The following is a 71,800-nucleotide window of genomic DNA, read 5'->3' on the forward strand; positions in this document are numbered from 1 at the left end:
GAAATGAAATCCATGGGCAGCGGACTCTCTGCACATTCATACAAATACTCTAAAATCAATCACGTAGAAAATTGCACTTACACAAATAGACACTTCCATATACATTCCAGAGTATGCAATATGCAGAAATAACAGCTGCTCCGATAAAAGGGAGGAATCTCAAGACATACCCTAAGCCAAAACGAAGAAATCTTCAGCAATAATAAACATCTATTATTTAAAAAGCTTTTCCTGTATAAACAAATCTGAAGGCTGCAATTACTGAATCATTAAGAGCATAAATATTTTTTACTTTGTTCTGTGAGCTGCACAGAAAGGCCAGAAGGAGAGCTCGTGAAAAAACCCCACCTTTCCACCTCTCCAGTAATATTTTTAGGAGAAATCATCAACAGCATAGAATTAAAAGGATTTTTGTATTTGCCTGCCATATTACATTTCTACTATCCTCATAATAGTATAAGCAATGATTCCCATAATAAAAAGTTATAGTGACATTTGGTAAAATCCACACCCCTGCAACAGGTTGAATCTCCATTTCATTTTGATCTCTAATTACTGCTGATTTCAGGTCAGATTTTTTTCCCCCAGACTAGCCTCTGCTCTCCTTTTCACAGACTCTGAGCAAAAGCACTGGAAATAGCTCTGAGCGTGTTTGTTGTGCTCTTGTTTTAAACTCAGCAGAATTTATTCCGACGAATAAATAGGTGATCCTTTATTCATTTTACTCTTGGAGCCTGGCTTGGGTCAGGAGTTCAGCAAAGGATTCAGTTAACTGACTGGAAATTACGTTAACCATGAGCCCGTCAATGTGTTGGTATGAGATATATCCCATCTCATCCCACGCTCTCACTTTGTTACCCGTTTTCACTATCAGTACTAGTATCAAGGGAAAAGATTTCCCTTCTGTGTCTTTTTAGGTCTTTTTTGAACAACTTCTTCACCCCAAATGCTCCCGCGCTCGCCTTTTGGGTCTTCTTTCCATCTTCTATGTGTTAACGACGTGGCAGATGCTCCTTCGCACCACGCTCTTGCTTTCACACATCAGTCTTGTAAAAAGATCCTGATAAAGATCTCATAATCCTCTTCGTTTCCCTTTGTAGACAGCTCAGCTCCAGTTGACGTGTCCAGAGCCTGCTGAAAAAGGAAGAGAACTAATCCCGCTTGCCTCCGCCACACACGGCGGGGAATTCATGGGATTTATGTTCCAGCTCCGCTCAAAAGTGTGTCCAAAAGGCCCTCGGTAGGTGTAAAGTGTTATTATTACATACAGTAACATCTAGGTCAGCAATTGGAATAGCGCGAGGCAGCATGAACTGTCTTTGAAACCTCAGAAGAGCCTGTCCGGCCCTTTGGAGAGGTGACATACGGTGGAAATTCAGAATAAAATACAAATCAGGGTAGTGTTTGGGGGGAGGCAGAGTGGAGAAGTGCAGAAAGAAGCAAAAATGAGACATGCTTTGGCTGTGAAATGTAGCGTGAGGGACCAGCGCTTCATTAGAGCCCAGGAAATTGAAAGCCTCCTGCTCGCTGCTGCGGTGGCGCAGCTGAACTATCCCTGTCAAAAGGCATGAAACTGCCAGTCCCTCAGCCTACGGCATCCATCTGGGGCCTTCGCCATGAGCTACAGACAGTTTGGGTACCCAGCAGTTGCCAGATCATGCGTTTGCCCGGGAGGAGCTGGGATGCTCCGTGGCGAAGGCAGCGCAATCCCAATTCTGCCGCATCCCCCAAAAAGCTGCTAGAAGGGAATCAGGTACGGTTACTGTTGGTTTTCTCTCTCCTTTCTGATTAAGGGCGAACTTACTCCTGAATGTCTCGTTAGGACTGGCCAAATTAACCTACTGTGAGCGATGCTCAGCTGCCTCCCCACAAGAATTTCGTCAGGGTAGATGCCCTGAGTTAGCTCATGGGCTTTAAAAGGCACCCCATTGTCTTGTCCTTGGGGGCCTCGGGGAGCACCGGCCAAAAAGGCAATTATACACAACATTCTGTTTCCTTTAAATATATCATTGTAACGGAAGAAATACGTGCTTTATCTTTTCTGGTATAAACAAAACAATTCTCTTACCTCATTGTATAAGCTTGTAATTATCTTCCCACATTAGATACTTCGAGATAAATCTTTTTAAGAACGCCTCTCCGTTGCTCTCTGTTTCTCCCTCGGATGCCGACAGGCACACACACGAAATAAACCCATTGGAACTCCTGAGTAGTGCTATGGGGCCAAATTGACATCCCCTCATCTGTTTTCTATTTTCCCCTCCTTCCCCCTGCCCCATATTGCAGATATATGATACAGTAAAATTACAGAGCAGGAAGTCACAAGAAGCAGCAATTCAGCTTTCAGGGAATAATTCAGTGTCACTTAGTTATATCATCCGTATATGAAAAAGAAAAAGGAGAGATAGAAAACAGCTCCCACAAGGCATTTCTAGCTCTCACATGTTCTCATTTTATTCCTTATCCTGCAATTTATCTTCTTGTTTTCAGCAGGCCAGCAATGAAATAGAAAAACCCTAAGAAATCTTAGCCTGACATATCTTTCTGGGGAGTATTCATTTCCATGCATAGCTGCGTAAGCCATGGAAAACTCTGTGCCATCACTGGAGAGCAAACCACTTGACGAGCAGAGTCTACAGACCTTAAAATGGATAAAAGCAAGTTTTTTCTGGCCTGCTTCAACTGATTTAAAGGTCTGATAGACGCCCAGCGTCAGTGCGGTAATCTGCTGAGCTTGGCTGTAAGCCATTTCGTAATGCAGGAAGAGAGCAAACGTTTGAGCATCCTGAGCCAAATTACAACAGACTGTTATTTTGGGATGTTAAGCTTTGAAATCTGAATTCATTTAGTTTATTATGATATATTGGAACATCCTATAGAAAGAAAAAAAAAAAAAAGCTCATTAACTTCAGTTAAATAGAACAGGCAGGAGAAACCACTGCCTGCCAAAAAGATACACAAACTACGTTGTGTCAATAGACCATCTCCTAAGGGGAGATGTGTAGCCAGAAGGCTGCTTCTGTTAGCCCATAGACTTTGGATGAAATTCAGCTCACTGAAAGCATGACAAAACTCTGACTTCAAGACCAACCTCAAAACAGCCCTCTGTAGCTCAGCACAATAATTTCTTCAGCTAGATTTGAGGAGCCATTTGCTTCTCCATCTCTTTGCCATAACAATATGCGGCACCCAGTGTGACAAAGGTGGTCATTACCTACTGACGGCAGGGCCTCTGCGCAATCATCGCTCCATATGTTTCACATGGTGTTAACGAAGCAAAGGAAAAGAGACAGTAGGGCATGAAAGTTCAAGCATGTTCCCTACTCTACATCTCCCAACTTACCATCCGCATTTCTGAAGTAAACTTAAGGATTTGTACAAACCCTGGGGGCTCTCGCAGTGAGGAGTATTTTAAGTATTTAGAATCACAAAGTGCTGGGAAGTCGAGAAACTGTTTGGAGAACAGCAGGGTATTCCCAAGGCTGCAATGCCTCGTTTGATTCACACCCTCAGCAGCAGGAAGAGACGCTGCATCTAAGGGCAGAAAGAGAAAGAGCCGATAATAACAACAATAATATTGGTATGATTGGTAGCTGTTTCACATAGCATTTGCACATCACTGATGTCCCAGTTCTGCAGAGTTACACGCATGCTGGGTGGTTTTTTTCTGGTTACTCCATTCTTCAGACAACGGCCCCCTCAAGCACCCAGGTGAAGCAGGTATGTAACAAAGCTCAGGACAGAAGACAAAGCGAGCAGCGATAAATTTAGGAAAACCAGGTCCTAATAAAGAAAAGTCTCCCTTTTTAATGAAGAGAGAACAAACGTCAATGACACCAGAGGGACATCTCACAACACACCCAGCCACGTCTCGTGGCCGGCCACCACTGAGGAGGCACAACCCTGTCCCACCCTGCGACAGACCAAGTGCTTGGACCCAGCAACCACCCTCCTTCTGGCCCCACCGCTTCTCTCTCGGCTCTGAGAGCAGATCCAACCCACCATGCGGTTGTGCGATCCCAGACCTGGCATCGTAGAGGGTCTGTACAGCTGGGAGGGAGGAAGCTGAGCAACCTCCCCTCTTGCTTTCAGTGACAGCTCGAGCAGACGTCTGCTGGGAGGGGAAAGGTAGCGCCGAGCCAGCCCTGGGATCGGGAGATGGACTAGATGACCTGAGCTGTCAGTGGGGATTAGATCCATTTACAGACTCCTGGACCAGTTTCTGCTGGGTAACCTTCGACACTACGGCTGATTTCCTCCAAAAAGGATTCTCCTCCCTCTCCCATGCATCAGCTCTTCTCCTGCTCCATCAGCCCAGCACGGAGCTCCCAGGCAGCTCCTTTTCCCCCGAGCACAGTGGGACCCTCTTTGCAGGTCCAGCTTCCTGCTGGATTCATGGGCTGAAGCGGCTCCCCAGCAGCAAGAGCGTTTCTGGAGGAGCAGGCACGCCGGAGCAAATGACACCAGCAGCAGCAGGGACTTGGGCATGGGCTCTGCCTGCCCCAGCTCTCCCGTGCTGGCCACCTCCACAGCCATCCCCACGGCGCTGGACCGTGGTAGGTAGGAGAGCCAAACAACCCTGCTCGGCACGCTCTCCTGCTTGGCACCACACCGACGGCAGCGGAAGACCTTCTCAGGCTTTCCTTCAGCTTTGAGACTCTGCATGCTGAAGGCAATTACATACCTCATCACCTCCTTCATGTCCAGATTTTACCTTTTCCTCCTGCCTCCTCATGGCTAGGAAACTCAGACGGAGACAGCCCATTAACCACTGTCTGCTTTGGGGGGCTGCACGCCAAGCAGAGCTTCACCCGAGCCCATGATTCTAGAGCATTTCTATGTATTGTATGTATATGCGCACATACAAACACAAAAACCATTCGCACACGTACGTCTCGGTCAGGTATCGCGAGTTCCTCATCACTGCGAGGAATTATAGAGGACATATGGCTTAATTTAGTTGCAATGGTTTTGTAGTTACAGCTGAGTAGATAACATGACAAGGGTAGTAATTGTTTCTATGAGGGAATGATTTAATAATATAGTCTACAGCGCTTGTAAAGGCTCCTTGATAAAGGGCCAGGGAGAGCTGGAACAGTTTGGATCCATTTCCTCACCGCTGCTGAGAACGAATGTTGCAATATGTGTTAGGAGGGTTGAATGGAAAATAATTGCCTTCATTATGCAAGTTCAACGTACAGACATATGTTCCTGGATAAACCCCTTCTACAACCAGCCAGGTCCACGTAGCTTATTTTCCATAAAATATAAGGAGCAGCATTTCCTACAGGTTTCGGTCAAATATTTGAAACAGGCGTGCGCACATTTCTGAGGTTCACATGCACGTAGGTTTATTGCTTTTTACAAGAGAGGCAGGTGTGGGAATAAGTCTCGTAGAGGATGTCTGAACACGCACCAGGACTTTGGCCTATCTGAGACAGAGACAAACTGGAGACGTGGATATTTATAGGAGACACAGCACATTGTAAAGCGAGGTATCTTGGGCCAAATCCAGTTCCTCTTGTTTAGGCAAACTGACCTCTTGATTTCAACGGTGTTTCTCACTCAGGCAAGGTAAACAGAAACTCAGCTTTGGGCATTTAGGGGTAGAATCAGAGAAGTGATTTCTTTAGTGTGATACAATAGGACTTTGTATTAGCATTAGCCCCAAGTGCCTGGAAATCTGGAATTCAAATGAAGTAAAACCTCATTACAAATAAAGAGCTTCTTAAAACCAAAGTTTTTTCCACCACTACTTTTAAAAAGCAGAGTTGCCAGCTACTGAGAAAGTGAATAAGTGATGCTCTGGCCTGGGAGGATTCCAGTAGGATTAGTCTGGCAGTTGTAATGCAATCAAGACAGACTAATTTCTTCATTATTAGTTTTTAATTCTTCTAAGTCTGCTTTTCACAATGGTTTGGCACCATCCACGCTCATCGCTCTCCGACTCTGAAGCTGGCAAGCGGACACATTTGCTTTCTTCTTTCGTTATAGCAGAGGGATGGGCTAATTTATGCCGGGAGTCCGGTGTGCCCGCGACGCTGGGAGAAACGGGAGGGCAATGCTCCCTCACTCCAGCTGCTACGGGAGAGGTGTTTTGTCCATGAGCAGGAACAAATATTTATCAGGCAGGCTTTCCAGTCATATGGTCCTAATCCTCACAGCAATGTGAAACTCCCGGGATGAGGTCATGGTTGTTTAAACCCAAACTGTACTTTTTTTTCCAGAGGCCAGTTCAGGTAGGTAGGAGATGGAGCTCACTTCTCCCCTCCTGGGGCTCGCTGAGAGCAAACTGCGGGGTTTTAGGAACATGATGTGCAAATACACATCCACAAACACGCACAAAGGCTTGCTCCAGAGCACAACAGGGCTGCCAGGGTGCAACATTCAGTTTCCAGCACTGACACGGGGTACCTTTTGCTCTGAGTTTTTGAAACTTGTCAAAATCCAATTGTCAAATTCCATGAAAGCTCCTTTAAACAAAAACTCTTCTCAAAAGTGAAAAATATAATAAGATAAAACATTGTTTTAAAGGTCATCAGAAGGTTCTCTAAGCTGATTGCTGCAGGGAATCCTTTTTTAGGCAGTTGAGGTATCTTTGGTTTGCTCATTAGCCTTTCGCTGGCCTTCGGTGATTCACACTTTAAACTGAAGAACCAGGGAATTCCTCATCCGTATTCCGCCAGGGACTGTTTGGATCAGGAATTGCCCAAATTAGGAATTGTATCTGAATCCTACCGAGGTCTGAACTAACAGGCTGGCTCATGGCTCCCGGACAGACCCTTATTATTTTAGCCCAGATGGTACTAAAAAAAGACCATCTCAAAACCATGAGACATGCAATGGCATGTTTTAGGACTGTGCGTTAAACACACAGACCAGTTATGTTCCTTCAGTTTTCTCCTTGCATAAAGAGAGGCGTGCCACGTACATGATAATATTCCAAACATTGTGTGATATGAAGTAAAACAACTTAAAAGATGTTGCTCATCAGTACACAATGTATAGCAGCACTGTGTCTAGGGATGAGGATGTCTCGAGCAGGAGTGAACCAAGGGAAAGAGCACAACCAACGTATTGTGTGTTGCATTTTCAGCTGGAAGGTTTCCCAAACCCTGGACAAGATGAAATTGGGGTCACTCCCAGAAGAAGCTGACAGCCAAATAATCAAGGAGGTTGGAAAGTCAGGTCATGCCTCTTATTTTGACCCAGCCTTTGGCTCGTCAATTTTACGTAAGATTGAGTAATTTCCCAGTGTGATGAACCTGGAGCAGCCTATTTCCCTGCGGCCAAGTGCTTTCCGAGAGGGGAGCTTGAGTCTCCCACAGCCCAGGTGAGCTTCAACTACCAAGAATCAGATTTGGCTTTGGGAAATCTCTCTCTTTCTCTGCATAGTTTTTTCCAGAATTCTTGGGGTTTATGTCCTACCAAAAGAAAAACAATCAAAACCTCTGGGTTTCCACGTCTCGCCCCCATGTCTGCGGCAGGACTCCCACATTCGTCTCTGGTCAGCGATGGGGTCTCCTTGGGTCATGCCATGGAGCAGATGCACAAGGCTGCTGAGCTAAAGGCAGGGTCGCAGGCTGAGCCTCAAACGTATTCAGAAAATCTGGATGAGAGTTAATACCAGGTGGTGATTTGGGCTTTAGTTAAAGCTCTGCTCACCACATCCCCAGGACGAGCATCACCGAGCCCCAAACACTCAATCCAAGAGGGAAGGTGGCCGGGGAGCCAGCGTGGGGGAGAGTCGCTGAGCCCCCCACTACCCTGTAGAAACCTGGACCCCGCAGGGCTGAGCACATTTTCTTTCAGCGCATTGCAGTGACCTCTGATAAATAATAGGAGAAGGGAAAAACAAGAGAAAGTGGTTGATGATGCAGACCTGGGTTGTTTACCCCCTTTTCTGAGCAGGTCCTTCATTTATTTCACATGTGGCAAGACTCAGCTCTTGGATCTTCAGTTTTCTTTTTTTCTACCTCATTCCCTTTGAATCCATCAGCCGGAGAGATTAGCAGTGTCACAGGAACCAGACCTTTCTGCTAAATCCCTTCCAGATGTCCAGAGCCACAAACATGTCAGTCATTGACAAGAGCCTAATGACAAGTTGCTCCCTGTTCGTTAGCGATGGCTACTGTTTCCTGGCAGAAAAGGTTTTTCTTCCCGCCCCCCAGAAAGCTCTGAAAGCAGTTTTTGCAGGGAGGGTTTCTTCTTCCTTCCCCAGGAACAGGGCTGCTGATGGCTCACGAGGAGCTCCCTGGCCTGACTGCCGTTGAGAGCTGCTCAGAAAACCAGGCACAAGGCACCACATCATAGAGGCATTTTAGGATCTGCAGAGAAGAGACAAGTGCCAGACCTGGAGGCACCTGGTGGGGTTTGACAAGCCCCAGGCTGTGAGGATCTCCAACAGCTTGGTGGCATTAGATGGTGCTTTTTCTGTTTTGCTGTTGCCAGTCCCAAGGAGCCAGGTATGAATTCGAGTAGATGCTGAGGTCAGGATGGCTTTGGAAAAAACAAGCAGATAGGAGGACTTTCTGGGAGCAGTTCAGAATAGAAGAGAGGGAAATGATCCAGCTATTTCTTTCTCCTAAGCAAGGAGAGCCATGTGTTGACATTCCTGTCTTGCTAATGGAGAAGGCCAGGAGCTGTGTGTCGAGGGGCTCCTTCAAACAGAGGATGCAACAGGATTTTGACTCCAAGCCTGCAAGCCAGGTCCTTTCCTTTCTGCTTGCCCGAGGACATGCCATGGTTTTCTCAACTTGTTGCAATACATTAAATTTCACACCCTTCTTCGAGTGCATTTTGATCAGTCTGTGATTGCTATGTTGGGTTTGTCTTATACACCCAGCTCCTCGCAAGCTCAGGACGTACTTTTCCAAGCTAAAAGTATCCTCAGAAAAATCAATGCTATCCATTGTGAAGATTCCTGACATTTATATTTTCCCCTTCTTTTATCTCAGTTAATGGATAGAATTAAAAAAAAAAAGTGCAGCTTGCCAGGAAAGGCTGTTTCTTCCATGGAAAGTGCCGGTCTCCTTGCTGGGATGGGCAGGCGGGATGGACTGAGGCAACATCCTTCGCCATGCTCCCAACCACACCACCGCAAGGAAATTATATTCAGCAGCTGATCCCACCTTGGCACAGAGATTGCAGTGAGATGCCAAGCCAAAACTTGTGCTGAAGTCTCTGAGAACTGCTCTTTTAATGTAGCTGCTTATTAGCATGACCCTACTTGGGGAGATTTCTTCCTTTATCCTTTGAATTATGAAAACCATTTCAAAACTTGATCCCCACGAAGGCTGGGCATTGTGTCAGCTTTAAGAAGTTGAAAATAGTGATGGGTTCTTTGCAGAAGCAGAAAAACCCACTTGGAGTCTGTCATTTGGATTTATGAATGTAAAGTCTGCTCTTTTGACATAATCTTCTTGATTTAAGCTTGTGGTTTCCGCACACAGTTTCCATTAAAATTAATGTAAGTCATCTGGGCAAATCTCTCCCAGGTTGACAGGATGAAATGTTCAACTCTTGGAGCTTTTTTTCTCGTTTATGGATTCACTGCTGACTGCGCAGGATCCAGCCTGGGTTGGAGCCTCCCACCCCTGCTTCGCGGGACCCTCAGTGATCAGGTACAAGGTGCCTCATCTGGACACCCAAAGCACCAGGGAAGGTTAGCAAATGCCTCTGGAAACTGTGCTCCTGAGCACAGCCTCAGAACAAGCACCAGATGTTTGCTAGATGAAGCAGAAACTCAGGCCTTGCTCACCTCTTCATGCTGCAGAGCTGTTGTGGGTTCAGATGTCCCGCCTGGTGTGAAACCAGCTTCAGCATCAGCATCACTCCCACAGCAACATTCTGTAAATGGGTGAATCAGAAAATAGAGCAACTCAGCAAAAATCCCAAACCAGGAGGTTTGGTTGCAAAACGATGCAAACATCTATGCCGTAAAAGAACATACAGATATCTCCTCAAAGACATTAGCGCCTCATTTTTAGTCAAACCCACCAGTTTTACAGAGGATTGCTCACATCACACCCATTTGAAAAGCATCTGGAGGCTGAATCCTTCCCAGATTTAGGTCATCGATGTGAGCCCACCGCAGCCAGCCCAGGAGAGCATTGCTTGAGGATCAGACCTCTGAATTTCCCCAGATAAAACCACTAGAAGATGCAGCGCTGTTTGACAGCGAGCCCACACGTGCTGACTCAGCTCATTGCCTCTCACACAGTTCCCAGTGACGATTTATTTCTTTTTTTCCTCCACTACTATGACATTCTTAACCCCAGGAAAGAACCGCTAGCTCTCTCCAAAACCAGGCCCGTCTCTCCTTCCCAGCACACATTAACACACATTCGCTGGGCAGTCAGAAGTAGGGTGCTTCGTGTTTTCCACAAAGAAATTTGGAAAAACCCGTCTCCCAGGGCCCTCTTCCTCCTCTCCCCCCTGGGAGGCGGGTTTGTTTCTCCATCCCACAGCCCTCAGCCCTGACGCATGCTCCTTGTTCCCTTCCCCGATGCTCTGGGAGGGATGCCTCTCATGGAAATTGTTCCTTAAAGCAAACGGACATAAAGAAAATATCACCAAAGCCCCACAAACTTGCAATATTGGCATCCCTCTGTGCTAATGTAACAGCAGTTCTCCATTCCCTTGAGCCCTGTGCATCCCCAAGCCTGCACCCACCCAGACCTGCCACCAAATGCCTCCCTGTCGCTCCCTCCTGTACGCCTCAGGCTGCCTCCTCCTCCTCTTCCTCCCGTAGCTCCTCTCAGTGATGGAGAGCCTGACCGCAACCCAGTTTTCTCCTGAGGTGCAGACAAGTATGGTGGAAAACACAAATGTAACCTTATTCCTCCCCACGAAGGACAAAACCGTGCCAGTAAGTGATGCAGTTGATCCAAAAAACGCAGCACCCTCCAGGCATTGGCTCCAGTTTGGGGAGTGAGGTGGGATAGAAGAACAGAAAACCAGAATGAAAAATGAGATAGGTGAAACCAGGGAGCAGAGCTCTCTGCAAACGTTTTGCTTTGACACTTGCAACAATGGTTATTCATTTCCCAGTAACTTTATACTGCTGTTAACCAAACTCGTCAGTGCAAAAAAATGGCATTACGAGCTCTTGAGGATTTATGTGAATTGTTTATATCAGAGCACTTGTGTGTGGGGAGAGCCCTGCGGTGGCTGCGATTGCTCTGTGGCCTGGGGACAGCCTGCAAATGGGGACCTGTCCCCACCAGGAGCAGCAGCCCTGGGAGGTCCCACCACAGCCCCCCAGATTCGCGCTACGTCTCAGCACACGCCCAGGACTGAAAACGGGACAAATAACCTCCACCAAGTAAATGTTTTGGATTCCTCGGTCATAGCACCAAGAGCCTGATGTGCCCATATATGTTGATTAATGGATTAATGAACAACTGCATTACATAATTGCCAATTATTATATTTTAAGAATGAGTAATTAATTTTTTTTTTTTTTTTTTTGCCAAAGGCTCTAAATAGCCTAAAGGAAGAAGGGGGGATGCGTGGCAATACAGATTTTACTAGGAGGGTAAGTCCAATACCATTAAAGTGACTGAATTTAAACTAAAAATCAGAAAAGGAAGCAGGGTCCATACCTACCATGGGCTATTTATTTCTTGTCGCCCTGGCTTCCCCGCTATCCCTTCAGCTCTCTTGCCTTTTACATTGCACACACTGCACTATTGTCTCGTAAAAGCCTTAGTTCAGCAAACGAGAAACACATTGCGCAGTCTGACATAATTGCCGGCCATGATTCATCCGCATCCCGGTACCTACAGTAGGCTCCGCGCTGCTGTCGGGGGCTGCTTCTCATTCCCTGCTGCCGGCGGAGGCGGGGAGGGGACCCGAGGCTGCGGCTCTGGGTATTACGTGTGGGAGAATGAAATCATCCCTGTTAGCACGGAAGGCAAGAGGAGAGAGAGAGGGGAAAGTATCACGACTGCTTATTGCCATGGAATATCTGGAATTAACCTATTACGTCAAAATGTCACCTGAAAGCATAGACCAAGCCCGTGCTCACCGCCATGAGCGGGTTCACCAGACTATAAATCACGGTGTAACGCCAACGACCCAGCAGCATCATGAAATGGAGATGCCTCACTGGTGCTCACCAACCCACATGCACTGCTGGTAGTTGAATGCCTGGCCCAAGCGCTGCCTTACACCCTTGGGCATCTTCACTGAGGAATTTTCATTTTTTACAGTTAGAAATCAGCTTTCCCATTTTGCCTGCCCGCTGGGAAAACTCTGGCACTAACATTAGTCCCTGATGCTATTGCCTCGTGTTCTGCTTACACTGTAAAAAGCAGAAAAGGAGGAAGAAAAAATCCTTCCCATTTAAAGAAAAAAAAGAAAGAAAGGTAGAGTGAGGAGGAACAAACTCAAAAGCGTAGAAATCGTGAAATCTAGTCTGTAAGACGCTCATCCAGAAAATTTCCTGCAAAGTCATAGCTAGGAAAAATCTAGGAAAAACGTTTCCCTTTCTTCCAAGGCTACCCCATTATTCAGAATAAAAAGCAAATGAAGAGCAAATGTGAGGAATTTGAGCTAATGTTCTGAACCTTGTAAGTTCTTAAATAATTAGAGACCTTTGTTGGTATTACATGAAGATAAATGATTCCATATAGTCCAAAGCTGATCCGTATTCCTGCTAATTACCTTAGTCTTGGGTCACTTTAGGAATAACGAAATGTTGTATATAAATCCTTCCATGATCTTTTCATATAGAAACATGAAGTGCAGTTGGTTTTGAAGAAGATCAATGGATTTGCTGTTTTCTCCTTATCTTGTTGTGCAGTTATGCCCTGTAGGAATTTGGACAACAAATGGTCTGTGAAATGTAAGAAATACATTTGTTGGCATTAGAGTAATAAGCAAGATGTATTGTTCTTTCATATATATATACATATACACACACACATGCGCGCGTGCATATATGTTTGCAACATGTTACCATAAATCATGTAAAAACTTAGAGCAGATGTTCTGTAGTAGCGGGGATTATCGTGCCTTGGTTGTGCTTTCATGGGAACCGACCCCCAGCGGGCTCGGCAGAACATGCCTTGCCGATATAGTAATGGGGCTGCTTGAAAAGAATATTTATACATGGGGCTAACCTGGTTTTTTTTAAACATGAGGGGTGACTTGTCTTCTTAGTCTGCTTTTAGATGAGTCAGACTGTATGCAGACGGTGTCATTAGAAGAATATTTCCCTGTAATTGGTCATTTGTCATTGTCTGCACGTCCAGAGGACGGGTTTTCGCAGCCCTTTCCCCAGCCCCACGTACGGGGATGTGGCAGGTTGAACCACGGCTGCATTTGAAACACTGCTGGACCCAAAAGATAAAAAACCAGAAAAGACCGAGTTAAAAATGACTGATCAGAAAGAGGTTTACACAAACTCCTGAGGTTTACACCTTTGTTTCTGGTGGGAAACTGCACATTGAGCAGAAACGGGTCCTACTAATCCCCACTGCTCCTATTTATCCCCATTGCACCCAAGCCGAGGAATTTGTGTATCAGCATCCCCAAAAGGCAGCCTGAGGGAAGACCAAAATAACCTGTTCTTCAGAATAAGCTGCTTAAATTATACTTGGTTGGCTGCCTGTATTTCTAAGGACAACGCGGTGACCGCTGCAGAGCTGTATGGCTTTGCTGTTTCTCCACAGCAGAGGTTATAGGGACTAAGATCATAATACACTATATAAATATATAGCAATTTATAAGGAACTAAGGATTAATGCGGCAAAATCCCCAGCAGCACCAAATAAAAGGCAGAAATAAATGCACCTTTTAGCAGCATCAGAGAGAATATACCACAAAAAATTTTTAGAAAGACTGATAACTCTTAAAATCTACCTTTCTTAGATTTTTCCGGTCTAGAGTTAATCTGCCATCGCAGCTCTCACATTTGAAAAATGACCAAAACACCATAACTGGATGTTTGTGAGGAATTGGGGACAACGCGAGATCAACAGAGGGATCAAATACAAAGATTTATGTACGGAAAGAGAGGTCCCAGCTGGGATGGGCAAAGGAAGGGTTCACACCCCCTCAACGCGCCACTTTGGCCCTTTGCAGCATTTCCAGCAACTTTTTCTCCATACTTGGGGATCTGCCCTAGAGAATGTGAATTTGGGTCTGTGAAGAGCACGTTTCTGTGAGGTAGAGGGGACAGAGGAACACCCCGCCACGGTGGCGCCCATGGTGGAAAGAGAGCCCATCTCGGCCAGGCGAGGCGGGACCGCAAACGAAACGTGGGAGACAGTGCAACACCCCTGCAAATATTTTCCACATCTCAGAGCAGACAGTCAGCAATGAATGAAAAATTAGAAATTTCACATGCATACTTTTTAAAAAAAAAAAAATAAATAAAAGAAGAAAAACCCCATTAGATTCTATGCCACGCCTGCCAAGGGGCAGCTCTAATTCATCCCCTTGGCCATCTCGGTTGAATTTTCCTCGCTACAATTTGCTAAACAGCTGGGTTTCCATGGTTACCAGGGCTCGCTACCGATATGCCTCAAACATACTGTACATTTTTGCTGGGGAGACGCAGACACCAAGCTGTTCCCGCGCGACTACCCGGAGCAGCGGGCTGCAGCCGAGCCCCGCGCCGGTCCCTGCCGGGGCCACAAAGGTGATGGAAGGGACCAACCCAGGCGAGAGGTGATGGGAGAGGTGGTACCTTGCTTCTCCTTGCTCTGGGCAAGAGACAACACATAGGCACCCCACACAGCTTTAAACATTTGGCATGGGACACTGGATTGTGCCATGGGAACCCCTGGAGCCCCTCTTCCGGCCTTACCCCTTGACACATACCAGCGTCCCCGGCTAAGGAATCAAGACGGCTTTGTGTGGCCAAATCCCAACAGCCAAATCTTCTTCCCCATTTCATTTTTGGCACACATGTGCATAAACACACACACACACGCCTATTTCATCGGTGGTGGGTTCATAGGAGGGAACTGCTATGTTAAATTCAGAGGATTTTTTAAAAAAACCCACAACCTAATGCAATAATTAATTTCAGCAAGAGATCATATATTTTCCTACTTTTGATGTCTAATAAGCTAATTTCAATCAAGCGGTGGTATAATTTCCTGCTTTTGAAGTCTAATGAGTAAATTGCATGGAAACCTCCATAAAGCAGAGAACTCATTAATAAATGTATAGTCCCTTTGTCCAAGACTTCCAACTTTAAATCAAACGCACAACAACCAGATGTTTTTCACATTACTGCATTTCAAGGTTTTACTGGAAGTGATCTCATCATACATACTTAATGTAGGTGTCCAACTGTGCATGTTATTCGTATCACGAATCAAACCTTGCAGCTTTAGGACACTGTGTGGCAAACACAACTATTGTTTAAAGTGGATAAAATTTATGCTAAGCTTGCCACGGGAATATGAAGGAGACCAAATTGGATAGAATATACTGATTTTGATGAGTGTCAGAAGCGAGGAAATTATATCATTCAAACATTTGAACTTATTGTTAGGAAACACTGAGCCACTGTTTCTGGGAAAGATATTGAATTTAGCCAATCTAGTAAATCAAAGACTTTTCTGTTTTTCTTTGAAGTAGGAAATTAACTGCAAATGCAAAAGATTGAGACCAGGACAGAGACAGAACTGAAATGAGATGTACGTTTTTCAAAGCGAATAAAAACGAAGGCTGGCTTGCAGGGAGGGGTGGAATAACATTTCAGTAGGAAAACATTGCTTCATCATTTTTGAAGAAAATACATACAGTTAAGTTACGATTTAAATTTTTTGCTAGGAAGCACGTTGAGCTCGGTTGCAGCTTGGTTGGCACGCTTGCACACCATGGCTTCAGCTTGCTTTGGTCATTAGGGAAATACCCACTATGGACTCTAACCTACGAGTACTAATTAGTCACCTTTTAATTACCGGCAAGAGTTGGCTGAAGGTTATTCCGGACGGTTTATCACCCAAGCTGTGCAGTGGGCAGCCTTTTGCCCAGGGCAAACTCACACCTCCAGTTCATTGAAGAAGAGCCCTAACAACTCCCCTCCTCTTCCCCCGTGTCTGAATAAGATTCTGAGTTTCCTCAAGACTGTAAGAAATCTCGCAGAAAGGTTTCTCAGGGGTCTTCATATGCTTTTTGGTTCCTTCTCCCATTGGAAACAGCGTCAGAGCTCAAATCATACAAAGCATCCCGTGGGGCTTTTGCTGAAACAGAGTTGCTGAGGCACACACTCACCTTGGCTCCTCTCTGAACTCAGGGGTCATGGGAGGCAAGGCAGAAGGAAAACAAGCATTTAATTTGAGAAATGGGTGAAATTATCTCATTTTACCCTCCCCATCAATTCATACCAACCTGCTTCAATCAGGGCATCAGGGAGTGTAGCTATGATATGAGGGGGAATGGCTTTAAACTGGAAGAGGGGAGACTGAGATGAGATGTGAGGCAGAAATTCTTTGCTGTGAGGGCGGTGAGCCCCTGGCCCAGGTTGCCCAGAGAAGCTGTGGCTGCCCCATCCCTGGAGAGGTTCAAGGCCAGGTTGGACAGGGCTTGGAGCAACCTGGGCTGGTGAGAGGTGTCCCTGCCCAGGGCAGGGGGTGGCACTGGATGGTCTTTAAGGTCCCTTCCAACCCAAACCATTCTATGATGCAATCTTCCTACAGAGATCAGGTTCCTCCGTTCTGCTCTGCCACAACTTTCTGGGACATCTTTAACAGCAAAGGGAGGGCTCACAGCCTTCCTACAGAGAAATAAATATCAAAAATGAAAATACTGCCATTTCCTATTGGGTCAGCTTTGACGCACAGCACAAGTAATGGGGAAGCAGGAATACTGACCAGCATCTGGCTGGTTTCCTCTTTCAGAGATGTGGGAACTTCACCCAATTTCTCAGCCCTTTCATTGGGAAGGAAAGGAGGAAGTAGAAATGACTCATTTTCTCTTTCTACCAGGAGAACCATGTCAAGGAGCTGCTGAATTTGTGCTTCTTACTTGCAGCAAGACCGTCTGAGCCCAACGCATCGGAGCAGGTTCAGTGGAAGGTGTCCAAATCCTAGCGTAACAACAGGGATCATGTTGGCACGTATAAACACAAAGAAGTGTCACATTTAAATGAGGCAATTTTGTCCTTTTAGAGAAATAATAGGCTTTTCAAACACACTAGCAAGCCCTTAAGTGATGTCTAGAGGGAGCTCAAAATAAGGAGATAAATCACACAGCCACGAGCTGGAGAGCGCGTGGTCCCAGGCTGTACCCAGACTAAGATGTCAGTGGGAGCGGCAGGTCTGAATATGGGAGCTGAATTGCTCAGGGCAGCTTCTGCAGGAATTAGATCACTTTTTGGCCCTCATTAGATTAATGCACACGGCTGTTAGAGCAGCCGAGGCGATGAGGGGTGCTCTGCCTGGGTGCAGCCAGCGTGCAGCGTTGCCGAGGTCTTGGCTCTCTCTTCCTTTATAAAAGGAATACATTTGGCACGTCGCTCCCAACACACTCACCAATATCCCGTCAATAATCTTCGTAAGATCTGTAGCTCATTACAAAGAGAATATAGACTTGAATTAAGAGGCTGAATCCAATTAGGCTGCGCTGAATTGCAATGCTCCAGGTCTTAAAGAGACCGCGAAAGCCCCATCCCATTTGAGATGTGCAGTTTACATGCTGGATGTTTGCAAAGAGCAGATTTTGCAAACCCTCAGATCATTTTTTGCAGCAGTCCTCATTATCCCCATGCCAATTTCTGTCAATCATAACTGGCGCTATAAAATAAATAAATCCCCACACCGCTACCAAGGGGTTGGGAACCTCCTGGAGACTTGGCACTCGTGTCGCACTGCTTGCCAGTGGGTGAACTCGGTACAAAAGCCCACTGCTACGAGAATAACGAGGCCCTGATCAACTCAGCCTTCAGCATCAAGCCCCGGTCTGTAATCTAGTGAAATTATCCTCTGTCCCTTTTCACCGGGCGCCGGCGTACAAAGGCAGCAGCGTGCCTGGGCCAGCACATAGCGAGGCTGCGCAGCTCACACCAGTGCTGCTTCTGCCCAAGCAGGGGCAAAACGCCCACCGGCTTTTTTTTTTTTTTTTTTTTTTTTTAAGGACCAGTGTTTGGGTGTTTTGTTTGGTTTAAGACTTTGCTGGCCAAAGCAACCGTTTGATCCCTGGCAATTCCCCGGCGCTGTTTGGCTGACCCTCGGTGGCAATTATTCACGACTGGTTGATATAATGATCGTAACCAAGCGACTTCTGAACCTGGTCCTACAAAGGAGACCTTCATAATTGTAATATCAAGTTTCTCCTGCCCAATTTTGCGTATTGGTGGGTAGTTTTTAAAGCATGTGATTCCAGGAGGAAAAGCTCGTGTCAGTTCATACACACACTGGAAGGGGCAGACATTGAGCACTGGGAAAGTTTTTGTACCTGGTATAAAGGAGAGCTAATCTTGTGCAGTATTTGCATTTTGAAAGCAAGAGCCTAAAGATTCAAATGATCCCCCAGGTAATGCTCTCCCTTGGCATCTGTGACACTGAGAACTCGTAACGTGGGGAAAGCAATACCCTGCCCTCGCTATGAACACTGGGAACAGCACACCACAGAAGGCATTACAAAATTTTAACAACCCTAAGACAATTTGATATGTAAAGCCTTCATAAAAGCATATAAAATTAAATATAAAGGGACACTTATAAACATCCTGTCTGTTGCCTACCAACAAATGGTTCACATAGTTGGATATCAGAGAGTGTTTTCTGAATGAATTATAATACTGCTATACTTTTCTCTAAAATTACGTAGACGTTGTTTTTGATATGGGCATTAAATAATTTCAGGTTTCAGACTGCAAAAGGCCCCTGCGATCTCTTTTTTCCTTGAAAATAAATAAATAAATAACAAAAACAAAACCCCAAACCCACCAAAGTCAGTGATGAAGATATCCTTTCCCTGGAAAACAGCTGTGCAGACAGGAGAAGCCACTGCACCCTCTGCCGGACACTGCCGCGAGGAGTCCTTCAGACAAACTTTAGGCAAGCTGCACACATCAGACGTTGTCCTGTACAAGAGAATTTAATTTTTCCTGAAAATGTCTTTCCAATTGTACAGCACAGATGAAACCACAGCATGGCTCAAAGCATTTTTCATCCCAGTTAAGAGACGACCAGCGGTGCAAATTGTGCTCTAGGCACCAGGACTGAATACATGTAGCATCAGGCACGACTACAATGAATGGGCAGCTGACGATTTTGCTTCCAGCAACAATTGAAATTGAGCATCTTTTAGCCTAAGTATCACTGAGAGCGGCTCAGGGGATAGCCTTGCAGCAGCATCCAGGAGCAAACGGTTTTGGGGATGCACATCCCTGTGTGGACTCACCCCACATCTTGGTGGGACATGGTCTACTTCTGAGGAGCAACGCAACAAAACTGTGAAGCATCATCCAGCTCCTGAGCTGGATAACCATGGCCTGAGATAAAATGCTCCAGGTTATCCATAACAAACCATTAGTCCGTGAGGTTTTCCAGAGCCACAGGTCTCCCCCATTTCACAGTACAACCAACTAAACCAAAGCTGTGTGTCCAAGAAAGACCTTGCAAACAAGTAGGAATTTCTTATCAGAGCTGCGGGAGCGTGCAGACTACCTGCAGACACTTGATTGTTTCTTAAAAGGGGAAAAAAAAAAAAGCTTCCCTAGTTTTCATTGCATCAAAGCAACAAAGCCTAGGGAGGTTTTAGTTAACCCTCATGCGCCAACAGAAGGAAATGCATAGCAGGAAAGACTGTTTTCCGAGAGAAGCTATACAGGAAAGTTATCAGCAACCCAAGCGATAAAATACAAGGGCAAGGAATGAACTGTGGATTTAATGGCACAAGGAGGAGGTTTTATTACGAACCCTCTCTTAATGGTGCAGCAGTTTCCTAACCTGAAGTACACAGGCAACAGCGGGGGCCTCATACCACTGGAAGGGGCATTTAAGGCATCACAAAGCAGCTGAGACACCTCAAATGCATCAAGGGAGACCCTGGACATGCTCATGTCCTTGACTCTGAGGTTAGTCGCCCAGAAGAAAGAATGCTGCTGGATACTCATTGGCAGAGTTTAAATTAAATGGGATAATTTTTCTAGTTTATACTAGAATTAATTTGGGTGACCTCAATAGTCCACGCTGGTGTCAGTGTTTGCGGCTCTGAGGTAGGATGTCTTCTTACTCAGAGCAGCCTGGGCTCATTTTCTGGCTTGTCAACATAACCACATCACTCTTCTCTCCACGGCTCCCCCTCTGTCATGTCAAACATGTCAATTCATCTCCATCTCAAGGCTCTTCACAGCTCATCCCTGCACTGGCCATCTCCCACGTGCTGTCAAGCCATCAGTGCCCACCTCCAATCTGCCAGCACTGCTCGCCTCCCCTGCCAACAGCAAACTCTCCAGCCGGTCCCCTGCCCTGTCCCCTGCTTGGCTGCGTGCAGAAGACCTCTTCCCCATCACCCAACAACCCTCCTCAGACGTCCCCTGGAGGTCTGCTCCTCCATGACACCTATGAAAAAGCAGGCTAAGCCTTCCACCCATGGTGCTGGCCAACGCGGTCTCCCTGCTGCCTTCACCCTCCTGCAGGTCCAGCCCATTCACCCTGTGCACAGATCTCCTTCTGTGGGCTTTCACACAGCCCCGAGCACGAGGGACCAGAGTGGTGACAGGGACCATCAGCCTTGACCATGGAGCGCTAAATCTCCAAACACACAAACAAGAGAACAAATAACGTGCAAACTTCCAGCTTCTGGCTTTTTTCTTTGCTGGGTGAGCGACAGTTTAATGATGCCTTCCCATCATTACAGAGAGACTTACGTTAAAAACAAACAAATCCAAGGCTTTTGAGCCAGCTCTGCCGCACAGCCATGAACAGCCTTGGCCAAGGCACTGCCAATGGAAGCAGCTCTTCTGCTGCTTGCCTATACTCGGGCAAAGACAGGCATGTGCAATGGAAGTATGTCAGGCAAATGATATTTAGACAAATATTTACATTTTAGCAGTAGCAGACTTTTCTACTTTGAACGTTAAGGCAAGCCGGTCTCCTTTCTCCATGCCTATACTCCAGGCCCAAACCTCTTCCATGAAAAGGCAGAAGAAGGGAGAGAGGTTTCATCATAACATTTAAGCAAATGGTTAATTTTCCCGAATCAGGACCATAGACTTTAGGAGGGATTACTTGACCTACAGTCAGCAACTTTTTCCACCAACACTAAAAATACCCTTGAACGAGCTGTGGAAATACGATAGCTTAAACACTTAGCAGTACTTTAGGCTAGACAGTGGTTTATAATTATATGGTTTCCGTTCAGAGACCTGCCAAGGGGCCATTCCCACACAGTCTTTATTTTAGCGAGGGCAGGGCTCTGCCAGCCCCAAGGTAAGGGCGATAGGCGGCATCTGCCTTTGCCTATCAGCAAAACCAGCCTCCACTCCTGCACCACATTTTCTGTCTGCAGCTTTTTAAAATCCAACAACAACAACTCTTAAACTGTAAAAGAAAATCTGCTGAACACGAAGGAGTAACAAACACCACAACGGCTGTATCACTTATTTTTATAGTCATCTTTATATTGCAGTTCTCTCTGCTGCTAATGCCGAAGTACTGAGAAGCTGTTTGTGAGCTGATCCTGGAAGCTGGAATACCTGGACAGGGGAGATCTGGGATCCTGGGGACCACAAGGGGCTGTGGATTTCAAATTAAACTATTTCTGGTGAGATAAATCTCTCTCTTCCTTTTTCCAAATGAAAGCACGGCCCTGGATGGTGGGTGCTACAGGAGCGTGTAGATGTGCAATGAAGGAAAAGCAAAGCAACTTTTCCACTTCTGCCCACAAACCTCTGCTAAATGCAGCCACCAGGTCAGCATTTCAGGTCAGATAAAGAGCACGTCCCCGGGGGAGGTAAGGGACTCATTCTGCACTACACACCTCATCCTTAACACACGGGCGTGGGAGGGACTGCATATGTAAAGCAGAAAAAGAAAGAAAAAAGAATCACGGGGCATCTGAGCAGCCAGTGGGGACACACACCAGTTCATCCCAGTCCCAATGGGCAGATGCTGATGAGCATCCCCATAAACGCCAGCACTGGGACTGAGCTTCCCCTAACCTGAGAAAGAGCAGTGCAGGTGGCAAATATACACACTCACAGGGACATTTTCTCTCTCTACACGCCGATATGAAGATGCAGGGAGATGAGGAAGGACTCGGCAGGACTGCGTGCGCCTGCTTTCCATCAGAGGGCAGTGGCAGCCCAGCCATGGCCACCTTCCCCAGCACAGTCCAGTTCAGCTGACGAACGCCTGGATTCTTTGGAGGCGCAGTGCTGCCCTTCCCTGGTCCTCCCCTGTTTCTCAGGTGTCCAAAGCCAAGACCTGGCTGGGACCAGGTTTCCACAGGCTTCTGGATGAGCCCGGCTGTGCCAAGACAAGCTCTCGCTCAGTAGGTCTTTCGGAAGGAAAAAAAAAACAACCTCAAATACTCCCAAATCCAGCAAGATTTCTGACAAGAACAGAGACCAGGCCACCAACGGAGAATACACAGAGGGTGACCGTTTCCCTGGAACACAAGGGGTATCTCGGGGCCGATGCAGCACAGCGCGGGGGAACGGACCCATTGCACGCCGCCATGCTGACAGGGACCCGGGACCCCAAAGAAATTACTTTCTGCAAGAGCCAACAGGCAGCTGTGCACAGAAAACTGTGGGTTTTAAAGCTAACGACGGACCAAATTAAATACTGGGCGCAACCCCCCACAAACAGCACCTTGCCTGGGTTTGGAGGGGCATCTCCTGGGAGAGCCCGGAGGTGGCTCTGCGTCAGCCGGGGGAGCGCTGGAGGGACAAGTGTGTTCTCATGATTGCACACAGCATCTTCAGTTGCTCACATTAACTAATAAAAAAACCCACTATGTGTTTCTACAGATTGAAGCAAGGCTTTTTTGAGGAACCACAAAACCCTTCTTTTCCACAGGCTGAATGTTTCTAAACTATTTCCGGTGAAATTCTGCAATAAAGTCTCTCTCTAAATTACACTCATTAGTTAAATTGGGTTTCATTACCTTCCTTTCCCTCAGTGCCCTTTACACCAGCTGGATGCTGCATTTCAGGAATCCATTACGTGCTAACAACAAAAATGTTTCCTCCTAAAAAAAACAAAAAATAATAAAAAAAATGTTTTTGGTGATAAACTAGTTCCTATTTCTTCAAAGGTCCAAGATGTTGTCAGGGAAGGGGAGGCAGATGAAACAGCTGCTTTTGGACACCAGAGTGCTCTCTAAAATGCTCTGTTCTTCCAATTTATTCTTTTTATAAGCATAATTAACAGAAGCAATAAGTTGTTATCCACATAGACAGCTTTTTGACTAAATCAGACCCTCTTTCGTTCACTTGGCAATCCCTAGGAAACTTGGGCAACACAACCCAGCGCAGCAAGGGGAAAGTGTGCTGGCACATGGGATTACAGCTCGTCACCTCCTTGAATGTTGCCACCACCAAAAAAGAGAAGGAAAATAAGATGCTGATACTAGACATCTGCAGTACCATGCCTTGGGACTTACTTCCCTTAATTTCCTGTTAGAAATTAAACTAGTATCTTGCAAAACCTGGATATTTCCAAAACCTGACATTTAGGTAACCAAACTGCCTTCTCATCTTTACTGCAATCTACCCGTACTCAGGGATTTTGCTCTATTTTAATCTGAAGGTCTTTTAAGCGTATTTAGGTGTTTCAGGTTGTACTAAATGATGAACAGAAGAAAATGAGAAGGCTCCTGTCTTTTGGGTTTATACACTGGGTAATTCCAGTAAAGCAAAAACCAAAGCAGGCTGTGAGCGTCCTGTGCCCGAGTTACCAAAAAGCTCAAAATTCAAGGGGTGGGACGGAGGAGCAAAGAGCATTTTTAGCATAAATTAGTTGGGCTGAGAATTCACAGCCTTTAGAGCATTGCCAACAAACTCGGTTATGCCCTGGTACTTGTTAAAACAGAAAGGAAACTATGACAGCTACTTACATCCCTTCCCTAACAGGGGAAAAAAAAACCCGTTTTGGTAAATGACAGGCTGAGTCGAACACTTCCCCTTTAATGAAAACTTTATTAGATCCCAGCATGGTTACAATTTTGGAAATTGCTTTTAGTGAGTTCGATGAGTTTCGGAGCTAGGATTTAATGCCATTGTCTTTTAAATTTAATCTTGCTTGAATTACATTTAATTTGATTGCACTGTGGTACTTACTTGCATATGAGTCGTTTAAAAGTTTGCTACTTATTCACCCCTTTGCAAGACGCCCACCTCCCCCGGCGTTACCCCCAAACACAGCACAGTGGGTATTCAGAAACCACAGGGTGTCCTGCAAAGCCTACAAAGCTGCAGTGTTTGGGATTTTTTTGTATTTTTTTTTCCCCTCCAGACATCCATGCTATCTAGGCTCTGCAGCTACCAGTAAAGAGGATTGCCTTCCCCACACACACATTTTACCTCTGTTTCCCAGTGGCTCCCAGCACCACGTGAGATGAGGAAAAGCCCTGTCCTGCCTCACTTACCTCCCACACGGTATCCTCCATCTCCTCCCCACCGTAGGAGCCCTTTGCTGCCTGCATCACACAGGCTCTACCCTTAGTTTTGCTCCCCCTGTGCTGCTTTTACTCTTCCACACACCTGCCATCAATGCAAAATTAAGGAACTGCCCATCGCTGCCACCTTTCTGCGACTGGTTTTTCTGCAAAGAATCATAGAATGGTTTGGGTTGGAAGGGACCTTAAAGACCACCCACTCCCACCCCCTGCCCTGGGCAGGGACACCTCCCACCACACCAGGTTGCTCCAAGCCCCGTCCAACCTGGCCTTGAACCCCTCCAGGGATGGGGCAGCCACAGCTTCTCTGGGCAACCTGGGCCAGAGGCTCACCACCCTCACAGCAGAGAATTTCTCCCTGATATCTAAATCTCCCCTCTTTCAGTTTAAAACTGTTCCCCCTCATCCCATGGCTCCCCTCCCTGATCCAGAGTCCCTTCCCAGCTCTCCTGGAGCCCCTTTAGGGACTGGAAGGGGCTCCAAGGTCTCCCTGCAGCCTTCTCTTCTCCAGGCTGAACCCCCCAACTCTCTCAGCCTGTCCTCACAGCAGAGGGGCTCCAGCCCTCCCAGCATCTCCGGGGCCTCCTCTGGCCCCGCTCCAACAGCTCCGTGTCCTTCTGCTGTTGGTGCCCCAGAGCTGGCGGCAGCACTGCAGGGGGGTCTCCCCAGAGCGGAGCAGAGGGGCAGAATCCCCCCCTCGCCCTGCTGCCCACGCTGCTGGGGATGCAGCCCAGGCTGTGGGGGGTTTCTGGGCTGCCAACGCATGTCGCTGGCTCATGTTGTGCTTCTTATCCACCAACACCCCCCAAGTAAGTCCTTCTCCTCAGGGCTGCTCTCCAGCCATTCTCCACCCAGATTGTTTTGTGCCACAGCTAGCAACAACCAAAATGTGAAGAAACTGGTAGGTTACATGCATCGATGCATTGCTTCAGTCCTTGAGATGTTCTTCAGACAGACAATAAGGCTGTAACCCCCATGAAATGCAGTGTGGTGGGCACAGAGAAGGCAAGAGACGCATCCGCTGCTCTTGCACAGTTCACACAAAATCTACATGAATCACCCTTTACCTCTCTGATCTGTATCTCAGGATATAATGTAATATGTCAGCAAACAATTTAGTCTTACCATGTTTAATTCACTCAATTAGCTCTGCAAAAACTTGTCAACTCAGCTAGCAAAATCAAAACAAAGGCAAAAAATGTCACAGAGGGGTGCAGGGAGCCATGCTTTGCAGACCGTTGCAGTCTTCCCATCCTCCACACGCCAAAGGCAGCAAGGCATCAGATTGTTAAAAAACCCTGGAGAAACCAATATCCAACCTGGGAATCCAGATTTCCAAAAAGCTCTTAACCCAAATTTCCCAGTGTGACACAAGAGCAGGTGCACATTTTCTCCAGCCTACACAGCCAAGTGTATTGGTGACACCACTAAATTTAGGACATAAGCAGAAGTTAGCTGCTGTGGCTGCTCCCATGAATCAGGGAAACATCAGAGATGGCAGGTGCCGATGGCCAAGAGACCTTATTGTTGTGTTTGAAGAATGCCCTTGAAGCTGGTGGGTTTTCCTGTTGGATCTCTCGATGTTACGTTCACCTCAGCTGCACTGAACCGAGTCTGCAGCTTGAAACTGAGAAAGTACCCAGCCTTCGGGATAACTATGACAAACAGAATTAGGCAAAAAAAAATATCTTATTTTCTGAGCTTCTGAGGAAATGCACTCATTCTTTTCTCCTCTTTGATCTTGATTGCTAGGTCTCTAACAAAATTAGCAATTAACAAAATGAGTTTAAGATAATGCAATTTTATCTGGTTTAGCTGAGCCCTGGGCACAAGAAGCATTGCAGAGAGAGATAGGTATTGTCATATTTTTTCCCCTACATGCTCTGTTGGAACATGTCGTTTCAAAATATTACCGTCAAATAGTTTTTTTCCCCCCCTACATATAACATCTGATGAGCAGGAAAATGGGAAACCAGGAGTGTTTCTTCCGGAGAAAAAATCGGGGGGGATTGACGGGGAGCAGAGGGTGGGGGAAGGCAGTGGTGGGTTTAAAAGCCCTCATGTAGCAGGACCGGCATGACTCTCCTCCTTGTCTTGCCAATTTGTCTGGAGTTGAAACATCTCACATGGTCTCCACCAGGCTGTGAAGCCCACTCCAGCCAAGCTTCCACTGGGTTCAGGTGGTGGCTTTCTTCAAGCTGTTGCCCTGTCACTGTGACTATGCGACAAACACAAGTGACATAGTTGGATGACACTTCACTGGTAGAAGGGGTAAGGAGAAGGCAGCACGCGTGTCTGGAAGACATCCTGATGGGATCACTTTCTTTTCCCATGAAGTACAATTTCTCTTCAGCAGCATCCACCGGCAGCTGATGTTTTCATCTCCAGCAAAGGTGGGGTTTGAATCCTGTGCAGCAGAACTGCCCCTGGTTCTGTTTTGGGATGTAAGACCAGTCTTCACCCACCTAGTGCCACCAAAGAGAGACAGCGAGGACACGGCATCCTCGCTGAGAGCCCCGACCCAAAGCCGTATCTAACCTGGGCTCTCAGTTTTGAATTGCACAGAGAAACAAAACACTCAGTGGCTTCCAGCGGCACAGACCAGGCGGCCAAAGAGTCTTGTAGACAAACAACTTCCAGCTCCTGGCTGTAAACCAGGACATCACATTCCCTCCCTTCCCAGAAACAACACTCGCGGTGGCCTTGTCTGTGCTCCAGCGTTCTCCTCTTCTTCAATTTCCTGTAATTTTGCTCAGCCACAATATTACAGGGTTTATAATATTTTCTGTTCAGGGACAGTGAAGATTGTAAACATGTGTCTCTCCCACTGTTGATGCTGAAGGTTCAGCAGCAGCAACATGGCAATATCTGGGATGCTGTAATGAAGTTGGCTAATAAAAACGGGGTACAAAGGTCTCACTTCACGGGTTGCCTAATCAGATTTCTCCAGCATGAGGCTGGGTGTGATGCGTGGCACCGAGCTGTGTCCACCTGGCTGAATTTCTTTCCATGAAACAGCAGCCACGGTGGGAGGGCAAGGTATCCATCTGCCCAGATATTTTTTTTTTTTTAAAGTTCATTTAAATTCTTTTCCCCTTCTCCACCCAAGTAATCTTGCTACATTTCAGGATTGTGCAACAGGCAGGAATAGTTACAAATTGTCCTGAAAATTTGGCTTTAATATTCATGGTTTCGTTGTAAACAAACCCACTTAGCTGCTATTGCTAAATAGTTTGGAACCTCTACACCGCCAATTAGCCAGGCTGGAGGTACACCTCGAGGGCTGCCGTCAGGACTTGCTGTTGGTCTGGATCTGCAAGCAAAAGGCCACACAAATTTCCTGATTGGCTGGAAAAATTTGGATACAGCCTCTGTTGAGGTGTATAAATAGAAAGCAAAGTATTTTATTCCTCTCACTTTGAAAGCAGAGCTCTCAAGGCACATGAAAATGCACAGAGTCACAGCAGTCGTCCTCGTGATTGCCATCTCCAGTGGTGAGTTAGCTGAATTTTAGTAAACATTGCTCATTGTAACCTGCCTTCTTTTTCTTTTTTTTTTTTCTTTTTAAATTAAGTGTATCTGTAAGGATTTGGGAACTGATTTGTTCTCTGCCATTTTTTGCTTTTTGAAAATAACCCCTCTCCCATTGCATAAAAACCTCCACAGAAAAATGCTTTTTAGATACGGTAAGGAGTTGTGGTAAAAAAAATTGTTGGAGTAATAATGTTGATTGAATCAGAAAGAATGGGCTGAGGTGTATCAATTACTAACAGCATGCACGTTTTCTTAAAAGCCTTTTGCTTAAAGATCAGCCCGCCGAGCATAGAGTGTTCCCAGAGATGTTTCTGTGTTTAATGTCATCACCTTTGATTTCACAAAGAATACGCAATTCGTTAAAATAAATGAAGACAACCGAGAACAAAGGGCTGTTTCGCTTGAGGAAGGCATTAGAGATTTCCTGCACCCTTTTAGCACCAGACTTTCAGCGCCGGCACACCATTTCCCCTGTTCGCGAATACCCCCAGAGCCCAACGGGGATGGTGCCTCCCGGGCTCTTCGCACGCGAATAAACCTCAACTTGTTGGTTCTTGCTGGAGCAGCCCCATTCTTCCTAAAGCATCCCCTGGGAAACCCCAGAAGTTTTGGTGGGGGAAAGCAAGGCTGTTAGAGGCTTCTAGAAGGTACTGAGTCAGGGGTTGCCTTTCCCCGCTTCTCCCCTATAAAATATCTTCCCTCTCCCAGACAGCGCCGGGGCCGTAGGATCAGCGTGGGTTTGACTCTGGGTGATGATAGCTGGAGTTTGGAATAAAAAAATGTGAGGATGTTACCCCACTGGCTGCTACTTTGAAATAGTCATATAGAAACACTGGGAGATAGAAAATGCAATTAGTAAAAGGTAGATGACAGCTTGTATTTTTGACTGGATCCCACATTAGGGAACAGGGATGGACTCGGTGGGTCTCTCTCAGCCTTATTTTTTTACAGCTGCAGTTCAATATCCCAGGATCCCGGGTGGCTCAGGTCACCTTCCAGGCAGAGGCATCCCGTAGCTCCAGCCCCACGCCTGCCCTGTGAACGCAGCACGTCTGCCCCGGGGCAATGGGAGAGGAGGGGGTCACGCCACGATGTCCCCTCCAGATCTATTTGTTCTGCATCTTTCCTTTGAAGTCGCTGCTCTAAGTACCCTCAGACATCACTGGACAAAGCATAAAACAAAAAAATGCTGTTTCATTGCATCCCTAAAATTAACTTGCATTAAAAGATGAACAACTCTCTAGTTCCCTGAAGCCTGATCCATGGTTACAGCAAAATCCAAAGGGACCTCGCTATTGAATAAACAACACAGGCTGGGAAATCCCTTTTCTAGCTTGTGGTCTTTCATCTTCTGTTCTTTTTTCTTTTCTTTTTTCTAGCTGCTGCAGCACAATGGGCAAGAATCTGCTCGAGTCAACCTGCGAACAAAATCAGAGGCTGCGACTCGCATGGCTGCGGGGGATACAACGTCCCCAGGTCCTGGGCTGGGCTGCTGGGAGATGGCAGCGCTTGAGATGCTCTTAAAAATAGAAATAAGCATGAAAAAATGGGCAGGAGGAGGGTTTCTAGCTGGTAAGGTGCTCCGCCGCGGGCTAACCCGCCTTGCTCTTCTTCTTCAGAGGAGGGAGGAAGCACAGGGGAGTGGACGTGGTGTGCGAGGACGGCTCCGTGGTGTACGCACCCTTCACGGGGAGGATCACCAGGCAAGTCAGGCCCTACGGAAACGGCAATGCCATCGACAACGGAGTCCAGCTCTCGGGATCAGGTACCAGAGCTGAAAGATGCGTGTCTTGCAAAGCCTAATTGCGAAACGCTCTGATTCATTTATAGAGCTTTAAACTGAGCCAAAAATCATTAATCCAACCGAAACTGCAGTGTGCTTGCACGTGAATCCAAGTGAAAACTGTAACTTTGAAATCCAGGTTCTGTTAACGCAGGAAAATTGATTGAAGGGATTACAGCATTTCGCCTCTACTAAAAAAAGTCAAAGGACGAAGCTGGTCACTTTGCACATTTTGGCTCATCAAAGCCTCTGACTTGCTCGTGCAGTTTTACCTATCTTAATCTCCTTCCCCAGTCTCCTCTGTGTTAATTTATTTCTTTTCCTACTCTCTCTTCTTGATGCTTTAGGAGCATCACAGCATTTGCTGTCACTTTTTCTGCTGCTGAATCGCTTGCCATTTTGTTGTCATTTGCATTTTGCTACTGAACATTCTGACTTTGCCAGGCTTTTAAACCATTTCACGGCAGCAACGGTTTTTCCCTCTCTCCTCTCCCCCCTGTTAACAGGATTCTGTGTTAAGATGTTTTACATCAAACCCGTCAAGTACAGCGGCCCCATCGAGAAGGGAGAGAAAATCGGCGTCCTGCTGCCCATGCAAAGGGTCTACCGAGGGATTATATCCCATGTCCATATCCAGAACTGCGACTTAACAGATCCTACTCCCAACCTGTAAATGGGAGGCAGCGCATCAGGGCAAAGCCTTCAGCCCCCGGCTTGTGCATTCATTAAATTGCTTGGGCATACATACTCGCTCTAGTAAAGTGGAAACCGCTGAGCCTCAAACAGTAGTTCCACCTAAAAAGTGTCCGGGACCAAAATGCTGGTGGTTATCTGAACATAAAGAGACTCACAGTGAGGTATAACACGCGATGTAAAGCGGTTGTCGTGTCTTGCACATCACTGCGCCCGTCGATGGAGGCTGAAGTGGTGGGGAGCGGAGTGGCCGGGAGGTGGTGGCTCCTGGTTGCCCAGCAGAGCCCCGGGCTGCAGCTCCCTCCTCTTGGACTTCTCTGCTCTCTTTGCAGCCAAACACGAAGTTTTCTTCAATAAGCCACAAATTTCACTTGTGCTCGCATATGGAAAAATCGCATTATTAAAGGGCTGCTTCACTACAAATTGCTTTGAATTTCTTTGGTGCTGTCACAGAGTTTGGGCTGGGTTCTGCTTTTTTAATGCAGCTGAGGAGAAAAAAACCCGGTATAAAGCTGAAACCCAAATCTTTCCCGGGGGGCCCGTGACCCAAAATATAAAACAACATTAATGAAGTAACTCATTCCTTTTCCCCAGGCTCCTGTTTCAGGAATACCTTGGCACTCCCAGGTCTCCTCTTGTCCAAGTGAGGCATTTCTTTCCATTAGTAAATCAGCTGAAGACTTTCCCGGGACAACAAGCTCTTGTTAACAGGACACGGCTTTTTGGGCCAAGGCTCCCAATACGCTACTCGGAGTCTCCACAAGTGCTGCAGGCACTATTTAGTTCGTGTTTACCAACACAACTGCAGCCTCAGGCAAGCAGGGGAGCTGCTTCCATGGGAGCTGCGTATGTCCCGACAGCAGATTTATTTCTTATAAGAAACTAGAGAAGGGTATTTGCTACATCCGTGAGAAGGGCTTAACCTGCTGTGTGCCATTCACCTTCCCCGGCGACCACTTTAATTTTTGCTATGAATGAAAAACCAGCACGTCCATAGAAATATACAGCCCAAACTTGCCAACAGCAACCAGACATTGAAGGTGAGCCGATACGGTTGAGTTTGCTGTGAAAAAAACCTTTTCCTTACGCTGAAAGCAGAAACATTTCAGCAAAAGAACCCAGTATTCTCCAGTTTTGACCCATTTTTAAAGTTTTTGTCATGAAGTTAGTTGCCTGTGGAAAAGACAGACTCTCACCTAAGTTTCGCTTGGTTGAAATCCCAGGTTTTAACCCAGTTATCGACTTCTCCCATTTGAAAAGGGAAGGTCCCGATCAAGCCCCCCTTTCTCCGTGCAAATCCTAACGGAAGAGGGAGCTGACCTTGCCGAGGGAGCAGGGCTCTGAGCCTCCAGCCAGCACACCCGCTTTGCTCCTCTGCAAGTAACATTTTCACCCGGACGTTAATGACAACAGCGCAGCACTTTCCTGGTCTGTCCCCACAGACTGATTTCACAAACCTTTTCAGCGAGCCACTGTTTAAGCCGAGTTTTTCCAGCAGCCCAGGGAGGTGCAGTGCTTGGCTGCAGGGATGCGGGACGCTCCTGCAGGCGCCTGAGGGAGGTAGAGGGCAAATACTAAAAATTCCTGGTTTAGCTGGGGCTGTCACCCAGCAGCAGAGAATAAAAAGCAAATACCACTTCTATTTTAGGCTACAGAGCAGTTGGGGCAAACAGTATAAGTAAATCTAGCTTTATCTTTTCAGTCTGGTGAAAAAATAACTGGCTGAAGAAGAACTGAAAGTACAATTTGTAGCTGAACTCTGGGAAGGAAATAAAGGGCTGGTAAAATACATAGTTCTAGAAATATTGAAGGCGAGGAGCAGTACCGGGGACAACTAGGCTTTTCAGGAAAGAGTTAGCAAACTCGGGCCATGCAGAAGTGCCGTGCCAGTTCTGCAGGGATCCTTTTCCTCGCTATCCCTTTCATTTTGTACGTTTGCACCCCAAGGTCCCAGACTAACTGCCTAAGGTTGCAACCCAAATCTACACTATACCCTTCTATTTCCCCAAGCATTAAAGGACTTTTGGAGGATTCGGACAGAGCTTTATCCTCCCCATGAGACAGGGTGTCGGTAGCAAAAAGATTTTCTTTTGCGTTCCTCAATCCTCCCCATTAAAACCTGCCTAACCATTATTTTATGCTAATAAAAGCCAAATAAATTCGAGACGGAGCCGTCAACCAGAATTGCGCACCAGCACGACTGCAGCTTCGCCTTTAGCTCATCCTTAGCAAAGAAGGCAACTCGCTCAGGTCTCCCAGAGCCTGCTATCTGCTTAAAATGACATGTCCAACCATGCCTTTTGGCTGATCAGCTAGCGCAACCTGCTGATTTGCCAGCGATACTACAGTATAAGCCATGTACACAAAGCTTAATTCATCATTGTGGCAAAATTCCTCTTATCTCAGCCTTGTCAATGATCAGAAGCCTGAATAAATAGTGAGTGCCATTTGTTTTACGCTGTGCCAGCTTGATTTCCACCGTGAAAGCCTGCGCTGCTAATTAATTGCACAAGTAAATTCTTCTACAGTTAATTTTTAAATCGTAATTTGATTTTTAATGATTAGCACAGAGTATGTTAGTTCTTTTACAGAGAAACAGCTTTCAAGCTTCTTTAATAACATAATACATGCAGATCAGCCGGGAAGCGAGTGCTCAGCATTGTCTTGTTCCCACACTGAACACGCCAACTTTGCCAAGAAGGACAAAGCCAATTGTTCTGTAAAATATAGACAGGAAGAGGATTTACCTTTTCAGTTGCCTGCTAACAGGCCTGGCAAAGCTACAGTTACGATACTCTAACATTACCAAGAAATAAGATGCGCACCTCTCGTTTATCCAATTCACCAGGGCTGCAGCCCCACAGAGGGCGCAAAGGGGAAGGACTTCATGGAGCAAATCATCAGTTTTTGGATGCCGGTTGAATCCCACCAAGCCAAAACGTGTGTCAAGGAAATGGTGGAGAAACCAGCCCTCACTTGTGGGCAACCAAAGGAGGACGGCTGCATGGTTGGAAGGAAACAGCAGCCTTGGCTGGGGGCTGGATTTCTCTAGCTCAGGGTTTGGCCCTGGCTTTTGCTGATGTTTCTGCTCAAAGGGTCCACAACCATTGCGTGGGTGTGTGCCAGTTTGATGGCTTTTTTCCTCCAAAAACCTCATTCCACCATTCTCCCATCCGACTTTTCTTACTAGGAGATAACGTTAAGATAATTAATATGTTAAGAAGGTCAAGTCTAACATTTGCAAGGTTTATGGACACGGGCACAGCAGGTACCATCTATCCCAAAGCCCTGGTAACTGGCAGTGGACCCTCCTGAAACACATGTAATTAAAACAGCAGAGTCACAGTGCTTTTGGAAAGGCTGAATAGCGAAGTCAGGACTTCTCCTGGACAGCATCAGGCTTAGCTCATTCCCTGCCTGTTGGTATCAGCCCAAACGCTTGCATTTGCCCACTGCACTCTTGCTTGATCCATAAGACGACCTCAAAAGGACTTGCATAGCCAGGGAAGTTACTACTGACATAAAAGGGCCAAAATGGGGAACTCACACCGTTCATGCAAGAGAAAGAGGTCAACATTTCCCATGTGAGCCCACCTGCTCTCGGGGTGCTCCTCGCAGCGCTGCACGCTGGCTCCTCTCCATCCATCTCCTCGCCCACTCCCCACTGCAGGGAAGGAAACGGTGCAACCGCAGCTCCCGGGGGCCGTGCAACGCTGGGTGGTTGTTCCATATCCTTCTGTTTGTGTGTGCTAAGCGGACAGTTCGGGTCTTTCACAACTGCACCCACCAACCGTTATACCGACATCTCCATTGCCCAACACAGGAATCCCACCGGCTTCGGTTCAGAGCTTCCTCGAGCCCAAGGTGAGAGGTGTGCCCCTTCCAGCTCGCCCAGGAGGGATGGGGAACGCACTGGGAAATCTCAACTGCGATATCATACACTTGAAAACTGTCTTGTTAAGAATACTTTACCAGAAGTGCATTAGATGTGTTATTGTAGCAAACGACATTTTGACATGTTCTAGAAAGAACAGAGCAAGGTACAGTGCTGTTAAGATCTCTTGTGGAGAAAATATAAAAAACATACACAGCCACGAGCAATTTGGAGTCAGCTCTAACACATAAATGAGATGGAAAAAAATAAATCACAAAGAATGGGTATCTTTGAGCCGTTTTACAAAATACCAGCCTGCAAAACAGGTCTCAAAAAAGCTTCTTCAGTGTCTGTGCGCTTATTACACAGTTGTACATCTCTCCTCGTGCCTACTTGCTTGGCTGGCTTTACACCCAGCCTTTCCTCGGCCAGACTTTGTAGAGTGGATCGAGGTGCTGTGATTCCTTCTTTGGTAAAATTCGGAGCATGTGAGCTCACAAAAGTCTATAAAAATCATTAGCTTTTCAAGGCAGGTCTGCCCCAGCCAAAATCTATATAATGAGATATTTAAACCTTTACTAATGCAAACTGGTAGCCAGGAGTAAATCAGAAATAAAATCTGGTTGAGAGACATCATTATTGCATAAACCTCACTGGAGACCCCTCAAACGGGAGTGCGCAGGCACCACCCAAATAAAGTCTGTAATTTTAAATGGTTTTGTTTCCAGCAGGAAAAAAAAAACTTACAGCAGCTGATATCAAGCTAGCCAAGCTCAGAAATACTTTACTACCTTTACGCTATGAAATCTCATTGAAAGCTTCCACGCGTACCACCTCCCTCGCTGATTCTCTTTGCCAAAGAGAGCTGAGGGGGTTCGTGGAGAGCGTGTGCCAAGCGAAGGTGAATAATCCTGGAACGAATATTACACCGGCTCTCCCAGCTCGCAGTGACAAAGGCTCTTTCTGGCAAAGGTTACACAAACCCCCATGCCCCATCTCTCAGTTCAGGGGTAAGCAGCGTCCCCAAATCTTCAACACCCGCTGAGAGCTCTTACCAGCACCTTGTATCGTTTGTAAGCCCAGGCTTAGCAAATAGACTATTAGACTAGCAAATTATAAGCAAAAAACTCATCAAAACTAGACTGAGGGGACGTAACTTTTATATAAATATTTGTTTGGTGGCTGCGAGTGTGAAAATCAGCAGCTCTTTCTGGCAGGACGGGGGAGAAAGCAGCAGGGGTAAAACCAGCAAAGCGACTTGTAATAACCCCGGGGAGGGCTAAAAGATTGTTTGGGGGTTAAATAGTGGCCATAAAAAAAGCTTGGAACCACGAGCAAAAAATACATCTCCGGCTGCTTGTTCCGTGGCGGTTTTCAGAAAACGCGATGTACCGACACTCGATGCAAACTAGAGGCGGGGCAGAGGGACGTCTGTTTCTGCTCCGAATAAGATGTGCAGGACTTCCAGAGGTTTCCGTAATTTGGAATATCAGATAGTTTAGGTGAAAGCGCCACGACTCATTTAAATTCCATATTAACTGAGACACGTCCATAAAGAAAATCTAATGCCTTTCTGTAAGTAGTGCGGAAAACTCAAACTGAAGGATTAAGAGAGACACTAAGGAACCTGCTTAATAGTACAGTAGCTGAAATCAAGCAGATACTAAATGAATCATTTTAAAAGCTAGATTTTTTTAACTCCATGTCAGTTATGCCATGCCACTTGGGTTTGCACCTGTTTGTTTCAGAACTGGAAGATGTTTCAATAAGAACTTAATTGTCAAAAATTAGGGTTTTAGTGAAAAGACTTCATGGATTTAAGCCCAGGCTAGGTGGTAATTTCAGCTGAACAGGAAAAAAGACACATTTCCATGCAAAAGCATCTGTATTTCTTAGCCTCAGTGAATGCTCATGCTACACCGAACACTGCACCTCCATGTGTTCTCTGTCACTCTGTTAGAAAGCTCTAATGGGCACATACGCCTGGGGAGGGGTACTGGAATGAGAAGGAAAGGACAAACTGGATACATCCACCATGGAGTTTCGCCCATCTTTTCCCTTCAACTCAATCCTCTGGACCAGACTCTTGGTTCCAACTATTTCTGGCCTAAGTGCGCCCTTGCTTCTGGAGGGGGAAGAAAAGGTGTTAAGAAACAGTTCAACCAAAGCTTCCTGAAATGTGGGATTGTCCATTTCCATCTGTTACTGTGTGCTAAGAGACTATTTTATCCGTCTTTCCCAACCAGCTCTAACAACTGTTAGAGTCTGTAGCCATCCTCAGTGCCTAATATGGCAACACCATCTCTCCGGAGCTGTAATACTTTGCTCAAGATCGATTGGCCAAGACACCCAGACTTGGCTTTTCAAAAACACATAAATACCCCAGGCAGCTACTGCTCAACGCCTTTGATTCGGTCAAAGAACACCAGCGGAACAGCCACAAGATGCCAGCTCTCAGTCTGGTCGCTCTGGTCAGCCTGGTGTCCACTGGTGAGTTGAAATTGAAATATTGCAGTTGATCTTGACTGGTTTTAGACAGGCAGGAATGAATTACTGAAATTCGCTCTAATATAAATAATGCAAAGTTTTTTCCAATCCAGTTTTATGAAGAATTACAATAATGTACGCAGTTATGACTATTATAAAATATGGAATTAGGTGTGCATTTGGAGTCATTTATTGAAGCCTTTAGAGGTTTCATGAAGAAAGTCAAAGTGGTTTGACTTATTTCACAAACTAATATTAAAAATGTTTATCTACAGCTTTGCTTTGGTTGTAGTGTACGTACCTTTAAGACCTCAAGAAAAAGCCATCAAAAATATATAGCAGGTTGTACAATGTTCTTTTACCTCCAGTTTCTGAAATTATAAACTCCCATGAGCTCATGTCTTCCACTTTAAACACCTTCTTTTGCACCTTAACACTTTCTGGTGTACTGTACTAAGAACATGGTTGAATTTTCTCCGTTTTCCTCTTTCGCACGTGAAGTTTTTGCCAAGCAGTTGGAGGCGCACCCGCCCCAACAACAACACAAACACTGGGCACAGATCTGCAGCGGGAATCCCGTCAACAAGATCCGGGGCTGCGATAGATACGGCTGTGGCTATTTCGGCGCTGACAGGTAACACAGCGGGAGTCTGGAGCAGTGGGATTTGCTCTTGCTTTCCTAAATTAAATATTCACAAGGGAGAAAGCGAAGTTTAACCAGAGTTGACACTTAGAATGAGAGAATACTGTTGTCTGCGGGATCTCTTGCTCATTTTTGGGACGTTACTTGGCCATCTCGCAGTACAGTAATACCACTGCTACTAACCTGATGCACAGGGGAAGAAGCGAGACCGGTACATGAATTAGCAGCCAGAGTAAAGGAAATGGAAAGTTTTTCAAGGATGTGGGTCATTTATTCTTATTGTTGATGGACCAGATATTTAACTAATATTCAGCAACAGCTTACAGGAAGGTAAGTAGATTAATTTGGACAAGCTAAAGGTCTGCCAGCATCGTTGGCTTTAAGTAGGTACCTCACAGCAGAACGGGTCCTATTTCCCCGAAAAATGCTTTTATACGTAGAATGACTCCTGCTTTCCCTGTGTTTTCCTCACATCTCCTCCCACCAGGCACTGTAAGTGTCCATCCTCACCATGCAACTTCCAAGTTTCTAAATGATAAAATGCCAAACATAAGATTCTATTTTGCACCGGTACAGATGTATTTTGGGGTAGAACAGGGGTACTTCTCTATCACAGCTTGGAAGAACCCTATGGACTTGGGAAAATAAAAATACGCTTAAAATTTCAAATTTCACCCCCCCTTTTGAAGAACGTCAGAGTAATACAACCATTTTGCAATGACAAAAGATGGATCGAAGCCACTATTCATTTCTGAGTTGCAAAAGTTTTGTCAGCCAAGCTTCAGCTATCGCTCTGCGTTGATTGATCTAACTGTACATAAAGCTAAGCCTGACGGACTTCTCTGATTACATATTTCTGTTTTCAGGCACGGTCACAAAGGAAAGCATGTGGGTGTGGATGTCATCTGTGCTGACGGAGCCACAGTGTACGCTCCTTTTAGCGGCCAGCTCTCCGGACCCATCCGATTCTTTCATAATGGAAATGCCATCGATGATGGAGTCCAAATCAGGGGATCAGGCAAGTAATTAACAGCAGATGCGTTGTGAGGCACGCACAAGTAATCATTTTATTTACTTGAGTAAGCTTTCTGTGGCTCTTCAAGAAGCCACAGAACTAACCTTACACCCTCTCTAGTTCCTCCACTGAAGCACAACTAGACCGCTGCTAAGAGATATCGGAAATCAGCACCAGCAGGATGTATTCCTTTTCCTATGCTTTTCTTGGAGAGGAGGGAAGAAGGGAGTTGAAAAATAGGTAGCAGGAAAACAGCAACCCCATCTTAAAAAAAAAAAAAAAAAAAAAAGGAAATTGTAAAAATACAGTACAGAAATATGCCTTCAGTTTTGCTGAGAGGATGTTTTCCTGACCCTGTTTTCCACTCCCCTCTTTTCCTCTTTTCTATAACAATCCAAGTAATTTTGATTTCAGGACTGTTGGTACCTTGAGCACATTTCTGCTTCATCATTACTGTCTCCAGTAAGAGGCCACCAGCACGGAAGGTTTCTCGCTCACCCCCAGAACAGATGCAGCTGCTTTTTCCTGACCTCGCTTCCTCCCCCGTCTCTTCCAGGTTACTGCGTGAAGCTGGTCTGTATTCACCCCATCCGGTACCACGGCCAAATCCACAGAGGGCAACAGCTCGGGAGAATGCTGCCAATGCAGAAAGTGTTTCCTGGCATTATCTCTCACATCCATGTTGAGAACTGCGACCACTCCGATCCTACTCAGCAACTTACGCCTGGTAAAAAACAAAAAGCAAACACCACCAACCAGAATAAGTAGTATAATGAATGAAAATTAAGTTATTAATTAATTTCAAATAAGGACAACACTATCAAATAGCAATAGTCCCCTCTGTCTTATGTTCTCCCTGACAGCAACATCCAAAGGAAAGAAAATACGCATTATAAATACAGTATAAGAGGACTGTAGGCAGTGTTCCAGGGAGAACGTATCAGCTTACCAAGTTGTATTTCTTGCCCTGCCATGACACAGCAACATCAAGTCTCAGCCATAAACCAAGTCAGACATCTCTTCTGCTTGTGTGCTTTTACCTACTAACAACATTTTCAGTATCGCATCTTAGCAGATTTTAGGATGATTGTTTGCAATTACAAATACTACATTGGTAGCAATGGAGGACTATGACTTGAGGGGTCGAGTCCCATCAGCCTGGGCATAGAATAAGAAACAAAACTAAATCTTTTCCCCTCCCTCAGATGCTCTTTTTGAATTTTTCTCTTTAAAGCACATTCCTTATATGAGATAATCCTAATCTAGAAATGTTACAATCCAATTTTATGTGTACATTCTATTTACATTTCCTAAAGGATGACAAATTTTGTGGAGGAAACAACTAACTATAGGCATGGGATATAATTCCACTATATTCCTACCTAACTAAAATTAAAACATAGTAGTTACAAACATGCGACACTTAAAACAGAACCTAAAAATTAATTTCGATGTGCTGTGTTTCTGTATTTCCAAGTTGTTCCACCATTCCCACAGCAAGGCAGTCACTGGGCAACAGTGTGCTCTGGGAATCCTACAAACGAGATAAGAGGCTGTGATCGCTACGGCTGCGGATACTATGGAGCTCCAAGGTACTATATAATTGGAATCTGTGGGGTTTTATTGCTTTTCCACTGAAATAGAGCTGAACTCTGTTGAAGCCATTTAAGAATTACAGCTTTGAAGGTTTAGGTTGGACATGAGGAAACATTTTCACTACAGCACCAGAACAGGCTGTCCAAATTGCTCATAAAACCTCTGTTTGGAGCTTTTTATGACCCAGGCTAAGCCGTGCCTGACCTGACCTGGTGTTGGGAACAGGCTTGACTCAAGTGGAAAGGACTTGATGTCCTCCACAGGTACCTGCCAACCACCATTTCCGAGACTCTACAGTTCTATTTAAAGGCTTGGAAGAAGGCTTTCTCCCCCCCCGCTTCCAATTTGAAAAACCTCAACTCTACCAGACCATCAGCCCTACATGGCATTGCATCATCTACACCAAAACACTTTTTATAGATTCTTCAGCCAGTCAGTTATGTCAATGCTGTCTCGGTACAAAAACAACGCGTCTCCAGATCTTGCAGCCTGCTAACTGATCTCTCTCTATATAACTTCAGGCCTGACAAGAGACTTCTCTAATTACACGTTTGTTTTCAGACGCAACGGCAAAGGAAAGCACACGGGTGTGGATGTCATCTGTTCTGATGGAGCAACCGTGTACGCTCCCTTTTCTGGCCAGCTCTCGGGACCCATTAAATTCTTCCACAACGGAAATGCCATTGATGATGGAGTCCAAATCAGGGGATCAGGTAAACCGCTAGTTTTCCTTTACTATGGCTTTAGGTCATACAGGATGTATTATCTTGCAGCTAGCCAAGCAGTTAAGCAAGGTACATGTTTTGAAACACTGCATCATCTATCCATTTACATGCCGAACTTTTTGCTCCTGTGTTACAATGCAAATAACTCAGTTTCACAGAATGTTTTTGAGCTCTTCTCTTTATTGAAGCAGGAATTCCCACCTTCTCCCTGCCTCCCACCTTCCCTCTTCCACCAAGCCAACAACTCCAACCATTATCTCTAGTTTTTTTATGATGACAGTGTCTTTGCTATTTTGGTATTTGCACTATTGCTATCTCAGCGGAAAGGACAAGACAGAAAACATTAATATTTCAGAAATAGAGTTAGTACAGATAAACAAAGGCTTCATCGGTCATCTGATGTTTTCCCTCCTCTTGTTTTCACCAGGCTTCTGTGTAAAACTACTCTGCATCCATCCCATCAGATACAACGGTAGAATTTCTAAGGGACAAATCCTTGGGAAAATGTTGCCAATGCAAAGAGTGTTTCCTGGGATCACATCTCATATTCATGTTGAGAACTGCGATCACTCAGATCCTACTTCCAATCTTGAAAGGGGGAAAGGGCAGAAAGTGTGAAATGGAAATGCAGTAAATTCCAAATAAATTCATCTCAGCATCCAAAAGTTGTTTTTCTTTATCATGTGGACAGCCCATCTCAGTGAAGGAAGGAAAGAAAAAGTGTATTTTACATAATTAAAAAAGTTACACAATATGCACAATGTTACTACTGATTCGATATGACTTTGGGCCTTACACAATAGTGCAAGGTGCTAACATTGATACACACTCCAGATACCAGTTTGGTACTGGTATTTAAGTACCTGTAATAGTTGCAAGCATTGTATGTTGGGCTAACTGACGAACTACACCTTGGCAAACAAGATTACTTTAGATTTTGAAGGTACCTGAACTGAGAAGTAGAAGGAAATTTATTTAAACACTCCACAAGGAATAAAATATGCTGTTTAGAGATGTCATGCCAGAACCACCAGTGTCTCTATTGGGTGGCAAAAGGGACTCCACACAAGGAAAAAAAAGAGTCAGGTTTTTGTTGGAATTTGCATTTACAAGAGAATCCAGAAATTAACAATGACTAATTATAAGCTTTCTCAAGGAGTCTGAAAAGTCAGGGAGCATGAAATCTCTCACCCCCTCATGTGGCAGAAGAGGTGCACTACTGTTAGCTTCTCACTGCAACTTGGGACTTCCTACTGACCCTACAAATCTCCTTAGCACATGGGGGGGAAGTTCTGTGCTTCATTTTGAGGGTTCTTGTTACTCTAACAAACTGTATGATTGCATTATACACTTCAGAGATGGGGTTGCAGAAAGCCTTTGCAGGGCAGTAAAACCAGGAAAAGCCAATAAAAGAGCCAAACCTCGCCCCAGACAGGACAAGGCAGAGCTCTGAAGTCCCAGCTACACAAGGGATACCAGGAAGTAGTGGCAGCAGGCAGCTACCTGCAGAGGTTCTTGCCAAGCACAATACCTCCACCACAGTCATTAAGGATGACCGACTAATGAATGAAAAGAACTAAAATTAGTTTCCCACTCTACCAGTGAGCAATCAATATTTCACATTGAGACCAATGCATCCATTTTGTTGACATTTAGTTATAAACCCAAGTATCAACAGGTCTTGTTAAGATCAGTTAGCGGAGTGAATGCACCAGAAAAAAAAGAAATCACACCAAAATTCACAACATTAAAAAATGCAGGCCCATTTTACTAGAAGCTTGGAGCTGGAGCAAGCTAACATTCACGACTTCACAGAAAAATCTGCTTTAGTAACAGGGACAGAGAAAGGGACAATATTCAAAGCATTTTAGTTTCCTCCTGAACTGCATTTCTGGATATAGCCACCAGTGTTTGATAGTTCATTAATGCTGTTATGATGGCTAGAGACATGGAGGACTCTGGGACTTACCAACCATCTACAACATTGTCCATATGCCATTTTATAGTTTTAGCATGTCAAAAATGCTCAAGTTTGAGGCATGAACATGAAATGGCAATGACTAATTCACTATAATCCAGCAGGTAGTCATCTCTACTGCCTCTGCCCAGGTTTGTCAAGTAGATGGTTTCTAACAGGACAGAACCCTGCATAATGGGAGGACATGATGCAACAACAAATGGATAAAAATCTAATATCAGTGCATGTATTAGACCACTTTATTATGTTTACATTTAAAGCAAACCCCACCTTAAACCAAATACTGTTTAGAAATATTTCAGTCTTTTGTTTAAAAGACAATTATAACCCCCTTTATTACAGAAGCAAGTGCTTGGGTAGCAGGTGCTAGTAACCAGAGTCAGATGCTTCTTAACTGTGCAACAGGCAATAATGCATTACCAAGTCAGACAGGCCTTATATGTTGTTATCTTAAATCCTTTAGCTTGCAACTGGGAACAAGTCTGTCCAAGACAATGGCGGTTTAACCCTGTAGCTGTTATTTTTGCAGTAGAGAAGCGTAAGTGTGGAAGAAACTGACATTTTATCTGATGTGAGAAATACTACCAGCAAATCAAACGTAGACTTCTCATTATAAATAGGGAGATGGAACAACTACAGCATGAAAATAATTACAGCAAAATTTGTATATGATGCATTTCAGTTTACAGTGTGCAAAACGTCAACACAAAAATACATACTCTAATTCACATCAACTCACCGTTCCTTTCTCCTTTAAAGAAAATAAAGAAATAACACCTGCTTCCTCAAAAATCAATTAATAGCAACAAGTATTAAACAGTCCTGAAATAAAAAATTCAGGATCACCTCCAGCAATCCTTACTCTAGAAATCGGGGGTTACAGCACAGCTCTGTGAGATATAGGCAGGATTACCACAGGCCATTTTGGCCTCTAACTGGCAAATATATATATATTTTTTTAAGTGCTCTAAACCCTTGATTCAGATGGAAAGTGATCAAAGACAACCGTATTCCATTTGATCCTTCCTTCTCACTAGCCACGTTTATGACATCCTTCATATCTTCTCTTAATAATGAGAACATGCAACAGCATTCAGACGTCAATCTCTAATCAGAGACTTCAACTTTCTCAAACCCAGAAGTTTTTCCTTATACTCTGGCAGTTTCCAGAGTGCTCTGTCATTCACCCACACAATCAATCAGTCTAGATCCAACTTTTAAATTAATTAATTTTAACAAGGTCTTTTTCCCATCCATTTAATGCATAAGACAGAATAACAACATACTGTACAATGCAGTCTATACAGTTTAGCTAATATGGCAAAAGTTATTTAAAGTGCAATTTAAAACTGGAATTTTTTTTTTGTAAGTATAAGCTTATTTACCAGAACATTTTAATATCCTGTCATGAGTTTAAGCTAGATTATATATTTGAGTAACCTGGGCTAGTGTTAAGTATATTAATGTACAAGTTTTTACATTTATAACATGAATATTTTGAAAAAATAGCTGTATAAAACATGACAAGTAATATGGTTTCCATGAATTCCAAGTTGTATTCAGCTTCCCATAAGGTTAGATTTGCTAAAGGAAAAAAGTTTCTATAGTCCTCTTCTGACTAGATTGGAAAGACTAAACACAGACATGAAAAAAAAAATTCTTTAATGTGAATGGAACATTTAAATCGAAGCTCAGAGAAGCCCAAGTTCACTGGAGTTTGAAGCACCTGTAAACCACAGACATACTTTCAGAAGTGTTAAGTACACTTAATCTATTTTCTATTTCAATAGACCATTAACATTCTAGAATGTTTTGCTGTTATGCTACTAGAGGTTCTCAAGGTACAAAAACTCAAATCTGGAAATTAAGTTTTCATATTTCATTTTTAAATTCTTTATTTGCATAGAAAGCAACGCCTGACTCTACCAGTTTACCCACAAATGTAGAGAATTTACCATGTTGGCATCATATCAGGAAACCACATTCTTCCAAGATGTTTGGAGACTTCCAAATGAAGTCGATCTAAACTATAATCATTATCTGGAATCAGTACCTCCTCCATTATCGAAAGCTGGGTTAGCCTGCCCCCACACATCTTAACAAATTCAATAAAACCTCTGCAAGTTACTTCACATTCACCAAGTCCCATTGCTGTTAAGTTCTTACAGCGCTCAGCAATCCGAATAAGTTCATCGTCCAAAGGCTGAAGTCCATTAGCACACACAACCAACTCAATTAACCTCGGGCAATTCATGCCAATACGACCTAACATTGCTTTGCTGACTGCACGACCAAAGTAAAGGTGTGTAACAGGGGTTTCCTCTCTGAAGAAAGCATCAAATTCTTCTTCATATAAGAAGAAATACATCACAATGTTGACTTTGGGGGAGTGTTTAACAAGAGCATCCCAGCTTTGCTTTTTAATAGTGTGAAATTCGACTTGTCCGGGATTTTCACTCACAACGTCTATGCGAAGGTGTTCAAGATCAACATGTTTTTCACTTGAAAGAGCCAGTAGCAGTTCATCACTTAATATATAGTAGTTCAAAGCCAGCTCCTTAAGTCCATGACACTGGTCAGCAACACAAAGAATTCCTGAGGAACAAAAAAAAAGTTACTCTGTAAAACAACAAGTGAATATAAGCACAGCTGTTTGCTGTAAAGCTCAAGCAGGTACTAATTCTATTGGCTCAAGTATTCTTGCCTACATCCAAACCCCATGAAATATGATAAAGTTTAGATATCCACACCCTTTTATGGTGTTTTGGCCATGAACACTTATCAGTAAAAGCAGCAAGTCTAACTAGTCGCATTCATCTTGGATCTGCATATCTTTTTTCCTCTTTGCTCATCCCTATGCAGAATTTCCTCAGCTTTGAAGAGGCAGCTGAAATCGGGTAAGGTCCAGCTGAAGTTGCCACTGCTCCCTTCCCTAATACTCCTTCCTTCAGCATTCATCTAAGCATTCTATTTAAATGACCACCAGTAGCATACTTTAAGAGCTATGCTAAAACAGATCCTTCCCTGAATTAAGGCATAAACAACGTAACTGCTCTTAATCTGTTGGAATACAATGTACACAGATTAAAACACCTTTTGTAGACTCTTGATAAGAATATAGGAAGGAGACCAGACCAGAATTCCCCTTCCCTAGGACCAGGGTTTCAGGAGAAAGGTACATGAGAAGGGACTCAAAAGCTCTCAACTTCTATTTTGAAGGGACTGAGCCCTTCACCAACCAATGCTAAATTAGCATGTTTGTACTACCAGATCTGGACACACGAGGGCACTAGAGAAACTGAAAGTCTCTTAGTCTTGCACTACTGGTTTTTGAAATTAATACACACTCCATGGTGGTTTTTTTTTAATGTATCTTTGAAGTATAACACTTCTGCTCAGTAAGTTAAACGCACAGCACCTTACAAAACAGTTATTGACAACTGATTTCATCAGGGTCAGGGATTTTGCACGTGTGTTCCCACAGAATGCCAGTTAAGTTTACAGAGTCGCACGCGTTTGGTTACCCTTACACAGAACTGACAATGAACAACTCCTTGGAACGTGTGTTAAAGGCTTGCACTAATTTTGGTGGCTTTTCCTCCTCAAGGCCTATCATGAGAGGTACTGAAGCAGCTGAGAAGAATGTAAAAAAAAAAAATCCCCAGGATTCTAGAAGACACAGTAAAGCAAGAAGCACCTCCACCTTCATTAATCCAACTCATTCAGTAACACAAAGACACAATTCTTATTCCCCTTCATCCTGTCCAAAGCCGAGACTAGGTCAATAAAAGGCCTCTAAGAGACTCAGAAGAGCACTAAAAGTTTTATGAATCACTTGTTTCAAACTAACTCTTGACTATTGTTTTATGATACTTTACTACTACATTTTTCATATATATTCACTACTCACCAGCAGGTGATACATAAGGACAACTGCTCATTTTCAGCAGTTTTAGAGTATCACTATTGTTAGCAACAAGAACCTTCAAGGAAGGATCATCAAGTGGTGTGTCATCTATCTTGATTGATGATAATGACTTGGAGTTCACAAAAACTACTGTCAGTGCTGAAGCAAAATGAGCCTGTTTGGAGAAATTGAAGGAGGGGGGGAAAAAAATTAACTTATTAAAAGACAGGCAGAACTTCAGCATCTAAACTTCAGGTTTTGCATGCACAGAAACTACAAAAATAATCACATCTTAGGCATCCCCTTTCTTCTGTAACAAAGACAGGCTTATTTGAACACAGGACATCTTTGTTTAAAAATACACTGCTACATGTGACAAAAATTAACTGTACACTCAGTAGTTAACTCATCCACTCCGATTTATCTTTTCGCGGTAATAAACCAGGGATAAATGGACATAATGATGGGCGTGAAGTATCTAGAATTTATCTGTAGAAAAAAGGAAACGGTATTTATTTTATTTTCCAGAAAGTAACTCTGCTGTGACCTACAGAGTCAAAGAAAAAAACCTCCCAAATATTTTAACATATTGCAGCACGTAATCATTGTATCTTTAAATCTTGACACGAGGAAGCTCAATCCTTCTAACGATTCCTCATCTCTACACCACAAAGTATCAACACTACTAGATTTAAAGAATGGAATCAATGTTTAACTATTTTCCTGATACTAACAGATGTCACAAATTAAAGAAGATATGCCAATAAATACAGACTGTTTCATAAAAATACCATCAGCCAAATAACAACACAATAAGAAAGCTAAAGCAGTTCAGGAGTGAATTAAGTAACTCTATTTACAGTTCACAGAACATTACCTTAGCGACATTCATGAAGCTTGGTTTTGCTGTAGAAATCAAACCCAGTGTCTTGATAGAACAGTTCACCAACTGAGAAAGGATGTTGCAAGCTGCTTCTGCAGACTCAGTACTACTATCAACCTATAAAAGCAATTTAAAAATCATGAAGTCATTCTTTATTATTACTTAGAAAACAGCATCCTGTTGAGCATGGTTGAGCAGGGAGCTTCAGAAAAAGCTCAAGTGGAAGAAGGAAGTTTATAATAAGTGGAAGAAGGGACTGACCCCTTGGGAGGATTACAAGAATGCCACCAGAGCGTGCAGGGATGAAACAAGGAAAGCCAAGGCCGCCTTGGAATTAGACCTGCCTAGGGACATCAAGCACAACAAAAAGAGCTTCTACAAGTATATTGGAAGCAAAAGGAAGACCAGAGAAGTTGTAGGCCCACTGCTGAATGAGGCAGGAGTCATGGTGACGGAGGATGTGGAGAAGGCAGAGTTATTGAATGCCTTCTTTGCTTCGGTCTTTTCTGCTCGGCCCAGCCCTCAGGAGTCCCAGGCATTGAATAAAGTAACAGGGAAAGAAGAAGACTTCCCTTGGGTTGAGGAGGAGCGAGTGAGGGACCAATTAGATCATCTAGATATTCACAAGTCCATGGGCCCTGATGGGATGCACCCGAGAGTGCTGAGGGAGCTGGCAGAAGTCATTGCTGGGCCGCTCTCCATCATCTTTGAAAAGTCCTGGAGAACAGGCGAGGTGCCTGGGGACTGGAGGAAAGCCAATGTCACTCCAGTCTTCAAGAAAGGCAAAAAGGAAGAGCCGGGGAACTACAGGCCGGTCAGCCTCACCTCCATCCCTGGAAAGATGATGGAACAGCTCGTTCTGGGTGTCATCTCAAGGCACGTGGAGGAAAGGAAAGCTATCAGAAGTACTCAGCATGGATTCACCAAGGGGAAATCATGTCTGACTAATCTGATAGCCTTCTACGATGGCATGACTAGATGGATAGATGAGGGGAGGGCGGTAGATGTGGTCTACCTTGACTTAAGCAAGGCGTTTGACACAGTCTCCCACAGCATCCTCATAGGGAAGCTTAGGAAGTGTGGGTTAGATGAATGGACAGTGGGGTGGATAGAAAACTGGTTGAAAGATAGAGCTCAGAGGGTTGTGATTAGGGGCACAGAGTCTAGTTGGAGACCAGTGACGAGTGGTGTTCCCCAGGGGTCAGTACTGGGTCCAGTCCTGTTCAATATATTCATCAATGACCTGGATGAGGGGATAGAGTGCACCCTCAGCAAGTTTGCTGATGACACCAAGCTGGGTGGGGTGGCTGACACACCGGAAGGCTGTGCCACCATACAGAGAGACCTGGACAGGTTGGAGATCTGGGCAGAGAGAAACCTTATGAAGTTCAACAAGGGCAAGTGTAGGGTGCTGCACCTGGGGAGGAACAACCCCATGCACCAGTACAGGTTGGGTGCTGACCTGCTGGAGAGCAGCTCTGTGGAAAGAGACCTGGGAGTCCTGGTGGACAACAGGATGACCATGAGTCAGCAATGTGCCCTTGTGGCCAAGAAGGCCAATGGCATCCTGGGGTGCATCAAGAAGAGTGTGGCCAGCAGGTCAAGGGAGGTCATCCTCCCCCTCTACTCTGCCTTGGTGAGGCCGCACCTGGAGTACTGTGTCCAGTTCTGGGCTCCCCGGTTCAAGAGGGACAGGGAACTGCTGGAAAGGGTGCAGCAGAGAGCTACAAAGATGATTAGGGGACTGGAACACCTCTCTTATGAGGAAAGGCTGAGGGATTTGGGTCTCTTCAGTCTGGAAAAAAGACGTCTGAGGGGTGACCTTATCAACACTTATAAATACTTAAAGGGTGGGTGTCAGGAGGATGGGGCCAGGCTCTTTTCAGTGGTGCCCGGGGACAGGACAAGAGGCAATGGGCACAAACTTGAGCATAGGAAGTTCCACCTAAACATGAGGAGGAACTTCTTTACCCTGAGGGTGGCAGAGCACTGGAACAGGCTGCCCAGAGAGGTGGTGGAGTCTCCAACTCTGGAGACATTCAAAACCCACCTGGACGTGTTCCTGTGTAACCTGCTCTAGGTGACCCTGCTCTGGCAGGGGGGTTGGACTAGATGATCTCCAGAGGTCCCTTCCAACCCTATGATTCTATGATTCTATGATCCTGGATATTCAAGACTGCAAGGTCCACATCCACTCAGCTGTACTGCACCAGACTATTTACCACAAGGACAAAACGCAACATTAATTAGAAATTTCAGAAAAGTTACTATTAGAAAATTTTCCTAAGTATGACTGCTGGGTATTTCTAATATGATCAGAGAGCTTAAATCTAAGCCTTCTCTTCAAATGACCTCATGCCTTCCTAAACAACTTTAGTGTTGGTGTTATAACAGACAGTGGTAAGTATGCACCTTTTTTTAAATGGCAATTCTAAACTCTTGGGGCAAGGACAACACCTTTGCATCTTGAATAATGAATTGATTCTTAATTCATCTATAAACCTGATGACTAACTTTGGACAAATCACTATTTCATCTCACCTTCCTCCTCTGTAGTAGCTCTGATAAAAGAATAGCTGAAAAAGCACAGAAGTTGCATTAAGATGTTATAATGCTAATTCATGATAATCAGTCATATGAAGTGTAGAAGTTACAGGTATTTAATACCTGATTATCCATTAACTGCTCTGCAAGCAAGTCACAGTATCTCCAAATGTAAAACCACTAACAGTGCTGAGAAAAAGAAGCTTCTGTTTTTCACCCGGCTTTAATATCAATGCTTTCTTCTGCTTTTCCTTCACAGCTTAGAACTATGACCTCCTCTTAAGAAATTTCTATTAAAAGTGAACAAAGCGCCTATAATTCTAACTATGATCTCCTCAGATAAACAGTGAACTCTACTGAGTATTCAAATGAAAAGTCTGAATTCATGCAATTTTGAGACTACAAACATAGCCCGCATTTAAATCAAGTGTACCATTACTTAAGTATGTCCTTATATGTCAATCACCTGAATATACAGGCACAGAATCTTTCTCCCTTACTCATAGTTTTTCAAAGCAGGGTTCTTAAATTTCAAAACATTCTTCACTGTATAGCTCTATTTTGTAAGTAAATTATACATACAACACAAACTTATTTCCTCAAATGCTTCCACATGTAAGTAACATCTATCTGCACAATAGTCTTCCAACTCAGATTGCCACTAACATTGATTCACAGATACTACGTATTCTCCATATTCTGAAAACATATCTTCAGCACTGTATTGTATGACATTAGGTCTTTCTTTACTTTGTAGAGATTAGAATGTAGAGAATGGAAGGAACCCATGAGCACGTGTGGAAATAAATTACAGCAGTAGTTGCATTTTTAAACCTAAGACTTCCCAGGTACAACACTTGAGCCATCCGACAGAGAAGCTGCATATGTCATGCACAGTAATCTGACAAAACAAGCCACCATTCATTCAAGACTTACCTTGAAGCTGACATACTGCAGATGATCAGCATGCCTCTTGATAATCTGCTGAATGAGATCAGGATGTGTAGACTTTAAGTAAGAAGTGGCTGGCTGGCTAAGCTCAAATTCAAATCTCCTCCAGAGATCTGGGATGTGAAAAATTTCATTCCACCTTCGACAAACAGAAGATGCCCTGGCTCGATCTACTAGAGGTAGAAACTGAAAAATGCGCAGAATAACATGGTGCGGAAGGCTTCCCCAGTCCATCGAGGTGTGCCAGTCAGATTCACCAAACACTGAGCCATATAAACAAGTTTTCTGCTTTTTGCTTTTCTGTGATGTTTGAGGAGCTTCATTTTCAACCCCAACTTTCTGCCTAGCTCTCTTCATTGTGAAGGTTTCAGGTACCGTAACAATCCGATGGATTCAAACTGCAGTTTCCTGAAAGGTCTCACGTACAGTAGGTCTCTGAAAAAAGGCATGTCCGTATATCAATATCCAGTGCACACACATTACCAAGGACTGTCTTTCTTGATACCTTTTGTTTTGTACAACTTGATTTGAATCCAAAGAATTTGGGTTTGTTAATTTACCAAGTGTCATTTTATGTGTTAGTACTTCATAGTGTTTCAAGCACTAAGTAGAAAAAGAAGTATTTAACAGAAATTTAGTTTAGCAGTAGCAAATTATGTATGTTTATGTTTAAACTCAACAGACAAACTACAGAATCTACTCATGATTTCTAGAAGAATTTTATCAACTACAGAACCCAATTCATAAACTCCCTTTTTAAATAACGATGAACTTGGAACAGATGCATTCAGAAGATACAGATTCAAAAGCTTTGCCCACCTCCCCCACTGCTTTGCTTTATTGTTTTAGGTTGGTTTTGTTTTTTTTTTTTTTTTTTTAAATCATGCCAGGCAGAGGAAAAACATCTGTACAACTAACAACAAAGAACTTCAGAGACCAATTATCAAAACAGGGCCAAGTAAGTGAGGTTCACGTGCTGTTTTTCAGCAAGAGAAAAAGATGGTAATCCCAGAATATAGCAAAATGCATGAACCTACTTGACTGAGGAACCGTTGCCACATGAGACAGAGTTCGGAAAAGAGCAGCATAAGGAAAAGCTCTGCTTTTGCGTGCTGAAGCAGTGCAATCTACTCAAGACCATTTTAGACTGAATTCTGTTATTCAGTCAATTCTCAACAACCGAGTTAACTGTTTCAAGTGCTACTTCATTTTACAGTGGGATGAGGCCCCATCTCAAGTGCCCTACTAATGAGGTGTTCAGCCAGACTGTACCTCTTCCCAGCCAGACTGAAGCTAACATTTTCAAAGCAACCATGCATTCTTCAACAACAAACAGAACATGTTATCTATTATTACTGAAAAATCTCCCACAGCAACCTTCACAGTGTGCTTTTTCTGGACTGAAAATTTTCCACGGTATCTTCAGGGCAAAGGGAAGGGGAGACACCAAAAATCCAGAAACGGCTGCCAAAATATAGACTATCCTATCGAAAACTTATCTGTCATTTTTCCCAACTTAAAAAACCCAATCTGTATGGCTGATTACGTGTCTGACACACAAGCGTAACTCCACTTTTATGAAAAGAAAGCATGTACATTCTTTGAGAAGTGGAAAGAACAACCTAGCCAATTAATCAAGAGCTGTTCGTATGACCAGCTTCTCTACTGTTTGTCCTCCTGACAAATCATCTCAATTACCAAGGAATTCATTCTAGCAGTCTTCAGAAATCTTCACTTAGTCTCTTTAAAGTTCCATTTATGATAGGGATAGGTGATACACACAGAAAGACAAGCTTGTAACACTCTTTATATTTAATAATGGAAGTTTTCCATCCCTCAATAGATACGCGTGCCTTGCATTAACAAGCAAAGGCAGCAAGTCAAAGAGAACGAAGAACAATACATTCCAAAACAAGGCAGTATTTCTAAACAATACATTTGTGTTACTAATGTAATGAAGACGTAAGCTTAACACGAATAAATATTTTGCTACTTGACAATTTTATCAAATTATAATCTACACAACTGTGTTTTATGACTTTTGAGTGCTTTAAGTCACACAATGAATGGGCATTCCAAAGCATTATGGGTGGATGTAGTAATTAACCATTACATAACTCTCTCTTCCAGTTTCTCACAGCCTTGCTAAATTTAGCTTCAGTCAAATAATCGTTTTGGTTTTTTTCCCTCCTCCCTCCTTGGGAGGAATTACAAATTCACCTGTTTCCTAAAACTAAAGTCCAGAACAAAAAATGAAATTACACAAATGCTGTTGTCTGAGAAGCTTCTCTACGCTTTTGCTATTCTCATGTAACTCTGCAACATCTTGGTAAACTGTAAGTTTCTGAAAAAAAAAAAATTGGAAATTTTCACTTTATTTGAAACTTAGTCGAGCTTCATGGGTGCTGTTTTGACTCCCACAAAGAAGTTTTGGCATCTGAGAACTACTAGAAAGGACACCGTTCCCCTAAACCACAGGCCAGGCTACAGACCAGATGCAGTATATCCAGTTGAGACTCTTCATAGGAAGAGACATAACAAGGTATGCATGGCATACACAGTATCCATGCTCTCACTGATGGAACGCAGCCGTAACTTGTTCTTGTTAATGCATCCCTCTAAAACTCATAACTCTAGAATTTCTATTTTTAGTATTCTACATTGCAGTACTTTAGCAGAATTTAATTTTATTACTCAATGTGGGATGCAAAGCCAGAAAAAGGTTCCATTGGTTACATATCACAATTTTTTTCACCAAACTTGAAGCCCTAATATTTACTGTAAAAATGTGAATGCTTATTTTGTTCTGAATACTTAAACTATGAACAGTATATATTTTAAAACACAACTGAAGTTAACTACATTGTAGTTCCATGTGATATAATCCAGGTAGCATTCAATGAGAGGTTTACATGCACACATACCTCCAAAGAATGTGGAAGTTCCTGTCAAGTTACCAGCACCTTTCTGGTATCTGAACATCCATCCCACTGTTGAGTCATCCTGTATGTGTGCATGGATTCCTTAACCAGAAGGCAGGGACGGGTCCCAGAAGATGAACTGACCTGTGAAGCCACCGACCAAAGAAAAACTGTTCTGCAATGTCTGGGAGACCCACTGGAGGGACTAAGTTTTGGAACAAAGACTGAGATGAACAGTACACACTGTACCGCAAGGCTGACGTGGAAGTAGAATAACAAAAAGTGGCAATTAGTTTTACCAGATGTTATCTGAAAACTATCATTTAACTAATGGGAAGGTGTAACTGTTGTAAGAAATCTACGTTTTGCACTATCTACAATTTTAGTCACATCAGTACTCTCATGCAACACAGATACACCTCTGAATTCTTGAATATTACCTAGAGAAATTACAAACCTGGATACGAAACATTAACTTTTCTGCAGCTTACCATATACCAAACCCCACATACATCAAAATAGTTAAAGATATGACTTCTAATATTTTAAAATTTAAGGACTCTTGGCTTTAAACATTACCCACTTTTACTCCAAAAGTATGCTTACTGCATCATGATAATCTTGACAGTAAACAAACTATTTTGGCTAATTAAACTCTACTTGGAAAAAGAGATAGCGATGATGTACAAATATGCTCCCATATACTAATACGAAAGAGCTGCCCTGTATCTTATTATGAAACAGTACCTTGGTTTGCTATAAGAAAATATACCTCAAACCTCCAAATTCAGTTACCCATTTTATATTATTTGAAGATGCTTTAATGGAAAGCTACAGGAACAGCAACGCATATATTACTAAATCATGACAGATCTGAAATTAAAAGTAGATTAGAAGCTGAAGATGTTTACAAACTGTTGTGTTCAGCCAGTAATAACATCTTTAGAAACCATCTTTTTCTTTAAAAGATGGGAGACACGAGGCTTTAGATTCTCCTGGGTCATATCATCATCTTTTGAAAAACTACCCAGTTAGTATTAGCTTTATGGTTGTAAAGTTTAACATAGGTGTAATACACATGTTAATTAGGAATGCAATAGGATAAGCAGCCCCTATCTCCTAAGCAAAATCAAACTCAAGTACTGAAATCTGTGCAAGTAATGCTCTTGCTCAGCTCACACATCAGAAAATTTAAGATCTGTATAGCCAGGCTTCTTTATAATTAGAAAGTTGATACACATTAGTAACTCTGTTCACAGACGGCATCTGATGAAGTTTGTAATTTATAGTGGCCTTGTATTGCACAGTCAGTCTACAAGTATTACATGTTCTCCTGTGAAGCAAGCAGACTATCCCTTTGCTAATTCGGCACAGCACATAAAATTCATTTAAAAAAGTGCTGTCAGTTTCTAACACATAAAAGGCAGGTTTATGACACATGTAAACAGAACACATAAATAACATTATAATTGAGAGCACAAAACACTGAGATGCAATTGAAAGATTCAACACAGAAGCATATTAAGTGTAAGTTTATAAACCACATGACATATTTTGAAGCAGCTTTCTTACCTAAAGAATGCTTCCAAGTTACAATAGGCAATAAAGGAATGAACTGAGGCAGCTGCAGCCATGGGGCACTCACAAGCATCTGTCTGTTTTCCCCTCCTGTCCAGATAAAATGCCACAAAAACCTTTATTAGTTTTGGGAAAAAAAAATAATCCTTGTATTACATCCCACGCAAAAATGATAGGAAAATAAGCTGACATCAATTTACACATTTTCTTGCTTTAGTAAAGGAGCTTGAGGGCATCATTTTAACACAAGCTAGCTTATCCTACATTGCAAATACTGTGTCATTGATAGAAGTGTGAGCTCAGATTAAGTGTAAAACTGATAGGAAACATGTGTTGCAATTACATTTGCATTGTACTGGCCAAGAGTACAATGTAAACAGTAAGTTATTCAATATTTGCATTATCATTACCATTAGTAGTAAAGTTTGGCTAATAACACTGTCTATAACTACTAATGTAATCTAAGAGACATGGAGAACAGGTGAAAAAACCCCAAATCTTTTTTCCTGCCTATTGCCCTTCATTGGCAAGGCTGTCTGTTGGCCTAGGGAAGTATGCAGCAGATGATGAAAACACAGAGGCCACATGGCACAGCTTCCTACCACCAAACGTGCAGCAGCCTGACATCCCCACCCGGCGCAGCCCTGGGTACAGTCACATGGCAAGAAGGAAGACAGGAGATGCTCCATCAACAACAAACCTCCCAGCCTGCAGCCTCCTCCCAGTTTATGAGCTCCCAGAAAGCAGATGACAGCCTGGACAACCTGGCAGGTGTATCACCAACAACCACATCACGGGGGCTTAGATTAGAAGTCCCCTAACTCCCTCCACACTATTTTCTTTCAATACCACATTACAGGTAAGTTTGTGTGTCCCGCATCATAAGTAATCATTCAAAGCTTTACCCACAAGAATATCACTAAGTTTGCTTTTATAAAAACACACCAAATAACTGAAATCCTCCGCACGATAAACCTCACGTGCCTATCATGGGGGGACAGGGAGTATACCCTTCCATCTGTTGTAAACTCAAGACTTCAGTGCTCTCTCCAACACTTCTCAGTGTGGGTGCAAGCAAAGTAATCGTCAATAGTAAAATAAGATCTGAAAATTAAGATAAGGACAGCAATGTCCTTTTATAGTAAGAAATGTATCAAATATAGTTCTATTAATATAGTCAATAAAGACTAGCTATAGCGTTCAGCAGGCTTCTGAACTTCACAAAGGTTTGGGCTGGTTATTGATAGCAGCGAATACTACCTCCTAACTACAGACTGCCTCCTGATGAAGGGAGCTTCCCTTTCACAGACCTGAACCCCCCAGCATACAGGAATTTATATGTTACATTGCAGATAAAAGTAGCAAAATTTTGGATACTACATTTAAAAAAAAGTTACTGAAAGTTCTTGTTAACAACAAAAATAATCAGGTGTACAGTCTAAGGATGCTTCCTTTAAGCGTCCAAGGCCACAAGAACCATCCAAAGCAGCTGCAACCATGTCAGCTCATGTAAACAGATATGTTTATGACAAAAAATAACTAGTTATCACAGATGCTTGTTACATAAATAACAGTGAATTGTTAGTCTAAAGTAGAGTTAGCCAAATTATTACCAAACATAAACAGCAGCAGCACAGTCGTTGAAATTAAACACTCTGGCAACTGATGGGGTTTATCAAATCTACTCATAATCCTCATTTGTGTAGAGCAAAGTATTAAATATTAGTTCAGTACCCTATACAGCTGTTCTCCTCTATAAACTCTACTACCTCAGCGTCCTGTGATCAAGTATTTTGCACAGCTGCATGTTATCCTACTCAAACAAACTCAAATCTGCAAAACCCAACAGGGATCCACAAAAATTCAAGTTAAATAACTGTTTCTGCAGCTTATCCTGGTAACAGAACTGTAAACTTCTGCTAAAATTAAGACGATGAAATCTCTCCCATGACATGGGGTCTTGGCAGGGGATTCTAAGGAATGGTCAGCAGTGGCTCAGTTAAGACAGCAGCTGTTCACTGCTTCCCATGCTACAGTTGCAAAAAAGAGGTTTTATTATTATACAAAGATTCAAGCCACAAAGAAATAACCGCTTTCTCCAATTTGTAGATTCTCCTTTTCAGTTCTCAACACCAGGACTCAGCAGGAATTAATAAAACAAAACACCATAAAATCAGGTTTCTAATAGAGACACTTAAAAAAACCCACAAAACAAACAAACAAACCAACCCAAAAAACCCAAATCCAGCAGAAATGAAGTTTCTGAGAAATAAAAAAAACCCTTTCAAACTTGGAAATCCGCCAGGATAAAGTAGCCATCATGGTCACTAAGCTTTAACTTTCTAACACTTGGAAATTAATGTTTATGGATCTGCCTTTTAACAGCTGAAATACTTGCCACATTAATCACAGTGTCTTTAAAAAAAAAAATAAATAATCACAGTTCAGTGATAGTATCAAGGTCACCCACTCACAACATTAAGGAATTCAGAGTCCATCTGGGGAACAAGCGCAGCAGACATGGTACACAAAAAAGGCAGCGCTGGAAAACTGTTGGAACTCCTGATGCAGCCTCAAATGCAATCGCTGAGTATGTTTCAAAACACAGATCAAAAATGCATTTTTAGCTTAAGTTTCAGAATATTCTAGTCCTTCAGCGTGATGAGCTCCAAGATTAAGTTTTTTCCTTCATTTAGGACACAGTGATCTTCTAGTGGGTAGCATTTTTGCTTCTGAACAGGATTATTATTTTTTTTAAAAAAATCAATCCTCGTTTTTCTCAAAACCAAGCCTCTCTCTCTCGAGGGATTTATCACATTTTTAACGTTTACAACAAAGCCTCAGAGACCTAAAAATAACAGCATTCAGCTAAACATCTTAATGCTTGCATTAAGTGAAGAAATACAAACGCATTGCCACTTTTAGTGTTAGTTAGGTGATCAAACTTTGCTATTCGTGTTATACTGATGCACTATTTTTAGAAGAAACCACCCCCACTTGAACAGCTTTTAGACCACGAACAACACTCAAGATTTCCCTTGTTTTACTACATGACACATCTGAAGAGTTCTCTCGAGGGCTTACCCAAACATCACACGGCAGGAAGAAAAAAAAGCATTCTTTCTACAGGTTTTCTAGAAACTTTTAGACCCGACTTTCAAGCCATTCAAGCTCTTCACATTGGAAAAAAAAAAAAAACAAACCACCTTCTTTTCCAGCCGACGGCCCGGAGCAATCCTAGCACCCTGTTCCCGAGGGCGGACGCCCACCCCGCCGGGGCCCGGTCCGGTCATTTTGCCGGCGTGGGGACGGCCAGGCGAGTTTCGAGAGGTAACGAGCCGACTGTAAAGCACACAAAATCCTTCCCACACTGTTTTACCTCAGCACAAGGCGTCTGGGAGCGAAGGCAGCCCGCGGCAGGGCATTACCTTTCCCAGAGATGTCCTCCTCAGCTCTCCCTGAGGGGAGGGAGCGCGGCCGGGTCCCTGCCCGGTCACCTCCCCTCAGGCCGGGGACGGGGGCTGACGAACGCTACACGCAAGCGGGAGCCCTGCCGAGGTCAGGCCTCCTCACGGCTCAGGGAGAATTAAGGTTTCTGGGCGCGACAAGCGTCTGCCCGCCCGACACGACCCGACTCGGCTCGGCTCGGCCCCGCACCGCCTTCCCAGGGACCCCGCGCACTCTCCCTTCCCGGCCGCCGCACAGGGGGCTTCCCCCCGCCGCGGCCGCCCCGCCGCTCACCGCCGCCTGGGCGCGGCTCCCTCGCAGTGGCAGGGCCGAGGCCAGCCGCAGAGCAGTGGGGGGGGGGGGGTGACCCGCCAAGAGCTCCGAAGCCTCCCGTCCAGCTGAGCGCCCTGTCCGCACCGCCGGCCGCGGAGGGGAGGAGCCGGCGGCGCCCGGCCGCGGTCGCGCCGTCCCAGCAGCGCAGGCGCCCTGGGAAGCCCCGGCACGTGACAGCGGGCGCCATTTCGCGCCCGCGCGGGCCGCGCCCCAAGGCTAAAATGGGGATGGGCGGGCGGAGGGCGATAGCTGCGGCGCCGGAGCCCGCCGCGTCCCCTGGCCAGGCAGGGATGGAGGGAGACTGCCCTGGGCCGCCTGCCCTCTCCTTTCCTTCCCCAGAGCGGCAGGGGCGGCTGCTCCTCCTGACCAGGCCTCCTGAGGCCCTCCGTGCAGGCTCCTGCTCATTTTCCTGTCATGAAGTACCTGTAACCCCAGATCTTCCTCAAGCGGGGGCAGCCCTGTGTCACAGATGGAAGTATTTGACACGGTTATGATTTAGCAGCAATTCAAAATTTATTAGTGATTTAAGGCAGATCAAGAGGTTGAAATTTTAGCAGCACTTAATCATTAACTGGCTTAGAGGTTTTCAAAGCTAGTGAACAAACTAGCTGAGTAGTGACTTAATTACAGATTTGAAGATGGCAAGATTTACACGGACTATAATGAATTACAAATCAATACATACGGGCAAAAAGCACAGATCTCAATACGAGTGGAACATATGAGTGCACACACACATACGAGTCTGTGATGGCTAGAATCGAGAATTTCTTAACAGCAGGTGACTTCAAAGAGCTGACAGGTACGGCTTTGAAGTCCTACATGTGCACAGACGGGTGGAAGAACACCCACATCCATAAAGCTAATGTATATATCACAAACATATAGGTGGAGAGGTGGATGGAAGAGAGGCTTAGCCTATAGTCAAAATTTCCCTTCCTTGAATTTAGGGTAAATACTCGGGATGCATCGGTGTTCCTCAGCGGGCAGTAGTTGAGGCTGGGGAAGGATTCCCTCACCCTGGCCTCGAGATGTCAGCCTGAGCGGCGTCCCAGCTCAGGGGACATACTGGCCACAGCCTGCTGAGATCCAGAAGAGCTCAAAGGGTCTTTACTAGAATCATTATTTGTAGGATCTGAGGTAATTGACTTTTGTCAGGTACTTTTCCACACCGGCCCAGCTCAGACAATGGAATATTCTGGTACTTTCCACCAGCTACACAAACCCAGAACTTGATAGATCTTGGGGTCCTGGTATCCCGCCTCTGTGGCCACAATCCGTATGTTGTCAGGAGTAATTGATTACAGTTACTATCTTCAAACGGCAGAAGCCATGGGGACCAGGCACACTATTGCGTTCTGTTCCATTGCGCTCCACCTTTTCTTTCTTTCATGTTAGACCATTATGTTAAATTGTGGTCCATTGTATTATTATGTGGCCCAGGTTGGGAGGGAAATCATGCCAAGTACCGAATGGCCCAAAGGGGTTGCACCACCACACCCTGACCTTTGGAAACTGCCTCGTGAGCCTCTTCAGGAGGCCATTTCCTCCAGGCACGGCCATGCCCTGTCCCTCCTGCTGGAGCTGGGCCTCTGGGAAGCAGCGCTGGCACCACAGCGAAGGAGCTCCATCCTTTGGGCCTGGAGGCTCAGGATGGATGCAGGAGCGATGTCCTCGCTGCAGCCTTGTGTTTCTGCCCCCTCGAGAGAAGCCTCAGCCAGCCTAGGGGCTCCAGTCCCTACACAAATGCTTACACTTCCAAAGGAGGTGGAGCACCAGCAGCTTTTACTGATTTTTAGCTGTCTGTTGGCCAAAAAGCACCCCTTTCTGAAAAAGGTTTTCCCCACTTGCTTTGCTTTCCTCACTACCTGCCTCTTCAAAGGACAGAGGGCTGATTGCTGGGTTGTATGTCTGAACCAGAGATGCCAAAAGTACCCCTCTAATTTATTAAAGCATAACTTAAAAAAATTGCAAATTTTATTTCTGCAGACATACTGAGTAACAGCTATAAGTACAATCATACAGAAACACTGACTAGTGATACCCGAACAATTCAGTTTTTGTTGTCAACTGCTACAAAACACTTGCAACCACAGATTTCCTGGCTCTTGCAGATAGCAATAATTAACCAATAACAAGCCTTTATAGCATCTTTTAATGAAGAGATAATACTCAACATGAAGCATTGCAGTGGTCAATTGTATCTGCCCTGTATAAAAGCAAAGCTGGCAAAATTCAGCTGAGTATTTGTGTCACATCAAAATACAATTTCTTCACCCAGATATGAAAAAAATAGAAAATGAGCATGTTGAAGGGCTAATGAAACAAACTGAAAGTAGTATTTATCAGACAGTAACTGTGACATCTCCAAAGTACACAATTTCTTCAAACAGAATGATGAAACACGCTGCACATTTAAAAATCAATTTAGTTTAGAAAATCTACCAAAACCCACTCCTTACCTATATAGTTGTCAGATCCTAAAGTAAGTAGGAGATAAAGTTACAAGTAATTTTTTTTCAAGTCTTTTTTTCCTGGTATGTGTTTTTAAACTGATTTTTCAGTAGGTTCTGCTACAAAAAGCAACTTTAACTTAGGCATTACTATCTGTAGACAGTAATAGAGGATAGATTGTAAACAGAGATTAATGGAGATTTGCAGTTGGTATCTAAATCCACCAGTCACGGGTTTCTTTGGTGCATTGCCAATAACCTTTGGGCTGCTGTACAGGAACAGGTTCAAATGTACTTTTAAAAGAGTAATATAGACTAATTTTTGAGGCTTTCTGTATAGAAGAGTTTCCTCTTTCAATCTAGTCTAGCACAGACATATTGTATACCTAACTTAAAATGAAATATAGAATAGTATAGAAGAATACTACACATTTTGTAGCTATACTTATTATTGCTCTAAAATGCTTGCGGGTATATACAAACAACAACAAATCAGCTAAGGATTTGTCAGTACTGTAAGGAAATCAGCATAAACACGAGCACACACCAGGAGCTTCTGTCTTCTACTCATCTTCCAGGTATCAGATAGGTGGCTGGCACAGAGCTGCTGCTTTTGTCTCCAGATCCTTCACCTCATACACAAGATGCAAAGAGCTGAAAGCAAACTGTGCGGCTGCATGTATGTCCTCCTTATCTAACCTGCTGCTATGGGCCGCCCACGGCATCCAGCCGCCCCATGTCAAGCTTGGCCTTCCTCCTGTGGTTGTCTCTCCTGGAGGCAGATTTACAGAAAGAGATATTCTACTCACATCTCGTGTTTATGGCGGTTACAGGAATATTTTGCAGAATCTTTCACACAGGTTTCATAATATCCTCTTTCTGTACTTTGACCAACAGTGATATTCACATTTTTTTATCATTGGCCTTTGAAGTAGTAATCAAGAAAAACAAATTGAGTAAACCTATGAGTTAATTAGTATAAGAAAGCCTTCAGGAAATCAAAAGTTTCCTGAGACCGAAGAATGAACATGTGTCAATTCAGAATCGGTACGCTATGCACTTGGAAGATTTACAAGAACTGTGTGAAAAGTTAAAGACAAGGCTCATGAAACTATTGGCCATTTCTTAACTAGTTTTTAACAGAAGGACCCCAGGAGAGGAGACGAGAGAGCTGGGGGGGAAAAAAAAAATGAAGAAAAAAGTCAGGAATGTCTATTGTCAGATGAAGTAGGAAACCATGCAGTATATTGTGCTGTACAGCAATAGCTCATACAGATAGTTATCACAAAAATAAATCACTACCAGCTTTTTTTGATATGCTACCTTCAGCATAATTGTATTTCATAGCAGGATTTCTACATTTTAATCCAAGCCCTGCTTCATTTTCATCGTGACCATGATTCTGACAAATCCACATAACCAAAGAACGCTCATGGTTGCACGCTTGCTATCTTGAATTCTTGGTAGATAACGTGGTACAGGGCTTCAGCTCAAGTTTCGCACAGGCACCATCATTGCCACACTGAATGGGAGTCAGTGTCAGTCTAGCTTTTCTCTGAAAGCAGTTGCATTTGTATCAGTGTGCTAAGCCAAATAAGTACTATGTTGCAGCTCCTGCTTTTAAAAGCTTAATTTTAGGAAGAACCATGAATTTCACAAACAGTACTGAAAACACAGTGACATACTGTCATTCTTAATTTAAAACCCAAATACTTTCTGATCAAACACTGCAGCTCCAACAATTTAAACTTAACTAAGCAGACTAGAGTAGCAAGTGACGATCGTGCCCAGAAAGTAGGTTAGTATGTCATGTTTGCTGGAGGCTCGGGAGCCGCTCTGCCAGACACCAGCTGCTGCACAAGCAGGCAACAAGAAACAACATGTTTTAGGAATAGAAATCACCCAGGTTCTTTTGTAAAGGTTTCTATAATCCACACTGAATCTGAAATAAAATTAGTGAAAGTAATAGCTTATTTACATGCCTGGTTACAAACGCCTTCCTTTGTAAGAAAGAGTTAAAACGTGGGCTTATATGGAGAAATCTTTATGAGATGATATTAAGCTTTTAGAAATGCAATGACAGTCTAATATTATCTCTCCAGAAATAAGCGTGAATCACTAAAGGGAGTAACTCTATGTTGTAATCCAATCCTTTTGTTTGATGGTGGGAGTATATAAGATGGTATATTACAGTTGTTTTATATATATATGCACTAGATGTAAGTCTTTCAGACAAAACTGGTGATAGGGACAGTTAACAGTGCCCATTAAACTGCAGAACAAGTATAAGAAAATTATTGATACAGATGCTGTTTGTACTTTCTGTGGAAAGAGCCACCACAAAGGCATATTAATAGTTTTTAGCTTGTCTAGAAATGAATTATGTACAGCAGAGTTACTCTGTTCCTTTGGTATACTATAGGCATGTTATAAAAATCCCATTAGACCAATGTGTTTTAATCTCTAAATTTAAAAACAAATACAAATTGTGTCATCTCTAACTTGCAGAGAGCAAGTTTTCGGCCGGAGCACCAGGGGGGTACTGCAGGCAGCTGGGCAGGGGCCTCACCAACCAGCTCAGCAAGGCAGGTCTGAAGGTAGCAGCCAGGTTCAACCGAGAGTCCGCATTGGCGGGCAAGTCCCTGATGATGAGGCAGGTCCAAGGTCAATCTAGGTCAGGGTCCCTGGCCAGGCACAGGGGTGCCAGTGGCTGCAGCATCCTCCAGCATTGCTCAGGGGGAGACTGAAGGGCCACGGCTGAGCTTAAATGGGCACCTGGGCCCCTGGGACACAGGTGTGTGGGAGGCTGATCAGGACCATTAATACCGATTAGGGTATTAATGTATTAGCGCCCTGACACTTTCGATAGGTAACCCTGCCCACTAATCCATAAAACACAGGTTTTATGGATTCTCTGATTGAATAAAAAAAAGAGAGATTGTTTGCTTCAGATTTTTTATGTCATTAGCTATTTGGTAAATACCACAGTGTGGCTGACTTGAGTAATGAAATCCTCAGAAATGGCTGTATCCACTTACGTTCTAATAAATGTCTTGGAGTTGAGCACAGAATACATTGTCTTGAAGATATCATCTGTAATAACTGTGGTTCTAATTAGACTCTTCAATAAATAGATGCCCTCCAGACTGAAGAAAACACCAGCCTTAAAGAACTAAGGCTGTCCAAAGTAGGCAGCTGAAGATTTGACTTGATCAGCAAAACAGCTGATAGTAGAAATAACTGGTAATAAGTTAGCAGCTGAAGTAGCAGCAAACATTTTGAGTCTTAATATGAAGAAAAGGTTTGTAGTTTTATAGCTAGTAAATACTCAGACAGGCTACCCACAGAGACTGCAGAATCCTCTCTGAAAGATTTCAGAGCAGGCAAGGAAAATTTTGGTCAAGGGTGGTCTCGGTAGATAAAACTCCACTTCAGAGCAGAGGAAGGGATTCAGTGACCACTTAAGTTCCCCTTCAATCGTACGTTTTGATTATTCATGCTCCCTTTATGTCTGTATTCTCCTTTTTCTGCTACTGGCAAGTGCCCGTTTTTTCACAGATTTGAGAAAATCTGTTCACCCAGTTGGCAGGAGGAGGAAGTGGGTTTGTTGCAGTTCCTCTGCCAGGAAGGAAAACTCTAACAATTATAAAGGTTATAAAAGGCGTTTTGACCAATTTCCTCCACCCTCTTTGGATTTTGTCTGTGGGACTGAGGATTCATGCATACATAAAATAATCTTTTAGCTTTAGCAACCTTATCTTACTTTTTGATTCATATTTGTGACAATCTTTTCCAGAAACACGCTTCTGTTAATTCTTTTCCTGTACTATGCACAGATGGTGTAAACATCTTTAAAAAGTGTTATATCAATGGTTGGTGAACAAAAAATGCAGAACCGGCATGTTCTCTGCGATTTGAATTGTTTCTTTGCTCTCCAAAAGTCTGGCTTTTTAAACACATACTTGTTTTCAGGTGTTGCTCTAGCCTCACTTGGTCACAAGAGGGAACTCGCGTATCAGTATGATTTATTTTTTATAATAAAACTCTGAGGGCTCTGCAGACTAATAAAAACAGTATGTTAGGATATGCGTGTATGTGAGATGTGTAAGTGTGCATATATAAATCTATATATATTTATATACCCACGCCTTTTAGTTACCAAAGAAGGGAAGCCATTCATAGAAATAAGGAACGGTGACGCTAGCAGGCATGACAGTGGCAAAGAGCCTTAGAATGGCTCAGAAATAACTTTCTTATATTCATGGGTATATATCTTACACTCACGGGTTGTGGTTTATCTCTGTTCCCACGCTGCAGTTCTGTAAACCTCAAGACTAATATTAACTTATGGTCTCAGGACACGGGCAGAGCAGAACATGCTCCCTCCGGCAGTTCCTGACCAGCAGGGATTGCTCTCAGAAATCTCATTTGAGCAGCCCTTAGTTTTAACTTTCTGTTTGGAGCCCAGGATCATCTTTCTCCTTTGCAGAGAGTCCTTTGCCAGCCAAAACTTGGCAGTACTTGAGATCTGTCCCAGAATTCATAGTCTTGAATGTACATGCGTATTATTTGATTGTTAACTGGGATCATTAAAGGAGAAGACTCAAATACTAATTAATTTTCAATTTCTGCTGGATGTCAGTGGCAGCAGCGTGGATTGTATCCAATCTGCTCAAGGCTCATTTTCTAAAATAAACAAACCTATAAATCCAGAGCTTTCTAAGCTGAGAATTAACGTTGTCCTCAGAACTTGGTGTCACACATCTTCCTACACTGATGTTACCACTAGTCAAGCAATTGGCCAGCAATCCTCTGAATGTATTTGCAAGTTCCTTGAAGAAAAAGCATAATAAATGCCCCTAATGAACTGAGCACAGTACAGGCTCTTTTCTGTGAAACTTTGCTGCTGTTTCTGTCCGACTGCTAGAGAAGACAGCCCATGCACAGCTTACAGGATAATCCCTGACAGTTCAGTAGCTGGGTTTGGAGCTGGATTTGTTGATATTTGAGTTGTAGGTGCTCAGGGAAGTTGGTTTCCCAGGAATCAGTAGCAACCTTCCCGCGTAAAAGGGAACTACTTTGTCTTACCCCTACGCTGTGTCTGGTCACAGAATCACAGAATGATAGGGGTTGGCAGGGACCTCTGGAGATCATCTAGTCCGGTTGGACTAGATGTCCAGACCTGCCAGAGCAGGGTCACCCAGAGCAGGTGGCACAGGAACGCGTCCAGGCAGGTTTGGAATGTCTGCAGAGACTCCCCCACCTCTCTGGGCAGCCTGCGCCAGGGCTCTGCCACCCTCAAAGGAAAGAAGTTTTCCCTCACGTTGAGATGGAATTTCCTGTGTTCCAGCTTGTGACCATTGCCCCTTGTCCCTCACACAGGTTCGTTAAATACTGCTGTCTCGAGCACAAATTATAGTGGCCCTTTAGCTTATCCCATGGCTGGGAAGTGGTGCAAACCCACTGCACTATGCCAGCATGAGCTACATAATAGGGTAAGAGTTGCAGCATGCAGTCCTGGTTGGTTTGTCTTTCAGATGTATCATGTCCATTTTGCACATTTTCCATTTTGTCCTCTAGCCTTGTGAGTTCCTTAGTTCTCTTCAAGGTTTCTTTCCGTACAACTGCTACCCTTCAAATATAGCATCATGAAGAACATCTCCCCCGTGGCTGGTGGCCCTGCTACAGATGTGGTGGATGTTGGGGCACACGTTGGTGGTGAGTTGCAGTGAATTTGGGACCCTTGAGAAAAGAGGTGTCCTGCTGATTCCTAGAAGAACTGTTACGTATTTCGTTTGGGATTTGGGAGTAGGTTCTTGGAGAGGTGTGCAAGTTCCAAGAAGCACAGAGTGGATTCTGTGAAGCTGATTCTTATTTATGCAATGAAAGACTCTGTAGACAGGAGAAGGCAGCTTTCCCAACCTGAGCTTGCTTACCGAACCACTAATCATATGGATGTCTGTCAGTTTTGATAGATGGTAGGGGTGCTGGTCTTGAAACTTCTAAGAGAAGGTTACATGTAACTAATCATTATCTCTAATCTGCACATCTGATTTATTAAACGATCTAATTATTAATTTAATTGCACCACACCTGCATACCATTGTTCTGTTTGTTTAACTCGGTAGGATAAGAAAGTTTGCTCAATCTAATTTTGAAGATCTTAAAAGTCTGGGAATAGTCCAAGAAAATGACAAATAATAAGGTTGGACCTCAAGCCAGGTGTACAGTCATGAACATGTCTCATGCTGTTGGAACTTACCACGTGGTACCGCAACTGGGATGGAAGCACAAACACACTGTCATAGAATCAGAGAATCATAGAATCATTTAGGTTGGAAAAGACCCTTGGGATCATTGAGTCCAACCATCATCTCCACTCTACAAAGTTCTCCCTCACACCATATCCCTTAACACCACATCTAAACGAGTCTTAAACACATCCAGGGATGGTGACTCCACCACCTCCCTGGGCAGCCTATTCCAGTGTCTAACCACTGTGAGAAAGGTAAAGACCCTCTCGAGGCTGTATCTTCTAACTGCTGTAATATTTTTGTGTGCTGTTGCTGATTCTGGGCTTGATTTTTGTCTCAATATACTTTGAGATGCGTTTCACTTGTGTATATGTGTCTTCTTGCAATAAATACAGCCAAATTATAGGACTGGATGGTCTCTCTTGGAAAAGAGTGTGTGATAGGATACTGTTGTTATTCTGTGAGTCTGGGCTGTAGCCACTCTCATCCTTGTGGATTAATCTGCAATAACTGGTATTCCAGCTTGATTGGGAATTGTGGGTGGGGTGACTGCAAATATATAGTTACCAAAGTGTGAAGTAAAACCAAAGCATGGTGTTAACTGAACTTCATTTCAAGAAGAGTGCCAACTGCAGAACCATGTGGAAATGTTTGCTTGTTTCCAAGAAACTTCAAGGAAAAATTGAATGGGAACAAAGAACATTTAGCCTTTTTTATTCATTCTCCTAAGGTTTTCTTAGAACACCTCATTCAAAAAGAGGAGGTTTTCCTTAGCTTTCAGTTGCTGAAAATGAAAAAAATTTCCATAAATTTTCCAGTGGGATTATGAATAGATGGATCCTGCTTGAAGACATTTCTATTTTGAGGACACAGCCATTTAGATCATACATTTAGTATGGAAAAGATTCAGTTAGATTTTGTAAGAGTTCATTATAAAACCATCCATTATCATGTCAGACAAGACTTGTAAGGAGTTGTAGTTCTGCCAGCTTTCCTTTCATTATTGATAAATCTGAAGAAGATGAAGCATGTTGCCAAAAGTACTTACCTGGGTGTTGATTGAAAACATACCTTTGATGAACGCACTTAGAATCATCCTTTTTTAACAGAAAAACTGCCAGCTGTCCAAGGACAATTTCATGCTATGCCTAAACTTACTTAACTGAGGGCACCCGGCGAGGGTACAGTCCTGTTCTTTTTCACCCTCTCCCAGCTGTATGAAGAGTCAGATGGAAAATGAAGGATAATTTTTAGGTTGGACAGTTTTCTGTCCTGTACAACCCCGTGATTCCTGCATTGGAAACTATTTAGCACAGCCAGGTTGTTCCAAAGCCCCGGTATTTTCTAGTTGCAGGATCACCTCCTGAGGACAGCAGGTGGCAAAGCTGTCAGCACTGGTCAGGTTCTTGACCTTCACTTTCCTGGAGGATTTTTGGACATTCTATTGCTATTATAGTCACTCTGCTTGCCAAGAAGTTCAGTTACTTTGTTTAAGGCAGGAATTCTGTATTTTGACTCAGTACATTTTAAATGTCTTCACAAGGCCTTTGTATTCAAGAGAATGACCCCTGCTAGGACATGTCATGTTGTTAAAATACCTCTAGTGGCATACAAGTATCAGACTAGGCTTCCGTACGCCTCTGCCGACTACTTCCTGATGCATCTCTCTTGTACATGTTCAGACAGAGGTTTTCCTCATTCCTTTTTTCATAGTTCCTCTTCATTGTATAAAAAAAGTATAAAGTAAGAGTAGGGTATAATTCTCTGTTCGTTTCTGTGGCTGGTATTACCTTGCTGTCTGCAGTCCTGGGGCTGGCAGCGGAGCATTCCTGCAATACGCACCTCTTCCCCCTGCTGCTCCGGTACCCTGATGGTTTACCCTCATGCAAGGGGATTTCTCAGTGTCATGGTTTAACCCCAACCAGCAACTAGGACCACACAACCTCTCACTTGCTCCTCCTTTCACTCCTCCTAGAAGGGTAGGGAAAAGAGGGAGACAAGGAGGGGAAAGGAAAAAAACTTCTGAGGTACAGACTGTTTAATAGAACAATAATGGAAAAGGAAATTAATAATAATAATAATAGAATATACAAGACACAAGTCACTCACCGCCCGGTGAATTGGTTGCCCAGCCCGACCTGAGCAGAGATTGTGGATGCCACTCCCAGCCAACCCCCCATTTATACACCAAGAGTGACATCTATGGTATGGAATATTTCATTGGCCATTCTATCATTCTGTCTATTCTCCTCAGCTTCTATGGGGAGCTGAAAAAAGGCCTTGACTAGTATAAACATCACTTAGCAACAACTAAAACAATATGCATTATTGACATTCCTTTCATACCAAATCTGAAAACACAGCAATCACTAGAGAGAAAATTAATGCTGTGTCAGGTGAAACCAGGACACTCAATTTACTGTCCGGGAAGCTCTGGTTCCCCATAAGCAGGTTGTTCCGATGCTCCAGCATTCTCTACCTGCTGCACCCCTCCAGGAGGCAATAAGCAGAGAACAAAATTTTCATCAGTCATGGGGATCTTCTGGTCTTCTAGTCAGTCCCAGGGTTTGATGCACGAACAGCTCCATCAGCAATGCTGAGCAGCAGCTTCCACCAAACACAAGAGTTCCGCTACAATCTTGCCACTTTTTTTCCCCTCATCTTCGTGCCCCATGTAAATGGGGGCATTATATTAAAATACGCGTAATGTGTGCTATATGCACATAGCTTTTCCTAATTGCACATAGATTAGTAAGAGGATTATTGGAATGGTGAAAGCTGTATAAAATTATCCTTCGCCTGCCCATCTTGTCCTCCAGGGCCCATCATTATCGCAGAGTCTGCAAGGAGTGGGGAGACCACGCTTTAAAACACCTAAATTTCCCTTCCCTGTTCTCCAGAACTGTTCCACAACTTTTGCTGTCTCAGTCAGCCACCAGTGAAGGGGATCAATGGGTTCTAAATGCCTGTTTTCTTAAATCAGTTTGAGATGTGCTAAAGCAAGTAATCCTCAAGGGTGTTTGCCTGTAAATACCTGGCAACAATTAAATGGAGTTTTGCACTTTGCCTTCCTCGAAAACCCCATAGCCTTTATTTCTTATTGCGGCTACCTTGCTAGAAAATACCCTGTGGGGATCTTTAAGTCTTCATGCTTTCCTTTCTATTGCATTTTACTTAATAATATGATGTCAGGTGGATGGGAGCACTGCAAAATGAGAGTGAGAAACATTTTCTGCCACCGTGGAACAATCTTATATCTCAATGGCTGATTTATATCCTGCCTGAAGTCAGTGTCAGACAGAATATCTCTCTTCTCTCCCACAGACTGCTTGCAAAGTCAGAAGTAGGCTGATCATTATCTGCATCTCTTAAGTCATGATTTCCCTCTTATTTTGTTCTTTTTATAATTCCAATTTTGTGGGGAGTCAGGGGAAACTCCCCTCACTCCTGGGCTTTTTGTTGACCTATTACCCCTGGAAAATAGTTATTTAGTCTGAAAGTTATCCAATTAAAAACTACCTATATGAACGCAATAAACAAATCAAGGGCATCTGTTTTCTTGTGAAGTCTCTTGATGATGCCATTTCTGACACGAGTGAAAAAA

General features: G+C 43.9%; 3 protein-coding genes across 3 annotated transcripts; 2 read left to right on the forward strand and 1 right to left on the reverse strand.

Moving 5' to 3' along the window:
• The first annotated feature begins 27,873 nt into the window (after positions 1-27,873).
• LECT2 (leukocyte cell derived chemotaxin 2) lies at positions 27,874-31,043 on the forward strand. The gene is made up of 4 exons (XM_054217879.1): positions 27,874-28,091; positions 29,511-29,607; positions 29,751-29,896; positions 30,421-31,043. The coding sequence occupies exons 1-4, from the start codon at positions 28,040-28,042 to the stop codon at positions 30,585-30,587; spliced, it is 462 nt and encodes a 153-aa protein (XP_054073854.1). The 5' UTR covers positions 27,874-28,039; the 3' UTR covers positions 30,588-31,043.
• A 5,848-nt stretch (positions 31,044-36,891) lies between these two features.
• LOC128916073 (myeloid protein 1-like) lies at positions 36,892-41,850 on the forward strand. The gene is made up of 7 exons (XM_054217289.1): positions 36,892-36,971; positions 37,470-37,602; positions 38,478-38,629; positions 39,183-39,353; positions 40,104-40,218; positions 40,784-40,935; positions 41,375-41,850. The coding sequence occupies exons 1-7, from the start codon at positions 36,926-36,928 to the stop codon at positions 41,563-41,565; spliced, it is 960 nt and encodes a 319-aa protein (XP_054073264.1). The 5' UTR covers positions 36,892-36,925; the 3' UTR covers positions 41,566-41,850.
• Positions 41,851-43,142: 1,292 nt separating this feature from the next.
• On the reverse strand, positions 43,143-58,860 carry LOC128916072 (F-box/LRR-repeat protein 21-like). Its single transcript, XM_054217288.1, is given in 7 exon segments — positions 43,143-45,520; positions 46,836-47,007; positions 47,710-47,832; positions 51,196-51,582; positions 51,585-51,645; positions 55,704-55,799; positions 58,794-58,860. Coding segments are annotated over 7 exon segments (1,491 nt in total). The 5' UTR covers positions 58,802-58,860; the 3' UTR covers positions 43,143-44,876.
• Positions 58,861-71,800: the final 12,940 nt, after the last annotated feature.

Source organism: Rissa tridactyla, chromosome 11 (genome assembly GCF_028500815.1).
Source record: "Rissa tridactyla isolate bRisTri1 chromosome 11, bRisTri1.patW.cur.20221130, whole genome shotgun sequence".
NCBI classification, from domain to species: domain Eukaryota; kingdom Metazoa; phylum Chordata; class Aves; order Charadriiformes; family Laridae; genus Rissa; species Rissa tridactyla.

Coding starts and splice junctions, on each gene's coding strand:
- LECT2 (XM_054217879.1), top strand. CDS start 28,040: ATGAAAATGCACAGAGTCACAGCAGTCGTCCTCGTGATTGCCATCTCC. Junction 28,092..29,510: donor CGTGATTGCCATCTCCAGTG/GTGAGTTAGCTG, acceptor TCTTTTTTCTAG/CTGCTGCAGCACAATGGGCA. Junction 29,608..29,750: donor GGGGGATACAACGTCCCCAG/GTCCTGGGCTGG, acceptor CTTCTTCTTCAG/AGGAGGGAGGAAGCACAGGG.
- LOC128916073 (XM_054217289.1), top strand. CDS start 36,926: ATGCCAGCTCTCAGTCTGGTCGCTCTGGTCAGCCTGGTGTCCACTG. Junction 36,972..37,469: donor GGTCAGCCTGGTGTCCACTG/GTGAGTTGAAAT, acceptor TCGCACGTGAAG/TTTTTGCCAAGCAGTTGGAG. Junction 40,219..40,783: donor GGATACTATGGAGCTCCAAG/GTACTATATAAT, acceptor GTTTGTTTTCAG/ACGCAACGGCAAAGGAAAGC.